At 36.0% G+C, this 71,691-nt stretch overlaps 5 protein-coding genes across 11 annotated transcripts; 1 reads left to right on the top strand and 4 right to left on the bottom strand.

Moving 5' to 3' along the window:
• Positions 1 to 8,974: 8,974 nt before the first annotated feature.
• LOC110899588 (short-chain dehydrogenase TIC 32, chloroplastic) lies at positions 8,975 to 11,980 on the top strand. Its single transcript, XM_022146474.2, has 8 exons — positions 8,975 to 9,116; positions 9,792 to 10,023; positions 10,117 to 10,196; positions 10,317 to 10,467; positions 11,056 to 11,134; positions 11,245 to 11,329; positions 11,426 to 11,472; positions 11,608 to 11,980. The coding sequence occupies exons 1-8, from the start codon at positions 9,008 to 9,010 to the stop codon at positions 11,770 to 11,772; spliced, it is 948 nt and encodes a 315-aa protein (XP_022002166.1). The 5' UTR covers positions 8,975 to 9,007; the 3' UTR covers positions 11,773 to 11,980.
• Positions 11,981 to 12,490: 510 nt separating this feature from the next.
• LOC110899586 (BTB/POZ domain-containing protein At5g41330) lies at positions 12,491 to 14,156 on the bottom strand. The gene has a single exon (XM_022146472.2). The coding sequence runs from the start codon at positions 14,016 to 14,018 to the stop codon at positions 12,606 to 12,608; it is 1,413 nt and encodes a 470-aa protein (XP_022002164.1). The 5' UTR covers positions 14,019 to 14,156; the 3' UTR covers positions 12,491 to 12,605.
• Positions 14,157 to 17,466: 3,310 nt separating this feature from the next.
• LOC110899585 (uncharacterized protein At1g76660) lies at positions 17,467 to 19,600 on the bottom strand. The gene is made up of 2 exons (XM_022146471.2): positions 19,353 to 19,600; positions 17,467 to 19,063 (listed from the first exon to the last, which is right to left on the bottom strand). Exons 1-2 carry the CDS (start codon positions 19,446 to 19,448, stop codon positions 17,996 to 17,998), a joined length of 1,164 nt encoding a protein of 387 aa, XP_022002163.1. The 5' UTR covers positions 19,449 to 19,600; the 3' UTR covers positions 17,467 to 17,995.
• Positions 19,601 to 39,391: 19,791 nt separating this feature from the next.
• LOC110903325 (BEL1-like homeodomain protein 4) lies at positions 39,392 to 41,799 on the bottom strand. Its single transcript, XM_035982393.1, has 6 exons — positions 41,737 to 41,799; positions 41,528 to 41,624; positions 41,272 to 41,459; positions 41,021 to 41,083; positions 40,464 to 40,622; positions 39,392 to 39,445 (listed from the first exon to the last, which is right to left on the bottom strand). Exons 2-6 carry the CDS (start codon positions 41,532 to 41,534, stop codon positions 39,392 to 39,394), a joined length of 471 nt encoding a protein of 156 aa, XP_035838286.1. The 5' UTR covers positions 41,535 to 41,624; positions 41,737 to 41,799.
• Positions 41,800 to 53,310: 11,511 nt separating this feature from the next.
• Positions 53,311 to 66,011, bottom strand: LOC110899584 (puromycin-sensitive aminopeptidase). Of its 7 annotated transcripts, none has more exons than XM_022146467.2 (32): positions 65,939 to 66,005; positions 65,615 to 65,664; positions 64,359 to 64,436; positions 64,222 to 64,263; positions 63,965 to 64,102; positions 63,813 to 63,888; positions 63,129 to 63,205; positions 62,899 to 63,012; positions 62,745 to 62,819; positions 62,538 to 62,645; positions 62,173 to 62,385; positions 61,310 to 61,371; positions 61,189 to 61,216; positions 61,012 to 61,098; positions 60,897 to 60,922; positions 60,748 to 60,811; positions 60,581 to 60,661; positions 60,422 to 60,469; positions 60,300 to 60,323; positions 60,130 to 60,198; positions 59,333 to 59,442; positions 58,794 to 58,874; positions 58,530 to 58,713; positions 58,293 to 58,441; positions 57,725 to 57,863; positions 57,500 to 57,646; positions 56,667 to 56,748; positions 56,412 to 56,587; positions 55,711 to 55,821; positions 54,066 to 54,182; positions 53,717 to 53,788; positions 53,311 to 53,578 (listed from the first exon to the last, which is right to left on the bottom strand). In XM_022146467.2, the coding sequence occupies exons 5-32, from the start codon at positions 64,025 to 64,027 to the stop codon at positions 53,498 to 53,500; spliced, it is 2,664 nt and encodes an 887-aa protein (XP_022002159.1). In that variant the 5' UTR covers positions 64,028 to 64,102; positions 64,222 to 64,263; positions 64,359 to 64,436; positions 65,615 to 65,664; positions 65,939 to 66,005; the 3' UTR covers positions 53,311 to 53,497. The 7 variants fall into 7 exon arrangements, with proteins under 7 accessions (XP_022002159.1, XP_022002158.1, XP_022002161.1 ...); XM_022146466.2 differs by having other exon boundaries at positions 65,779 to 65,955; XM_022146469.2 differs by lacking the exon at positions 65,939 to 66,005 and adding an exon at positions 65,779 to 65,911 and having other exon boundaries at positions 65,635 to 65,698.
• Positions 66,012 to 71,691: the final 5,680 nt, after the last annotated feature.

Raw genomic sequence — 71,691 nt, 5'->3', positions numbered from 1 at the left:
TGGAGTGATCAAGTTTCGAAAAGAAATGAACATGTAGCGATTGAAATACCATTATAACCAATGGGTGGTTTTTTTTTGTTGGAGTATAAATCTGAGTTAGTCGCTAACTAAAATAGCGAAATCTAGAGTTGAAGTCGGACAAAAGTTCAAGGGTGTTTGCTTTTTTTTTTTTTATTGAAGTTTCTATCACAAATAGTGATTTTAAATGTGAAAAGACCAAAAAAAAATAAAAAAAATCTAAATACGCGACTCATCTAGTCAGATTTGTGTACTTCAAGACTATGATTTTAGGTGGCTTTGCGTACTCATAAGATTTTGGGTGGATGTGGAGAGCAAGGAACCAATGCTTGTTCTCTTACGAGCCGATAAAATTTCAAAACATATTAGGGGAGATCAAATATTATAGTTTCTAGTGGATTAGCAATAGATTCAGAAACTTGTCTTTCTAGTGAACCAAATGAAAGCTTTTCAATGTGTAATTTGTCTGTTTTGTTTGTTGTAGCTGTTTCGCCTTGCAAGCGGCTTGTTAGCGGGCCGTTTTTCAATGAAAGTCGCCGTTTGGAAAAAGAAAAAGAAATAGTGAGTAACCTCTTTTTAAAATACCACTCCTTTGTCATCATATATTTAAAAAAAAAAAAAAAAAACTCATTTAAAAAGGTAAAATTACACTATCGAATGACTAACTTGAGTCTCCTGTGGTTAATATAAATTGGAAAATCATATTACCATCACTGTGATTTACTGATTTAGTTAGTTGTTAACTTATCGTGGGTTTAGCCTTTAGGCCTTGTTTGATAAATTGGCCCATTCACTGAACCACGAGAAACCTAATCCAACCCATGGCCCAAAGCCCGTATATCCTTAGGAGGGTTTTTTTTTTTTTTTTTTTTTTTTTTTTTTTTTTTTTTTTTTTTGGAACAGCAGTGCATTAAAAAACAACGCAAAAGCCTCCAGTGAAAGGAGTTAGTAAATTAGGACACTAATAACTAGGGGCGTTTATTTTAATCGAACTCGAAAGACTCGAATCTGATGGTACCTATATTGTATTGGTACTTGTACCGATTTTACTAATTTGGTACTCATACCGAGTTTACATATTTATTACCTGTAGGAGTGCATAAAAAATAAACAAAGTGAAAGCGGGTACTGTACCCGAATCGGTTCCCGTACCGTACCATACAAATATATTTGCTACTGTATTCGGTACCCAGTTTTACAGTACCAGTACGGGTATGAATATTGTTCCGATCCCATCCTAGTGGAGGATATTGAGGGGTTTTGTGTTTGTATTTCAATTTTGTTGTACAAATAAAAAAAACTAATAACTTAATACTTTTGTCTTCTCCTTCAAAAAAAAAAAATTACAGATTTGATGGAACAAAATGTACTTTTTTTTTTTAAAAGATTTAAGATGATAGTTTCAAATTATTTTACTGATTACAAATAGATGGTTTCAAAACCTATTAAACTTATGGGATGCAAAGTTTAGTCCACCAGATATCAAACTTACAAACAAACATGGAAAATAATCATTGATCTATATGATATAATTTATTTATTTTACTCATTATATTATAAGTAACAAGCTTTTAAGACTGCGGGGTATGGTGGGGCTTGGGTTGGGTGTAGGTTGGGGCGGGTGCTGACACGTGGAATGGGAGCCCCCCCCCCCACTGCCTGGTACGTGTCCGCGGGGTATGGTGGGGCGTGGGTTGGGTACACCGCGTGGCAGGGTAGTTTAAAAAAAATATATAAAATTTAAAAAAATCACACAAACATTTATAAAAAAAACATACAACTTCGTTAATATTTATAAAATTACATAAACCTAAAAATTACAAAATAAGAAACCTAAAGCGTTAAATAAATTTTAAAAAGGTCGATCTTGTCGAACGCCTTTTTTTCTTTGCCGCGAAACTCTATGTGCGCCACCGCCACCCGGTCCTCGTGGCTTAACTCGCCCCCGGGAACGGCTTCGTAGTAAGCCTTGAAACGCTCGAGCTTGGGACGTAGCTCGCGCCATTTATGTTGGCACGCGTTCATGTTGTGGCGGTCGTTACCGACGTTTAGTCGGTAGGCCGCGAAAGCTTCCATCCAATATTTGGTTTGGCCCGGTGGCCGCCCCTTCATAGCGTCAACGACGCTTGTTACTAGGGCAAGTTCTTCGTTGTGGGTCCAGGATGCCATAGCGGGTTCGTGGGATGTTGGGTTTGTGGTGACCGGCTGGGGCAGCGGGTGGGGATATCGAATGTTTGGGACCACGGTGGGGGTTGGGATGGACCACCCGGTTGGGGTTTGGGGGTATTTATAGGGGATGTTGGGGTTTGGGTGACCGGTTGGGGTGACCGCTTGGCCAAGCCAACGGTTTGAATTTAAAAATTCAAAACTTTTGGGATGGCCCGCTATGACGTGGCGGGTGAGCCAATGATATTCAGCCAACTAGGATGGCCAAACCGCCCCACGGCCGGCTTGAAACCCATGCCCCAAGGGCCACGCCGAAACCCATGCCCACCCGGGGTGGTGGCTTGGGCGTTTTCCCCCTACCCACGCCCAAACTCCCGCCCCATACCCCGCAGTCTAACCTGGGTGTTAACTGCGTTAATTGGTGAGTTGAAGATTTTGTGTCGAATAGAATAGATGAAACCAGTGTTGTAAAAGTCGGCCTACTCGGCCTTGTACTCGGCGAGTACTAGGTCCTCGGACCACCTCCGAGAGGAGTTTACCCTAGTCGGACTTGACTAGTTGGTGGTATGTGTCGTCGGCCTTTCGCTTGATGCGAAAAATCCATTTGCAGCCATGGTTGCAAAAGTCGCTAGGCGCTCCCTAGTCAGTCGACCGGGGAGTTGAGAGTACTCGGTCTAGGCGGAGAGTACTCGGGGAGTACCCGGACATGTTAAATTATAAAGAAATTACTTTTTGGAGATTAAATATATGTCAAATAACATAAATTTACTAATATTAATAACAAAAAATGTGAAAATGATATTCATTCCTTAATATGATAGGCATAGAAATTATGTTTTTCTATTATTTAAGTCAAACTAGGCCCGAGTTGACCTACTAGATCCAATTCTGGCTAAGGTTGACCTCGTTTGACCGACTCCGAGTAATTAGGCGGAGTCGAAGAAAGTCGCCTCGGCAGCCTACCTTGTAACGACTACTCGGGGAGTACTCGGCCTTGGAAACCTTGTTTTACAACCATGTTTGCAGCCAATGACGTGTTGATCGGTGCGCGGTACAAGTTCCCATGTGTGATTTTGAATGAGAGCATTGAACTCAAGATCCATGGCGTGTCGCCATTTGGGATCTTTCATTGCTTGGATATGAGTTGTGGGTTCAAGAGTTTGAGGTAAAGGATGTAATGTGGTGGAGTTTATGAAGTTGGAGTTGAAGTATTTGCTGTTGGTTTTGGGTTGTCTTTTTACAGGAGGAGGGGAGGTGTTGGTGGTTTCGGTAGTGGGAGAGGGAGTGGTGGAAGATGTTTCGGAAGTAGGTGAGGGGGGGGAGACTGGGGGTGTATCGGCTCAGTAGTGTTGGTAGGAGAGGAGGCTGGTGTAGGAGATGTTGTGGTGGTGGAATTCGGATGTTGAGAAGAGGTGGGTGGGGCCGTAGGTGAGTTGGTTGGAGGGCTGGGGAATGGGACAGAGGCAGGGCTGCTAGAGGATTGAGGCGTTGGGTTGGAATTGGTAGTTGGAGGGACAGATGGTGAGGGAGGAGTGGAAGTAGGTGGGTTAGTTGGGTATGTAGTTTGAGGTGTTGATGAGGACTCGGCACATGGAGGAATGGGAAACGAATAAGATTGAATAGGATTGGAGTGTGGTTGCTCATTGGGATGGGCAGGAAAGATGTGGGGAATGAATTCAACATGCCTGGAGTGATATACCTTAGAGGTAGTCGGGTCGAAACATTTAAATGCCGATCTCGAGGTTGAGTATCCTAGAAAGATGCAGGAGTGAGAGCGATGTTGCAACTTGGAGGTGGTGTACGGGCGCAACCATGGGTAGCAAAGGCACCCGAATGGTTTGAGTTTCGTGTAGTCGGGTGGTTTACCAAACAACACGTCACGGGGGGTTTGATTATTAAGGATGGGAGTAGGAAGGCGATTGATGAGGTAGGTTGCAGTTTGAAAAGCATGTGACCAGAATTTCTGAGGAAGGTTAGCATAGTGAAGAAGGGCAAGGCCCGTTTCAACGACATGACGATGACGTCTTTCGGCAACGCCATTTTGTTCAGGTGTATGGGGTGGGGTTGTGTAATGAGAAATATCGTTAGAGGTGAGATAGGGTTTGAGTCCGATGTATTCACCGCCATTGTCGGTGAATAAAGACACGAGAGGGGTCTTAAAGAAACGCTCAACTAGGGATTTAAATTGAGGAAAGAGGATGGATACATCGGATTTGCGCTTAATGGGATACAACCAAACATATTTGGAGAAAAAATCAACAAATATGACATAGTATTTGAACCCATCAACAGATGTTGATACTGGTCCCCAAACATCCGAATAAATAAGTTCCAATGGTTTGTGCACAACAAAAGAGTTTTGACCAAAAGGAAGTTTGTGACTTTTATTCAACGAACAAGATTTACAATGAAACGACTCGGGTGACACTTTATTACACTGTAGTCCTAACTTAGTGATTAAAGACTTAAATACTTGGTACGAAGGATGCCCAAGTGTGTGGTGCCACGCGAGTAGTGATCTTGTTCTGGTTGCATTAACTTGAGGAGACGAAGGAAATGGTCCGTAGTAAACATCATTGACGTTCACTCCCCGCATGAGATGCGCCCCCGTGCGTAGGTTCTTAACCATGAAATAAGAAGGGAAAAATTCAACAGACACACGGTTAGTACGACAAATTTTTTGCAACGGAAATTAAGTGATTACGTAAATGTGGAACAACAAGAATGTTTTCGAGTAAGAGTGGTCTGAGTTAGTGTGGATTTGAGTATGGCCTATGTGTGTAATAGGAAGAGATTTACCATCACCTAAGACAATTTCATCCGGGCCTCCGTATTCGGAAAGGACGGGTAATGAGTTCTGATTAGGGGCTGTATGACCGTTTGCTCCTGTGTCCCACATCCATGCTGGTGCTGATCCAGGAGTGGGATATGCTGATGTGTAGTTAACTGACGGCGCCGAGCTTGTAGGACCCTGAGTCGGGTAATTGTAGTCATGGAGGAAGCGTCCTAGCTTGCGACAGTCCTTTGTTTCATGACCCAGAATGTTACAGAAGTGGCAGTAGGTTTGTGTTCTGGTGGGTCGGGTCTGATTTGGTGCAGCAGGTTTGTCGCAGTTAGTCCAGGAAGAGCGGGATTGGGTGGGTTTTTGATATCGGTTGTCGGACTGTTGTTTGGGGTAGGAACGGGCTGATTGGCGGTCTGTGTAGTTGACTGTGGTAATGAGTGGTTCTGTGGAGGTTTCTTTGAGGGTGCGTTCGTGGTCAAGTAGCTTGTCAAACAGTTGAGCGAAGGAAATGGTGGTGTCCCGTGACTTTAGGGACTGAACAAGGCCTGTAAACTCGTCTCCGAGTTGATTCATGGTGTGAATCACTAGGTCTTCTTCATCAATAGGACTTTGGGCTAGGGCTAACTCATCCGAAATGGACTTCATGTCATGCAGGAAATCAGTGACAGAGCGGGTACCTTTAGGGTTTTTGGAGAGTTTTGATTTTAGGGAAATGATACGTGAGCGAGAGCCGCTGGCATAACTAGCATTGAGGGTGTCCCACGCCTGTCGAGCAGTGTCGGCAGCGGAGACGAGAGGTTGAATGGCATCAGAGCAACTCCCAAGGAGTGCACCGATAACCATTTGGTCTTGTCGAAACCAGAGCATGTATTCTGGGTTGGGTTTCGATACTTCGCCTGCAGAGATGGTTTTGGCCGGAGTTTCTGCAGTTCCGGTGATGTGGTGGTCAAGTTCAAGACCAATGAGGGTGGAAAGGATTTGTTTGCGCCACGAGGGGAAGTTGGTGGATGTGAGTTTGATGGGAAAGTGAGTTGCTGCAGTGAATTGAACTATCTGTTTGGGTGCCATGGCTGAGCTGTTGAAGGGTTGAAGAAGGATGAGGAAACAGGGAAGAAGAGGGCTGTGTGGATCGGAAAAAAAGTTGAGGCTCGTAGGAGCAAGTTAGGCTCTGGATACCATATGAGAATATGATTGAATTGTCAAAATGACTTGATTTCTCAATAACCCTCTTTGGGAATATATACAGAGTACAGACAACAATTGAGGAGAGACTTAAGCTACTGTTACAAAAACCTTTGACCTAATAAAGTTGAAGATTGACTACCTAATATAGCAAATATGAAATAAATACAATAATATACAATATTAAATTATTTACTGTTAACAGGTGGCGGTCAAAATCGGCCGACTCGGCCTTGTACTTGGCCTTCTCGGCCTTGTACTCGACCTAATCTCCTTGTACTCAGACTAGTCGGACTTGTATTCAGACTACTCAGACTTGTACTCGGCCTACTTGGCTTCGTACTTGGACTACTCGGCCTTGTACTCGGTGAGATTTAAACTTCAAACACGTTTAATTTAAAATATATTCATTTTGACATGAATTATGCTTGTGTTTACATATATATAATATATAATAATTAATTTTCTTTATATTTACCATATCCGAGTACTCCGATTACTCCCAACTCCTCGTCAGCCGACTAGGAACCGCCTAGCGACTTTTGCAACACTGGATGAAACCAAAAGCCTATACATGAACGTCAAACAAATCATGCCTAAACCATACACACTTGAAAATATATTGTATTAGTCGTGATTCAGACTTTCAAGTCAACGTGTTTAATGTTTATTTACGAGAATACGCATAATAAATGGTGACTTGAAACCAATTTAAACAATCAATGACTTCAGCTGAGAGGAACTAGGAATCGTATGAAAAGAATTGAAGAATGAGGAAGTGAGAATGAATAGTTAAAAGTGATAAATGATTGGGTTTCCTCCTGAATCGGTGTATAGGCATTATTGTCTAGTGGAGATGGATATGATCGGGTGGTTCTGCTGGTGGCAAGATGATACTCCAGTGGTCCGTCAATAAACTTGTCGTTCAAAAAAAGTGATAAATTAATTTGTATAAGAGTTTGAGATTATAAAAAATAAAAATAGAAATATCAAAGTTAATACCTTCTCAATGGCAAACACAAAGCTTTTTAACGCCTGAGTTTGGAAGAACAGATTTTGGATTCAAGTCTCACAAAATACATGAATTTTAAAAAAAAAAAATTACGGTTAAAAAAAAACCCTTCTCATTTAAATGAAACCCTTCATATCCGGATAGATTTTTTTAAAGCCCACCGACTTAAATAGGTTAATAAGTAAAAACTAACTATATAAATTTAGGAGCCAATGTGGGACTTGTTCTTGTCTCTTGGTGGAGGTTTTGAGTCCAATTTCAAACAAAGAGTAGATTATGATTAATTTGGTAAAATAGCAATGAGTAACATTTGTTGTTCAATAAATAAAATAAAAAATTAGGAAATATTTAAGTAAAGGATGTTGATTACATGATAAGAATATTAAATTATTATATCTATTTACCTTTTTTATGTATTAGTTTATTAGTATGTTTAGAACATATTACATAAATACAAAGTTTTAAAAAATTTTATAACATTACTCCAGAAGAATTGTAGCTTCTTTTTGCAGTTTGCACCAACTAAAATTAACTAAGAAGTAATATTTTTTAATTTCAACCATTAGTTTTTTTTTTATTATTATTTTTTTAAACGGCCAACGAATCCTTCAAATGGTTACTGGCGAAATTCACAACATCGGGATACACTCACCTCTGAACCAGGGGAAACCCTCACATAGGGTCATAGCCCGTGAACACTCAACCGAAGACACGACAGTGCAGTGAGATAAAACCCACTCAGTTCAAGGATCGAACTAGCGATCGGCGCCAACTCGCCTAATCTTCCATCATCATCAGGTGCCGCCAAAACTAAATGATGGGGCAGGAATCGAACCTGTCATTTTGTACATAATCTACCACTCCACCACCAACGCATTGGCTTTAGCTTTTTTTTATACATTAAGTTATCTCTCTTACCTCATTCATGACGATCTGGTTGTTAAGGGGCACTTTGGTCAAGTCATGCAAAACAAGTTAGAGGATCTTGCTTAAAGAGTTGAAGGTTATCTTAGTTTGGATAACTAACCATCTTAATTATTCATTACTTTTAAAGCAATATGCAATTTTAAATAGCCTTTCTATGCATAACTGATTAGTTGTATAAATATATCATATTGTTTGTTTGATGTCATATTTATATCTTTTAAAATTACTGTACCATATGTGAAAGTGAAACATGTTATAATATGATATTAGGCAAATGTCATATAAAAACAATCTTATATTTTATATAAAAACGTTGAAGTGTGAAGATTGTATAGAAGTTAAAGTCTTTCATTCCCGTCTAATTTGCAAATAAATAAAGTTTCATTTTCCTTATCTTAAAACATGCAACATAAACTTTCCTAATATCATCTCTAATACATATACATAACCAAAACAAAATTTGACGAAGGCCTTAGTGCGTCGGTCCTTTATGAAAAGATAGGTTGGAGTTTCATTCGTTTGAAAGGACAAGCACACACGTACAAGAGTGAGACACACATGTAAAATAAAATGTTTTAATAGAATTCGATTACAAATATATGAACAAATGTAATATATATAAAACTAACAATGTTTAAAAGATGACATTGTTCATATCATTAGATGTTAACTTAAGGAAAAGCAATTTTGTAATTTCTTCCATCTTTTGTATTTACAAAGTTGCTCTTAATATACTTATACAACATCAAAGGTCATCAAGATCCTTTGAGTAATGGTGTGTACATAATTTATAAATTATAAAATGATTGCCCTATTGGCATAACTTGGCACAACTTTTAGCAAATTGCTATAAAAACCCTGAAAGTGTACAATTTTGGTGTCACCCATCCTTCTAACTCTTAAAAAAAGGTGTAATAATGCCTTTGCTAATTGCATGCAAAGGGAAATCAGGGTTCTCAGCCAAACACACAGCTGAAGATGTTACAAATGGAATTGATGGTCATGGTTTAACTTCCATTATTACAGGTTTTTTTAATTCTTTCTATGTCTTTATCTCAAGTATACACAATTTCTGGGACTTTTTGGTAATTTTGTTTCAAGATTTTATCTAGGTTTTTGTTTACCATCCAGTAGAACAAAAGTCAACACTTGAACTCTGAGAAAATTTTGATTTTGTTTTCTGTTTGATGAATTTAATTCATTAACTAGCTAATGAATATTGTCTCTGATTTAATCTTTTTTTTTTATTGCTTAAAGCTTTAGAAGTTTACTAGTTTGGAGCAATCATATAAATGTTGTTTACATTTTTCTGAACATGTGACAACCATTGTTTTGAAAACTGATTGGCCATCATACTAATGTCATTGAACTGACGACACTTCTGGTTGACTGGTCAGATTGGTTGAACCGGAAAAAAGAAAGATGACATCATAACTCATTCGAAAAATATATGCATTACAAAAAGATGCCACTGTTACGTTGGTTATATTCAAAACAAATGTGTATATATATATATATATATATATATATATATATATATGCGTGTGTGTGTGTGTGAGAAATCCCAAATTAAAATCTTATAAAATACAAAATATTTTTTGTTTTCAAGGACAATGAAATCTAGCAATGACTAGATGTATGCGAGTATGCTCCGTTGATGCCACGTTCATATTATTCCTCTTGTACATTTACTGTTTACAGGACCAACAAGTGGTATTGGCCTAGAAACCGCGCGTGTCCTAGCTTTACGCGGTGTACATGTAGTTATGGCTGCCAGAAATCTAGAAGCAGCTAGCAAATGTAAAGAAACCATAATAAAAGGTTATCCTAGTGCCACCATTGATGTTATGGAGCTTGATGTAAGCTCACTAGAATCTGTAACAAAGTTTGCAAATGAGTACATTTCCAAGGGTCTACCACTCAACATCCTCATGTAATATACACATACACACATTTTTCCTTAATCGTTTCGAAAATTTGATTTAGAGTTGTACAAGTCTAATGGATTGATTGTTGTCATTTGTAGTTGTAATGCAGGAGTGATGGCTCCTCCATTTTCCCTTTCTAAAGATGGAATCGAGAGTCAATTTGCGACTAACTATCTTGGTATGTCTTAATTTGTACTAATGTTATGTATTGTCTATGTTTCATTTCATATGTCACGCCTTTGTTTCTCCTAGGAAAAGATTATCATAAAAGAACTCATGTTTTCTTCTTATAACTTAGGACATTTTCATTTGACGAATTTGTTGTTGGATACAATGAAACATACGGCTAGAAGTTGTGGACAAGAAGGGAGGATCGTTTTAGTTTCATCAGTGGTTCATAGGCTGACTTACAAAGAAGGGATCATGTTCGACAAACTAAATGAAAAAAGGTATAATGAAAAAAAGGCATATTTTAGAGATAACATAGAGAGAGAAACTAAAAACGAATCAGGTCAACTGATCGGTAGCTTCTCATTAATGACTAACAGTTTATGTATACAACGAGTCAACTAACAGATGCTAACAACTATTACATGACTGCAAGTTCAGTCCCCCTAGTTATCAAAAGTACAATTAAGTCCCTCGACTAATTGACACGTAACATATATGTGCATTCTTTTATAGTACTAACTAGAATAGTAAAATTCACCTAATATACATATTGCTTTATCGGATTTTCAATGATATAAAATCACCATAAATATATGATGGATGGATGGAGATGGAGTCCATAAACGGAGAACATGAGTCATTTTCTAGATTTGTCTAGTTTTACCATTCACGCTTGCCACTTTTGATGTCTCACATGTATTTATAGACTTATACTAAACAGCTACACATTTTATTGCACAATACACGATTTAGCACAAGCGGGACGAAAGTGGACATAGAAAGTGAGATAGCAGACCCGAAATCTTTGATATATCGCCGGTCATGATACTTGAATTCATCTGACATCCATGTGTCAACTTTTTCAGCTACAATAGTTATTATGCATATGGGCAATCAAAGCTTGCTAATATTCTACACGCGAAGGAGCTAGCAAGGCGCCTCAAGGTATTTACTAGGATTGATACTCAGATATAGTTGTCACGTATAATTAAACCAATAATTCTTATTGTTGCAAAGTTGAGTTGTGACAAGTAGCATGTTTATGTTGAATGTAGGAAGAAGGGGCGGGCATAACTATCAACGCGTTGCATCCTGAAGTTATTGCAACCAATCTTTCACGTCACTCCAACTTTATGTCAGGTAATCACAAGTTATTTGGCTTGGGATTTTTTTTCCAAAACCTGGTCTTTTCCTTGTTTATGATGTTAGCTTTATCTTGCCACTTTTTTGAAATAGTTGTCTTATATGGAGTCTTCAAACACTTTCAAAAGAATATCCCACAGGTTTGTTCTTTGGTCTCTTTGCATCTTTTCTGTTTTCATCTAGCGGGTCCTGGTTAAGCGGAAATTGGACCCACAAAATACCAATGTCATTTTTAACTGATAACTGCAAGTCTGTAATGTTGAGTTTGGTTTCAGGGAGCTTCAACAACATGCTATTTAGCATTAAACCCAAAGGTGAAAGGGGTTAGTGGCGAGTATTTTGCTGATAATAATGTGTATAAACCGAGCGATAAGGCCAATGATGCTGAGTTGGCCAAGAAACTATGGGAATTCGGAACGGAATTGACCAAGTCAAAGTAATGTTTATGGGAGTTGATACTGATACACTACATGTTTTATTATTTTATTCTTGTGAATATGGTGGATGATTGTTTATGTGTTGTTTGTGCATGATAATTTAAAACCAGGGTGTGGTGTAATGTGTTTGTACCCCTGGTTATACGTAACGAGTAACGTTGTATATGAATATATAATTATGTATAAAGAATAAATGAATATGATAAGGCTTTGTCTTGCTTGAAAAATAACATATTCCGGCAAATACTTAGTTCTCTCTGAATCTCCGAACATTTGACTATGGGATTCAACTTGTTGGCATGATGATGTTTCGGAACGAAAGAAGCATGCATTGTTTGAAATACCATGATAACAAATGGCTGGTTTTTTGGTTGGGCTTCAAATCTGAGTTAGTCGCTATCTAAGATAGTGAATTCAGAGTTGAAGTCGCTATTCACTTTGCATAATCTAGTCGAACCAAAGTTCCAGTTTTTGACTTTTTGTTGTTGAAGTCGTCATCTCAGATAGTGACTTCGACTACGAAAAGACAAAATTCTAGACACTTGTCTATTCTAGTCAGATTTTTGTCTATTCTAGTCAGATTTGCGTACTCCTGGAATCTAAAATTCGTAATCTTATATAGTCACCACTCACCATCTAATTTTTAAAAACCAACAAAGAAAACCACTTATTTTTCATCATGCATTTTCAAAAGAACACATTTAAAAAAATCATTGTATAGTTTGTAAGAAGTTGAAGATTGGTGTATTAACATATGTACACAAACAATCAATATACCACAAAACCAAATTACATACAATTGAAAAAAAGAATAACAAATTCAAATCTTCTAACAGTCACAATCTTCTTACTGAGCTTTGCCAAACTTCAACACATTGTTCATCCTTCCTAGTAACAAACATCTTGTTCCCTCCGAAACCCATGTTCGTGATCCTCTTTCCACCCAAATCCTTCACTCGTCCCAACACATTCTTCCGAAAGATTCGATCTTTACCATCATTCGACGAACCCATCAACACCTCTGACCATAACTCCAATTTCTCTTGCTTACCACAAAAAACTTGATTCCCATGAGTTTCAATCTTGCAACCAAACCCCTCTTTGACTTTCTTCCCATTGTTGTTGACTTTCCTAGTGTCACCAACACAATTCCATGAGTCACAAGATCCAAAGTTTCTTAAATCAATGTAGGAAACCTCTCCTGAGTTCACACCAATCTTGAAAACAGCCGAAAGGGTATCGGAAACCGCGATATCCGAAAAACAATCAACCGTTTCCTTAGTTTCCCAAACCGCATTTCCGGATCTTATATCCCAAAACTTTATGTTTCCTGACACACCTGAATGACTACTATGAGACCCTGAAGCCATTAACAGATTAAGACTAGATACCCAACATAACTTAGTCGATGGAATAGCCGAATCAAGATCGGCACCGAAGATTTCATTACGCGCAATCTCGGACACAACTTTGAAACTATTAACATCATAAACCATGATAGTGTTTGAATTTCTTCTACCAGATTCAAAACTAGTGAATAATAAGTCTGGTGACATCCCAATTGCTTGAACCGTTGAGCTAGATTTAGTTGCATTTTCCCACTTTAAAGTTTGTGTTACAAAGCCCAAATCAAGATCAAGAATTTGCAGCCCAGAAAAGTCTGTAGCACCAGCAGCCACAACATTATGGGACAAAGCTAATAAAGAATCAATAGCTGCAAAACTGGTCAAAGTTGTTGACTTTCTTTGTAAAGACCAGTCAAAAGATGTAATCTTGCTACCATGTGAGACATGAACTGACCCATTTGGAGTTGCTGCAATAGCAGAAGGTGTATCCCTACCACTTAAAGGCAAAAGCTTTGATTTTTCTAAACCAAAAGGTTCAAATTGAGATGGGTTTGACTGAGTTTCAACAAGAAGATCACTAATTCCATAAAATCTTGCTTCAAAGATGATATCTTGAATGTCAAAATGTTTGGCTTTTGATGGGAGATTGCCTGTTCTTAATAAAGAAAGAAGAATTGAGAACAATTCAGGGTCTCTATCAATGAAAGGGATGGTGTTTGGTTCATATGAGTTGAAAAGATTGGACAAAAGGGTGTTGGAGCCACCTATGGTTATGGTTTGTTTGGTGGTTTGAAAGAGTTGACCACCCACATCAATGGTGATGATATTGTTGGAAACTTTTTGGGTATTTTGTGAAAGTGAAAACCCATTTGAGATAGGGGCTGATTGTGAGAAAGGTGGCATCTTTATCAAGATTTGAGATTGTTGTTTGAGTTTTCTTGAAAGAATGAATGAATGAGAATGATAGTGGTGGTGGTATGTATGAATGATGGGAGGGGGGAGGTATGATTATGGCCTTATGGGAATTATATTGTGGTCAACAAATATGTTAATATGGTTGTCAATAATTGAGGCTGGTAGAGTGGTAGTTAGCTTTTGGAAGAAGGTGCCAAGCTGGACCATATAATTGGATGATTTGGTGGAGGTCTTTTAGTGTGTTTAGTGTTAGGGTGTCCGGAGTGGGGGCGGTAAACCCACCCGGCACCGCGCGTCATCCACCGCCAACATGTTTGCCGCATGAAGTTTACCGAAAAAGAGGAGGAGTTCGGTGAAGGTTTACCGATGCGGTGAAGAGAGTGGGTGAGAGAGAGGGGGTAGTTTGGGGTGGGGTCCATTCCAATCTCAACCAATCACATTTTTTTCCTTTTTTAAAAAAAAAAATAGTTTACCACTTCACCATTGTCTAAACCATTGCCAACCTTTTGAGCATAGTTTACCACTTTGACATGGCACACTCTCATTGGTTGAATTTTTAGTTTGCCACTCTCAAGTGTCTAACCACTCTTTACACCCTTAGTTATTTGGAGAGATTCCAATCAAGATGGAATATGCCACATACCATATCTATATGCAAACCTGCTAGATTATAGTTATATACAAAATCAGTTTTAATACGTCTCGCTTGCGTTATGTGCATATAATGTGTGTATATATATGTGTAGCCGCTCGGTGGGCAAAAGTGAAAGTGCACTAATTTTAACGTTATTTTACTAATTTCTTGAAAATAACATTAAAAGAGAGGAATGGTTAATCATGCATCATATGGTGGCGTTGATGGCCAAAAGATAAGGGAGTACATGCACTAATCGGCATTTGTCTTAATTGCTGAGTGTTACATCTCTTATGTCCAAGGCTTGATGCAAAACTACTATCGAGTCGGGGGTCTCATTGGAAGCAGTCTCTCTATTCCTACGGGGTAGAGGTGAGGCTGTCTACATCTTACCCTCAGACCCTACCTTAGTTGTGCTATTGGTGGGATTTATTGAGTATGATGATGATGACAAAATCAGTTTTAAACAAGTCTTATATATAAATTATATCTCTTGGGTTACATGTAATACATAACGCTACTCGTTGTGGGCTAACGGCCTTGTTCACATCAGTTAGTAACGCGTTAAAGCCCGTGAACACCACGTTGTGGGCGTTAACATGGGGTCACGATAATCGAAGGGGTGCCAGCCCTTTAACGGGCGTGAGAGGTAAGGTTGTTGGGTCCACCCCCAGTAAACCAATCATTTTTTTTTTCTTTTATTTTTTTCTTACTTAAACCATAATGTGATGGTTAAAGTTTGAATTAGTTAAAGCTCATTGCCTCTATGATAGAGCGTTATACATTTTTTAGTTAAACCACAACACATATTCAGAGTGTTTCTTCAAACCGTCTCTTTCTTTCTTCGTTACATGTGATTACAAATTTTATACGGATTTTATACTATTAAATATGCATCTATATATGTGCATATAATAAAAAGTTGATGGTTTTCTATTACTTATATTCGAATGCACATGTTAAAATATTTTTTAAAAACATTTAATTAATGAAAGATTATCTTTTAAGTTAGTTGTTAACGTTTAAAATAGATGATTAGAAAGGGAATTTTGTGCAAGCTGTCAAGTAGCAAATTTCTTACTTGTGGGGTCATAGTTTAGCTACTACTCTTTGTTTGTTTGGTATCAACGTGTGAAGTAAGTTGTTTATTCTTTAAACAGCAATTGATTTGGATTCATTAGCCGTTATTCATCTATGATTTTAAAATTAGACCCGTAGCTTTAAGGGTTCATTAATTAAGTTGGTTTGATTACTAGTTTCCACGTGTTTTGATCAATTTTGCTCTAGTTTTTTTACCGGTTTCATCAGGTTCACTCATAACCGACTAGTTCATTTGTTGCTATCCAATAGCTCGTATCCTTGGTTTTAAAAAGCGCGAAACGCACAAAAGCGACGGGGTCTAAAACCGAGCCGCAAAGCGCAGAGAGCAAAAGTGGTGGGCTTTTCGTACGCAAGGCGCAATGCGATTATAATTTTTTTATGTATTGTATATGTTTCTAGGATCATTTACCTGATATTTAGACACAAATAAGTTGTATATATGTTTTAATATTGTAATTACATACATGTACAGCCTGAAAAGCATGATTTACAACAATCTGCTGCACAAAATGGGTCATGTACATGAGGCGCGCGCCTCAGAGTGGATTTTTCAGCAAAAAACGCGCCTCAGCTACGCTTTCTGTACAACCTGCGCCTCAGACTACATAAGGCGCTGAGATTTGCGCCTCAAGCGCGCTTTTTTAAACCAAGCTCATATCAGCACCAGTTGCACATTATATTATGAAGTTGAGACGTCACGGGAAATATATTATTATATCTTATTACTTGCCAATAACCATAAGAAATTCCAATGGTCAAAGCAAACTTAAACCTAGTTTAACCTTTTACCGGTTTTATCCGGTTCACTTACCGAGTTATCAGTTTTATTTGGTTAACTCATAAGTGACCACTTCATTTGTTGCCGGTCCATTAGCTCGTATACAAACTAGTTGCAAAACATATTATGAATGTAAGATGTCACACGAAATATATTATCATATCATATTACTTGTCAAACACCATAAGAAAATCCATTGGTCAAAGCAGACTTAAACCTGGTTTGACTTTTTACCGATTTTATCCGGTTCACTCATAATTGAGCGTTTCATTCGTTGAAGGTCCCTTTGCTCATATCTAGACTAGTTGCACAACGAATTTAAGATGTCACGGGAAATATATTATTATATCGTATCATTTGTCAAGGGTTAAGTTATCATACAAATGGTCTTAACATGCAAAATACCCTTAACATGAGAAGTGAAGGAGGATTTTTTTTTGTTTTAATTTTTTCTCATCTAATTAATCACGTATTTTAGTCCAGAATCCAAAAAAAAATCGTGGTTTTACAGTAGTAGAGTAATTACTCTACAAAATTACATAATAAAATCACGATTTTTTTTACATTTTGCAATTAAACATCTTCTTAAGTAGATGGGAAAAACCATCGTTTCACCTCTCATATTAAGGCTATTACGTTAAGGCTATTTTATACGTTAAAACTTATTTGTATTTGAACTTTATTACATGTAAAAATCCATAAGAAAATTTAATGGTCAAAGCAAACTTGAACTTTGGTTTGACTATTCATTTTGACTTTGACTTGAATAACAGCACTCGTGCGTGCATATTTGGAACATGCTATTTCTTGGTTGTTTCTATGAAATTTCTGACCATAGTCTTGACAGTTATCAAAAGCAAATAAACCATCTAAACATAGATTCTTTATCATTCACAATTTATGGTCACATAAAAGTCATATGATTGGACAAAATGGACTTCAAAATATCATTAAAAAAACTTCTATACAATGCATCAAAAGTAGTACCATGTAAAGATACAAAACATCATTACTAAAGAACCATTCTAACCATCTACTTGCCTAAACAAAAACAAGACATCTTCATAGTTTTATTGCAAAAGCCGAGCGATCATAATACACTTGTACATAATACTTCAGCAGTTGCACCATCAAGAGAAGAAAAAACGGTTCATATGATTAAAAACCCGTCGTAGCAAGTCAAATGATGCTCATCGAGCTACAATTGTAACGTCCGACCTCACATGTTTGAATCTTGAACCGCAGCAACCCGTAACAAAAGAAGTACTTATGATCTTTAGCTTATATATATCTACATATATATATGGCATTGCTAGGTATTATGTCTCTTTTAAGGGGAAAAAAGAGTTCTTTTTCTGAGTAGGAACACCAACTCCCAAAGGGTCATCAACATCTGTTTCTGATTCTTGATTTCTTGTTTTTCTTTGGTTATTTTTTCAGGGTTTCCAATCATTAGCTGACACCTGGCTGGACCATTTTGAAGAAAGACCAGCTCTTGATTGGCCCGTTTTCGTTCCCAGAAACATTCTCGCGTGTCCAATCGGATTCGGCTCCACCTGTACTATCAAAGTTGAACTCTTTAACAGACCCAAGTGTGTTTGTGGATCTATGCCTATGATGTCTCTGCCCACCCTCCCCACTGGAGCATTCGAAACCTTTCGCCACGTCATCATGGCATTCACGACCGTTCGCCACATCAGCAATCCGCCTCCTTTCAACGCATCTAACAACTTGTTCAGGCGTGACCTCAAATGACACCCTGTGATCAACCAAATGCGGTTGATCTGCATTTCTATAAGGTCCCATACTCGTGACCAGATACCCATCACGAGGTTTGGGACCCACAGGATCCGGGGTGTGTGGAGTCAACACCCCGGATCCTGCTTGTGATTCCCATTCACAAGGTGACACTTTCCCACTTGTCGGAAAGTGCAGAAACGGGGACGACGTCCCCGAATTCGAAATCACCGAACCCGGGGATTTCAACTGACCCATCGGACTACCCGGGTACAACATATACGATTGAAACTCGTACCCAACGACATTGTTTCGGTTACCCGAACCCAAATACCGCGCATACGGGACCTCCGGCGACGAAGGCGTAGTCAAATGAACCGACTCTGGAGGCGGTGTAAACGGGGCGGTAGACGGCTCCGTTGTGTACGTCGAAAACACCGGCGGGGACACCAACTGCGTCTCGTGTGCGTACGGGCCAATGGCAAACATATTACTCGTCCCACTGGGCGAAAACATGCCACCGGAACCCGCCGTGAATGACAACATGCCGCCAGGGGAATGGGTGGCCGACGGTGGCTCCGACTGGAAAAAAGACACCGGAGATGATGGTGGGGCTATAAAGGGTAGAACTCTTGGCGGCTGTTGAGCCGTGTTTGTAGCCGGCTGAGCCTCGGCTCGTGAGAAGCTCGGCTCAGGAACTATAGCCGATTCGCTGATTTTCTTGCTCTGTTTTTTAGATCCAAAACATAATGAAATGTTCCAACAACTTCCCCATCTTTTTTTCTACATATGAAAATATAAAATCAATCAAAAGATTCAAAACCCACAATTTATATATTTAATCTAACAGATTTGTGACATTGAAATATATATTTATTAAATCAAACACATATCAAGATCTTTAACTATGAAATATATTATCAGAAAATGATCAGAAAACAAAAACCCAGATCTTAAATTTAAAGAAAACAAAAACCCATCATCAAGATTCATCAAAGAACAAAACCCATCAAGGAAATATTCAAAAAAGCAAAATCAACTAAAAAAGATTGAATTTTTAACTTTTTTTTACCTGAACTGAAGAATCTTGAGTGGTTCTGATCTCAGCCGACTGGATCGCCGATGCGGCTGCGTTAATGGTATCATAATTATCATTCACCCCTCTCATCTTGTTGAACACGAAAGTTTCTCTCTCTCTCTCTCTCTAAAAGTATGTATGATATTGATATTGATCTGTTTTTTGATGTCAAACACGGCAATGACTTGAGATTTGGTTTAATTATTTGGGTGTAAAGTAATAATTATGGGAAACATAAGCTAAAAAGTCTAAAAAGGTGTTTTCATATGTATAGGGTTGCTAAGTGTGAGATTACATAAATACCCTTTTGTTACACATGATTTGGGATGGGAATTTAATAGGTACACCTGAATTTCACTTGCCTTATTCAATGATAAACCTTGCATTTATAAAGCTCACACCAAATGGGCATTTTTCATGTCCTTTTCATATCCTAGCTTCTCCATCTTATGAATGTGGATTGGTTTATCTTTTTTTCTTTTCTTGTTTAACAGCAAATATACTTACTTTATAAAAGAAAACAAGCTAAGCCAACATCATTACAAACATACACACTATTCATGTATGGTTAAGAAATAAAGAAATTTAAAAACCTTATTTTCTATGTCATTTACGATTTACGATTTACTTAATACTTTTAAAGTATTTGATTAACAATTCTATAAAAGATTCTTAATCTCACCGGGTCGTGGTTCTCACGTCTCTTCTCTGCAGGAATATATTTCTATTTCACTATACATGACTTCGAGTTACTTTATGTGTAAATATTGATTTGACAGTCTGATTGTCCTTGAAGCTTTGGCTGCAGGACCTCCTAATGTGGTGTTGATGTTCACAACTTGATTCCTGGTTTGTGAAGTCAAAATATGACCCAACATCACCATCGAGACTATTTCGCACCAGAATTATCTTTATCGTGCACCGCTTAGTTCTGTAGCGACTGTTTTCTTCGTTATAAAGACCACAAGACGCATGCTTAGTACATAGACATATTACATCAGCTCTTTTATTGAAAACCGGAAATATAACAAAGATGTTAAGATAACCACTCATCAAAACCAACTCACTCAGGATACTATTTTAGTGTTTCTTAATAATTAGTGTGTTTTTTTTTTAGGTTTTCTTCTAAAGAGGGGTAATTTGGACATTTGAAAAGAGCATGACCCAGTTTTGAAGCAAGAATGACAGTTTTTTTAGCAAACAAGGGAGCAATTAAAGTTTTATTATTTTATTATTAAATGTTAATTAATGTTAAATAAAGGGGATTCTTGAGTATAATAATGGTGTGCACGTGTGTCCATCTACTTCTTTTATGGCCTTTTTCCCTCCTCCCCTCTCTAGGTATCAAGTGGGTCCCACCTTCACAATATTCCTATCCTTTCATATATTTTTTTTTCAGCTACACGCAACTTAATAATGAATTAAGTATTTAATTTAATATTTAATATTTTTCATGAATAAACAGTTAAACTTTAAAAATTTGTAAGTGAAATTATGCATTATAACTTTCATTTTAGGAAAATGCTCTTTTTTAATAAGATTAATGTTGTTATATAATTCACCAAAAAACTTGTCAGGTTAAATCGAAATAGAAGGTAGACGGGTAATAAGCTACGTCACCACCTCTTTCTGAATTGCAAACTCTAACCTTCCAAAAACATGCCCCTTAGGGTTGAACAATTATTGTGGATGACCTGTTGGACACTGGTCAAGAAGTGGATAACTTCTGGGGCTAAGGAGCTAAATGTTCACAAAAAATGATTTATGGAAACATGCTTTTTTCAATCTTTAGACCATGTGTAATGGGAGGGGGAAGACCCTTGGGTGTTTAACGCCATATGGCGGTCCAATCAGCAAGGGGGCTTTATGGGACATTATCTTAAAATGGTGTACTGGTAAATGGGGTGTAAGTATATATTTAAAAGTGGAGTTAAATGCTTGGGTGGTCCATGTGGTTTGCAAAAATTGCAGACTTGGTCCTAGTGGTTTACTAATTACACGCGTGGTACCATAACTTGTCAAAAATGCACTCGCTTGGTCCCCAGCCCTAACATCAGTTAAATATCTCTGTTAAAACACCCCATGTGCTTGGCACATGAGGGTAATTTGGTCATTTTAGTCCATCCTATTATTAAAAGAGTTAAATACCTGGTTCTCCCACCCCACACCCTTCTTCTTCTTCCCCAAACCACCACCACCACCACCATCTCATCTCCTCCACAGAATAACCATAAAATGACAACAAATATATCAAATTAATCTGTTTACAGGAACATCAAATAGATCAAAAGTAGAGGAAAAAAACAAACAGTTTCTGCCAAAATACATGTCCCATACGCACCAAACACAACAATCTCCCGGCAACGGTTTCTCCGGAGGCGGAAGGAACTCCGACAGCTTCTGATTTTCCGATTAAATCCTTAACAACGCTCGAACGAACAACATCTTGATTTGATTTCCTTCTTGGAACTAGAATCATCAATTGTGCTGTAGAAATTTGAATCAGTTCTTAGATCAATACAACTCATGTTTGTGAGAGAAAACTGAATGATTGTGAAGAGATCGATTAAGTGTGATCTGTTCGATTTCCGCCTGCAAAATCACGAGGAGGGGAGGGTGTGGAGGAGGTATGAGTTGAATCAGTTCTTAGATCAATATAACTCATGTTTATGAGAGAAAACTGAACGATTGCGAAGAGATCGATTAAGGGTGATCTGTTCGATTTCCGCCTGCAAAATCACGAGGAGGGGAGGGTGTGGAGGAGGTGGAGGACTAGAGGTGGTGGCCGGCTATCGGAGGTAGGAGTGGTAGTAGAGGTGGTCTGGAGGTGGTTGGTGGTGGTTATTCAGTGGAGGAGATGAGATGGTGGTGGTGGTTTGGGGAAGAAGGGTGTGGGGTGGGAGAACCAGGTATTTAACTCTTTTAATAATAGGAGGGACTGAAATGGCCAAATTACCCTCATGTGCCAAGCACATGGGGTGTTTTAACATAGATATTTAACTGATGTTAGGGCTGGGGACCAAGCGAGTGCATTTTTGACAAGTTATGGTACCACGCGTGTAATTAATAAACTATTAGGACCAAGTCTGCAATTTTTGCAAACCACAGGGACCAACCAAGCATTTAACTCTTAAAAGTGAAATAAAAAAAATCTATCCAACCATTTTTAAGGTTGTTGATGTTGGCAACAGCCTATTGGCCAAAGAAAACAAGGAGACCGGTACGGTACCGGTATTTGAAGGTAAAATTTGGTATTTTACCGGTACCGATACCGAAAGTACCGATACCAAAAGTGCCAAAAAGTGGGTACCGGTACCGAAAATTCGGTACGATAAATTCGATACCTAGTACCAAATGCTCATCCCTACCCCTGCCCCATAGGGTTGAACAATTGTTGTGGATGACCCGTTAGACCCTAGTCAAAAAGTGATAGCTTTTAGAGGTATCGAACCAAATATTCAAGAAATGATTTATGAAAACATGCTTTTAGTAATGTCTTTTTTCAGTCTTTATCACAAAATGTAAAAAAATAAATAAAAAATAAATAAAAAAGGATTAAAAGCTTGCACTATATATTGAACAGGTAGAAAATGTTATAATTTTCGCTACCTTATGGAAACGGACATATATGTCACAGCTCTAAAATTTCAAACGCAATGGTTAGACAATTTGCTCAACTCTTAGATTAGAGGTCCTAATTTTATCATCTACAGCTCTAAAATTTCAAACGCAATGGTTTTTCTCAAATTCTAGTAGTTTTAAATTATGTCTTTTTGAGAGTAAGTCGTGTTTATATTTGATTTTGGTAGCATGTTTGTTTGGTTCAATCCTCAATTGTTTATCCTATTCACCCCTAAGTTTATAATGTTTTAAAGTTTAAAAAAAAAAAAAAAACAATCTACACATAAACCTCCTAAAGGTGGATACGGAATAAAGTTTCAGAAAAAAAATGTTGAGATGCTAGCTTTAGTATATGAGAGTAGTGAAATGAATTAAAATAGGGTCTACGTATTCACACACCATTGTATACGTCTTGTATAGATCTATACGTCACGTATAACATTTTTCAATTTCCAAAAGAATCTCTGATTATGTCATATTTTGTCTTATATGTCTCGCATAGGCCTATACGAGGCGTACAGACGAAAAGACCATTTTATCCCTTATTTGGGGTTGTACGCATAGGTAAATTGGTATTTTTTACCTCTCTTATATGCCTCGTATAGGCCTGTATGAGGCGGGTTTTTTTAAAAAAAAAAAAACACTTTAATAAATGGCAGATTACCATTTTTGCCTTGAGATAGGCATAAACTGGTAATTTGTCAGGGCTAAAATGGTAATTTGTCATTTTCTTTTTTAAATTTTAAACTTCAGGGCAAAGACTGGGCGTACAGGGCAAGCCTGTGCGTCTAGGGTTGTTTAAAAGACTATTATACCCCTGACTTAGGGCTAGACTGCGGCAACACATAGCTAAAATGGTCTTTTGGACTACACTAGTCGCCCAGTCTTGCCCTATACGCGGCATATATATTTTTTTCTTTTTAAGATCAGTAACACTAATATTAATGATAAAAAACTCATACTATCAAAGACTAGGCGTACAAGGCAAGGCTGGGCGTCTAGGGTTGTTTAAAAGACTCTTATACCCCTGAGTTAGGACTAGACTGGGAGCATCACATGGCTAAAATGGTCTTTTGGGCCACACTAGACGCCCAGCCTTGCCCTGTACGCGGCGTATATTTATATTTTTGTTTTGTTTTCTTTTTATAAGATCAATAACACTAATATTAATTATAAAAAACTCATACTAATATCAATAACATTAATTATAAAAAACTCACATTAATTATAATAACACTAATATTAATTATATAAAAATCGTATTAATTATAATAGGTGTAGTTTAGGTCCCGTATAGGCCTATACAAGACCTATAGGAGACCTATACTAGACCTATACTACACTATATGATATGATACTACGTCCATAAGCTCATACGATGCCTATACGAGACTTGTCATCCTTCATTAACCTTTGTCATGATTTCTCAAGAAATTCAGTTTCAATGGATGGATTTATAAGTATCTTTTGTCTTTTGTTAAATTCTCATTTGCATGATAACAAAAAATGTGAAAGTGTATAGTATCATCTAGTTCTATCTTATTAATGTTTCTATCCAGATATTGATAACAAATAATATGAGAGATTAATGTAAGGGTGACTTTATGTTGGCTATGCAAACCTCACAACTATCATAATATAGCTTAATTATTGATACTAAATTCTGATTAATTTCCAGAATATGTAAGGTATCATAAAGCATAATTAGAAGACAACTTTTCATGGTTCTTAGAGCCTTAACATTTAATTTTGTCACTAATTCTTATGTTAGTTATTTGTTGAATTCTTGTAAGGAAAACATATAGAAATAGACTCAACCAATCATGTGTAAATTAGAATATTAAGATTAGCATACTTAAATATCATTTAATAGTGAGTAAACTGCCAAAACGGTCCCTTAGGCTTGGTCACTTTTGTCATATTAGTCCAAAACTCAAACCTTTTGAATCTGGATCCATGTGGTTTCAGTTGTGCTGCTATTTTCGTCCAAAATCATAATTTGGGCATACTTTTCAATTAACGTCCAACTTTTCTGTCTTTTTCCTCCATTTCAATGAAGGGCAAAATGGTCTTTTAAGGTTTTATTATAACAAGTTAAAAAAATCTGACCATTTTGCCCTTTATTAAAAGGGAGGGAAAAAAAACTGGATGTTAACTGAAAAATCTAACCAGGTTTTATTTTTGGATGAAAATGGCAACAAAATTGAAACCGCAGGGACCCAGATTTGAAAGTTTTGAGTTTTGGACTAACGTGGCAAAAGTGACCAAACCTTATGGACCATTTTGGCAGTTTACTCTTTAATAGGCGACTACCTATTTTAGCAAACTGTTCTTTTGAATTATGGAAAATCTCTTTGCTTATGCCTAATGGCATAATTATGCAGTGAGATTCTCCCTTGAAGAACCTTAGAGTTCTTTGTGTTTTGTCTATGGATCTTAAAAGTATCATCTTTTAGGTTTTAGTGCTAGTGGGGTGAATGACATCTTATTTTCCAGTTTTAGGCATTTCTTTTCCTGTACGTATGTTGCTGATCAATACTCTCATTTTCCTTTGGTACTTCTAAGTGTTATTAGTTGATTTTAAGGCATCAAATTGTACTAGTGGAAAAATTAGTATGTAATGCACTGGAAAAATGTACTTATTTCCATGTGTAAGCCCTTAATTTTATGGGTCATAGTTCTGTACATTATGATGTATTCACGGATGCCATTTAACCTTATAGTTTAGAATTTAAAATGAAAAAACATGCATCTTAGGAGGTACTTTGATTATTCCACATAAATTAGATTAGTATTAGGAAAAACTGAATCTGGAATAAATCTAGTGATAACATTTATTTAAATGAGTTCTTGATCATCATAAGAGACACTAATTTTGACTTATCCCATTTGTCATGCTCAACTGTTCTTGTACAATACTTTTATCAGAAAAGAGCAACAGGATTGTCATGTCTTAAGTGGTAATGAAGAATCTAATTTAAGAGCAAATCTTATAGAAACTCTTTAGTAAAACAAAACACATTAGGCTTTGACATTAGAGTGGATGATATAGATGAGATATTAATTTATAGAAGAAAGTTGTAGTGAGTAATGTTATGGATATTAAAATAAGGCAAACAATATGATCATAAGATTAATGAAGAATCATTAATTGAAGAAAGTGTGATATGTCTATTACTAATATCAAAATAATAGACTAATTTGAAAAATTCTACTTATATGAAAACAAATCACCTTTGGGCAGAATTGAAATCATTTAAGTATGTGTGCAAAGTAATTGTGACAGGTCACCTTTGGGCAGAAATGTGACAATTACCTTAGTTATGCACAGTTAAATATGCAAGACATGAATGAATTAAATCACCTTTGGGCAGAAGTGAGATATTTATGTTTGTAAGGCATAAATAACATAGTTTATCATTATACTTGAACAATAAGATAGATGTATCAAATCACCTTTGGGCAGAAGTGAAACATCAAAGGCTCATTCAAGTTAAGCTATTTGGTTTTGTAAAATATCGAATTTTATTTAAGTGATTTACAAAACCATTTAGTTAATAGCAAACCACAGGTTAGTGCAGATCAAACTCCTCGGTGAGTTCGCTGGGGGTTGCGGGGGCAGCGAGCCCCTGTGCGGGGTTCCGTGCGGAGCCCTGCCCTAAATTTTTGGTACACAATAATAGTTGATGAGATAACGAGTTTTCGAGAAATGGTGAGTTTTTCGCGTTTATGGTGATTTCGAGTTCCTTGTGAAATCTCGAAATCATGTGAATTCTCGAAAACTCAGGTTTTCGAGTTTTATGAGATTTCGAGTAGTGATGAGATTTCGAGCTCCCCATGGATTTCGAGTTCTTTACGAAAACTTGAATTCTTATGAGCTCTCGAAATCTTATGAGATAATGAAATCTTGAGTTTTAGGAGATTTCGACTTCTCTTATGAATTCGACTTAGTGAGATTTTGATTTTGTTATAATATCCCAAAATCTTATAAATTAATCTCAAAAAATACTGATTATTTCTTATTCTTTTGTGATAAGATTGGATGATTTAAAAAAACTTATAGATTATTCAGTTTCCTAAAATAATGCTAGATGATAATTATCCTTTATTTCGAAATCTTTTACTAATATACTAAAACACTTATTTCGAAATCGTATGGATAGAAAATAATCAAACTTAGGAAAACATAACCATTTTCATTGATTCATTCACAATATTAGTAATTATTCGAATTTTATGATGAACACGAAGAACATCATCGAAGATTTTTAAGATTTTTCATCTGGAATCGAAACCTTAAACAATTTTTATGTATGGAGATTCTGATTTTAACAATTATTCGGTTTGTAACAAAGTTTAAACCCGATTAAAACTCATAATTTTTCCAGATTTCTTGACAGAATAACGTGAACATCATATTTAAAAATCGTTTTCATCAAATAATTAGTTTTCCAGTTTTAATTTTTCCACATGTTGATCAGTTCTTTTAATATGTAATGGAGAACATGTAAATAATACATGTTACAGCAGACATGTCACACCCTGACTTTTGCGAAAGCGTGGTTATTTGGTGTGACTTCTTAATACCATGGCAACAATCATAACAATGCTATATGATAAAAAACACAAGATGTTTATCCATTAATAAAGTTTAGAAAATACCACAACAACATTGTCTGAAAACATCAATACCAAATTTAGTTACAAACCATGACGTGTTTAACGGAGTTCACAAGACTCAACAAAAGTACTTAAATAAAACCTGAGTTTAGAATTATGTATCCCGTCCAGGAAAGGAATACACACTCTAAACTAAACAACTCTGGATAACATTTTTTATTTAAATGCAGCTTGACGACACATGCATACCCTTCCAGATCCACTAGTTCCCTGAAATACATGTAGTTTTGAAAAATCAACAAAAGTTGAGCGAGTTCATGTGTATGTCTGTGTGTATAAACCGTTAAAGTATGTCTGTATGAGAGTCCCTGGTATGTAGCAATTAAGGAAAAGGAGATCACCAATGGGTTGCAAAGCCAATGGTATGTGTGAAATGGTGCAGGAAGACTCAAACCTAGCAAACTTCTTACCGGGCCTCCAGCTGGAAGACATAGTCACCACTATGGGCCACCCTGGTCCCCATGGGTGTGGGCTCGCTACACCCAAATAGATCTATCACTCATGTCCCTCGGTCCTATGACGAGGATTAATGGCCTTAAATGTCGTACCCACCCTTCACATGATCTAGTAGTAAACCCTCCTTAAGCTAATCATACCATGTAATAAACATTTGTAATAATTGTAACATGTATTTCACCCCCAAAGTATAAAACTGAAAACAGTTAAAAGAAAAGGGGGACATGAACTCACTGTAGTGCGTCTTGTACTGGCAACTCAAACCTCCGCAACTAATCACGACTACCTATAGTGTACTGACATCTATTAGACGAATGGGTCGTGCCTTGGCTTAGAGTTTAACATTTTGAGTTGCGTTTCATGTGTTTCCCAGTATTATTCCAAATTATAATTATTTGTTAAAATAACAATTATTTTAACTTTGAATTATATTTAGTTTTGGAATAATTGTTTAAACAATATTTCGTATTAATACTTCTCAAGTATTTTATCTTCGTATTTCCTTCCCAAGGATGGGGGTATTTATACATTTATATTTGTAGTTCCGAAAATAATATATTTTTAAGTCCCACTTAGAAAATATATAACCTATTGTCAAAATAATGTATTCCAAAATATATATATATATATTTTTCCCAAAAATAATATATTTTCACTTCTTGTATCCAAAACGATATTTACCAAAAATATATTTGTAAAAGTATTTTCCGGAATATTTCATAAGTTACGTTTTAGCGTTCGGTTTCACAATACCAAGTGTGTAACTTAAATATTTTATTCCTTGTAATTTTTGGTATTTTTTTTGAGTTGTAAATCTTGGTATTTGTTAAGATATATTATTTTACCCTAAAATAATATAACTAGTCCACATAGTAAACAAATATTCACTCAAATGTCTTAGTATAAAATATATATTCTAAATATATATTTACTCATTTTATTTACAAAAAACAACCTCCGATACTTGTATTTTTCTTACAAAAATCCATGGCAAAGTTTATATTTGAAAAACATAGTTTAAAATGCACTAGTAAACACTTGTTAGAAAATATTTTCTAAGTGTTGGAATTTTAGAAAAATTTCGCCATAGTTTCCTTTGTAAATGGAGGTGCCCATGCTATTTAGCATATCATTTTCTTTTCGAAAATCATTCAAACAATCAACAACAAATCACTAAACCATATTACACTTACCAAGTGCAAAACTATTCCATTTATAATACAACATGAACTTGATGTTTTATAAAAACGCGTAGTAACTTGGTGGGGTGTTTAGTGGTTTTAGTCACCTTCCAAAGTGTATTTACTTTTGTTAAAATCTCATTCTCGGGATTTCTAGATGCTTACAACTTGTGAACTCATTTTACAAAAATATTTATTTACAACATCTTCTTGTTTTACTAGCCTTCCTACACTTATTTTATTTCCAAAAATAATGTAAGTGCAAGAAAAGTTATAATCTTTCAAAAAACGTCTCTTGAACTTGGTTTGTTTAGAAAAATCATTCACAAGTCTTGGATTTACAAGTTTACCAGTTCACTTGGTTTGTTACTTTATAAGGAAATCATTTTTATTATCAAGTTCATGTTTAAATAAGAAGATGATTATTTTATGACAACACATAATAACCTCCTAACTTGTTAAATCATGTTTTTAATCATATGCTAACAAGTTTCATATAATGATTATCATCATATTATCAAGAATCAACAAGTAATCATCAACACATTCAAAACAACATCATCTTGACCACGTCTAAGTTTTAACTTGTATTTTTAAGGGCTTATTGAAATATTTGTTATGCAATTTCGAATCATTAATGAGAAACAACAAAAATGAGACATTTGGTTCATTATTGACAAGTTGTTGATCCAAAAGTTGATAGACTACTATTATTTGGACCAGTTGAGGTAGGAGAAACAAAGCAAAAAAAAGTCGAAACTTCAAACAGGTATAACTTGGATTTACAAGTTTACTAGTTCACTTGGTTTGTTACTTTATAAGGAAATCATTTTTATTATCAAGTTCATGTTTAAATAAGAAGATGATTATTTTATGACAACACATAATCACCTCCTAACTTGGTAATGTCCGGTTGTTCGGTTAGATACCGTTCCGTTAAAGTGCTAAGTTATACCGTATAGTGTCCTTTATGTAACTTTTTGTGACACTTTCAATTCCCGACACTTAGGAAAGCATACAGGAGCATTTTGCCATGTTTTTGCACATTACTAGCAAGTTAAAATGCTGAATTTTGGTGATAAATGCAGAATTCTGCACTTTGAGTGGGTTTTAGGCACTTTCCGGCACTAACTATCACCTAGTGACGCAGTTTTATGGTCCTTACTTCCCTACACTCCACACTAGTGTAGTACCTTGACTCTGGCTCACACTGGGCCTCAAATCACTGTCTTTCTATGTACTGGCACTGTCAGTATATTTCTGAGTTATCCACTAATTGTGCTAACTGTGCTTTGTGCATCAAGTATGTTACTAAAGTCTGTATGTAATAAATGGTGTGACAGTATGAAATGTGATGCACATGTATGTATGATGCAGAAATCATAAAGCAGTTTATATCATCAGTTGTATCTTAGCACAGTCATTAAGCACAAATCAATATTAATTAATTGTACGGATACCTGCAATTATGAGGGTTGTCACATCCTCCCCCTGTTAAGAAAATTTCATCCCAAAATTTTAGTTCTGCTACTAGATGCAGGGGTCTTTGGGAATAATTGTGGGTACTTTTCTTTCATGCGCTCCTCACGCTCCCACGTGAATTCTGGGCCATGTCGCGCATTCCATCGAACCTTGACGAGTTTGACACTACTCTTGCGTGTCTTGTTAACCTTCCAATCAGTAACCTCAACGGGTTCTTCAGTAAAGTGGAGTGTGTCGTCAATATGAACTTCGTCGGCAGGAATGACCACCGTTTCTTGAGTTGGACTCTTTTTCAGATTAGATACATGAAATGTATCATGAACGCCATTTAGTTCAGCTGGTAAATCCAACTTGTATGCTACAAGACCAATCCTTTTCAGGATTTTGAATGGACCGATGTATCTGGGGTTCAACTTCCCACGCTTCCCAAAGCGTGCCACACCCTTCCAGGGTGAAACCTTCAACAAAACCATATCTCCCACCTCAAATTCCAGAGGTTTCCTTCTTCGGTCCGCATAACTCTTTTGCCGATTGCGAGCCGCTTTGATGCACTCTCGGATCTGTATAATCTTGTCAGTCGTTTCCTGGACCAATTCCGGGCCAACAAGCTGTCTATCACCCACGTCAGCCCAGCATAATGGTGATCGATACTTGCGTCCATAGAGAGCTTCGAACGGTGCGGCTTGTATGCTTGCATGGTAACTATTATTATATGAAAATTCAACCAATGGTAGGTGAGTGTCCCAACTTCCACCTAAATCCATTACGCAAGCTCGCAACATGTCTTCCAACGTTTGAATCGTTCGTTCACTCTGTCTGTCTGTTTGCGGGTGAAATGCAGTACTCAGATTCAACTGAGAACCAAATGCTTCTTGAAAGGATTGCCAAATCCTTGATACGAATCTTCCATCTCTATCAGAGATAATCGAGAGAGGCACTCCGTGACGTGCGACAATCTCTCTCAGGTATAGCTCAGCTAGCTTACTCGTGTTGTCTTTTTCCTTAATTGCCAATATGTGTACAAATTTCGTTAAATGGTCTACAATTACCCAAATCGTATCGTGGCCCTTGGGCGTCCTTGGTAATTTCGTTATAAAGTCCATTGAAATCTGTTCCCATTTCCACTGGGGTATTTCAGGTTGTTACAGAAGACCTGAAGGCTTCTGGTATTCGACCTTTACCTTGGCGCAAGTTAAACATTTGCCAACATATATCGCAACGTCGCCGTTAATTCTTGGCCACCAATAGAAATCTTTTAAATCTTGGTACATTTTGTCCGATCCTGGATGGATCGAGTATCGAGATTTGTGAGCTTCGTCGAAAATAACATTTCTCAAACCACCAAACAAGGGAACCCAAATTCGTTTCATGAAGCACAACGTTCCTTCCCCGTTTGGCACCAACTGCTTCTCCATCCCACGGAGATATTCATTCTCAATATTTCTTTCTTTAAGAGCTTCTCTCTGCGCGGCACGAATGCGCAATGAGAGGTCTGTTTGTATGATCATTTCCAAAGCCCTAACCCTTATGGGCTTGATCCTTTCCTTTCGACTCAGGGCATCGGCGACCACATTCGCCTTCCCTAGGTGATACTTAATTTCACAGTCATAGTCGTTCAATAGTTCAACCCAGCGTCTCTGTCTCATGTTAAGCTCTTTTTGATCGAAGATATGTTGCAGACTCTTGTGATCAGTATAGATTATGCATCGCATGCCATATAAGTAATGTCGCCATCTCTTCAAAGCAAACACCACCGTGCCTAATTCCAAATCATGTGTGGTATAATTTTTCTCGTGGACCTTTAACTGGCGAGAAGCATATGCTATAACCTTCTGTCGCTGCATTAATACACATCCCAGACCTTGACGCGAGGCGTCGCAATATACCACGAAGTCGTTAGTGCCTTCGAGTAGAGATAAGATTGGTGCGTCACAAAGCTTTTTCTTCAACAACTGAAATGCCTCTTCTTGCTTGTCTCCCCATTCGTATTTCTTGTCTTTTTGCGTGAGGGAAGTCAAAGGTTGAGCGATTTTCGAAAAATCCTCAATAAACCTGCGATAATAACCAGCAAAACCTAGGAACTGTAGAATCTCTGTTGGTGTCTTAGGAGTTTCCCAGTTCTTGATTGCTTCGATCTTTGTGGGATCCACATGAATTCCATTTCCATTAACTACATGACCAAGAAACTGGACTTCCCGTAACCAGAACTCGCACTTCGAGAACTTTGCGTACAACTTCTCCTTTTTATGCAGCTCTAAAATAGCTCTTAAGTGTTGCTCATGTTCTTCTTTTGTCTTCGAGTAAATCAAAATGTCATCAATAAACACGATCACAGACATATCGAGGTATGGCTTACAAACTCTGTTTATCAAATCCATGAATACAGCTGGCACGTTTGTCAAACCAAACGGCATAACCAGGAACTCGTAATGCCCATATCGAGTTCTGAAAGCAGTCTTGGGAATACTTTCTTCTTGTATTCTCAACTGGTGATAACCTGATCGTAGATCGATCTTTGAGTAAAAACTTGAACCTTGTAACTGATCGAACAGGTCATCAATCCTTGGCAAAGGATATCTGTTCTTGATTGTCAACTTGTTTAGCTCCCGATAGTCGATACACATGCGAAAACTACCATCTTTCTTCTTAACAAACAAAACTGGAGCTCCCCAAGGCGAGAAGCTTGGTCTGATAAATCCCTCATCCAGTAGCTCCTGAAGTTGTGTTGACAGGTCTTGCATCTCTGAAGGTGCAAGTCGATAAGGTGCCTTAGCTACAGGCACGACGCCTGGAACTAAGTCAATATGAAACTCGACTTGCCTTTGCGGCAGCAATCCTGGCAAGTCTTCTGGAAAGACTTTAGGATACTCCTTCACGACTAGAATGTCTTCTAGCTTTGGCTCAGCGGTTTCTTTATCCACGATGTGTGCCAAGAAGGCAACACAACCCTTCTTCAAACATTTTGGTGCTGTTTGTTTTTTCCAAAAAGGTCTACGCAGCCTCTTATGTCTGCGCCGTGCAGACCACGCGCAGACAATAGCCCCTACAGACTGTTTGTTTTCCAGAAGATGTTTCATTAAAAAAGGTCTGCCCGCCCTCTTCTTGGGGCAGACATGGACCAACCTCTTTTTACCTCTTCTCCCCTCTTCTCTCAACTTCTGCTCTCAAACAACAAAACCCTAGACTCCTCCCACTTCTTCACCCCATCTCCTCCACCACCTCATCACCCTCCCACCGTCCGTCCGCCACCCACCTCCCTCCTCACCAGCCCTAGCACCCATCTCCTATTCTCCTCACCTCCGCCGTCAACCTGTTCCACTGTTTGAACTGCAACATCGGTTGGCTTACAAAAGGGGTGCTACCGAAATCAAACAACATCCGTTCTTCGAAGGCGTTAACTGGGCTTTGATTCGGTGTGCTAGCCCGCCTGAGGTCCCGAGACCAGTTGAGATTGAGCGGGTTCCGGCTGCACCGATGGTGATTTCCGGTGAGAATAAAAGTGTTTTTTATATGTGTTTTTTTATATGTGATTCTTGATTTTGTTTCAATCTTGATTGAAAGATTATAGTTCCCGGAGTTATGTCCGGCCACTGGCCGGAGATTGTTGTCGTATAGTATTTGTTTGATGGTGTATGTGAAAACCAACTGCAAAATATGTTTTATTGGAAAAATAAGAAAATTTTGTGCATATGTGTAGTACTACTGGATCAAACATTATATATCATGTTTGGAACTAGCGGGATTTTCTTACGCTATGTGGCGGGAATTTGGTTGGTACTATATCGATTCGTTACGGTTTCGCCACTTGTTATAGTAATAGAGAGAAATTAAGGTGCTGTATGTTTGAAATTAGGTGCTGTTTGTTTGAAATTAAGGTGTTGTTTGTTTGAAATTAAGTTTGAAGAAGTTAAAAAACAAACAGTCTTCTTCTTGCAGACTGCAGAGGTTTGGTCCACCTCTTCAGCTGCAGATGTGGTCCGCAGACTGCAGACGTTTTACCTCTGAAAAAACAAACAGCACCTTTCTAGCTTTCAAACAGCTAATGATCCTTAAGGGCATATCGCGCTTCTCTTCATGTACCACGATCGTTTCTCCATCCGCCATTGGAATGCGAATGGTCTTCTCGTGACATACAATTTCTGCTCTTTTGCTTGACAACCAATGCATCCCCACTACCACGTCGAAGATTCCCAACTCGACTGGCAGTAGATCCAGTGTAAACTCGTGCTCTCCCAGCTCTATTACGCATCCTCTGATGACTTCATTCGTTTCAACTAGCTTTCTGTTAGCCAGTTGAATTGAGTACGGAATGTCTAACTTACTAGCAGTTAACCCAAGCATTTTCTTAAATTCTAGCGATACAAAGCTATAGTCGGCACCAGTGTCAAATAGCACAGATGCAAAGTGTTGATTAATAGGGAACGTACCAGTAACGACATTTGGATCTTGGCGTGCTTCCCTCGCACTGATATTAAAAACTCTTCCTTGTGCCTGATTGAGCTTTGGGCACTCCCGCTTGAAATGCCCCATGTCTCCACAATTGAAACACCCTGGTCCTCAACCATTCCCATTCCCATTACCGCCTCAATTGATGTTCGCTCCCTGGTTACCAGCTTGATTCCCAGCATTTCCACGATTTCCATTTCTGCCATTTCCTTGCGGACGGTTTCCATTACCATTTCCATATCCTCGCTGACCACCACGACCAGCACCAGTACCAGCCCAGCATGTTTCTTTTGAGTGGCCAGTCTTCCCACAAGACTCACATTTCCTTAATATGCACTGGCCGGAATGATGATACTGGCATACATCACACTTGGGCAGAGCGCCTATATATCCTCTTCCCTTGACTTCAGCACCAGTTTTAACTTCCTCTGGTGGGCTCACGATCTTTTTCTTGCTGACGCTGCTGGTACCCTTTTTAAAATTGGAGAACTTCCTTTTGTTTTCTCCTGAGGATTCAACATGAGTTTCTTTCTTTTTCTGGTCGGAATTCGAAAACTTGTTTAGCCTGATAGCTTCCTCAGTTAGTGACACGCTCAGGTCGATAGCTTCAGTAATTGTTGCAGGCTTTGACGATGTGACCATACTCATAATCTGAGGTGCCAACCCCCAGATGAAACGCTCAACGCGTTTGAATTCAGGAGTAACCATGTATGGTACCACGTGAGATAGATCATGGAATCTTTGCACATATTCGGCGATCTTTGGGCCGTCCATCTTAAGGTTCCAAAATTCAATTTCCAGCTTCTGAATCTCGGCCCTGGAGCAATACTTTTTAGGCATGAGCTCTTTCAGCTTGGTCCAAGTCAAAGTGTATGCTGTTGCCTCTCCTAGAGTTTGGACTTGTAGGTTCCACCACGAAAGTGCTCCATCAGTGAATAATCCGGAAATGTAGGTGACTTGCTGTTCTGGTGCGCATTTGCTCATCCTTAACACTGAGTCGGTCTTTTCTGTCCATCGGACATAAGCCACAGCACCTCCGGTGCCGTCAAAGTTTAGCGGTTTACAGTCTAGAAATTGCTTAAAAGTACAGCCTGTACAAGTAACGTCATTCACAGGAAGTATTAGCAATTCCACATGGAATGTCCAAATGTAATGTAATGTGTCTCAAGCGACTTAAACATTACCCTTTAGTGGGTTGTTGCTTGAGGTATTCCCGCTAGTTTCGGCGCGTGAGGCCTCGTAATCTGCTATTGCTTGGGAGATCCTTGCTTGTAATTCGGCCTCAGTAGTGGGCAAATGGTTTTCCCTTCGGGGAGGCATCTTCTATAAGAAGATTGTATTGGTCAAGTCATAATGAGTATAATGAGTACGTAACATGCGTATGTAATAACATTCATCAACATAAATAACACATAACATCCCATTTCATAACACAAAACAAATAATCCAACAACGCATGTAATGAGAACGTTGCGATTGAGCTATCATATAACAAGACCACAAGTACAGTTTACAAGTTTCACAATTGTATCATACATCCAAAAGAGACTAAGGGTCACATCACCCTTGTCTGAATCGTCTACAATCTACAACAACCAAAAGTCAAATATCAAAAGTCATAATGTGGTCTTCAAAAGTTGTGCAGTCCGGCTCAATAGCTGAATTCTCATCAAAAGCATAACATCTGCAACAAACCAAAAACCTCTAAGCTGATGGGGGAGGAGGAGGAGATGGAGGAATGAAAAGCAAACGGCGCATACGCGCTAGCTCCTCCTCGAGCGTATGAACAAGCTGCAACAAATAAGCAATCTGCTGCTCCATCGTCAGAAATCGGATGTCGAAATCCGGATAAGGAAATAGTGGAGCAGGTTGAACAAACTGTAACGGACCAGCACCAGGTGGAGGACGCGGGATCCTCTCGAGCTCAGCGACTCTACGACTCAACATATCTTGTTGGAGCTGCAGGGATAAAAGCAGATCATCCGTCGAATACCCAACATGAAAGGGATGGTATGAATCAGACAAAGGCATGACGTTGAGCGAAGACCACATAAATGGTTCGCCCGTGGGTGCAGACGAAGAAGCCGTGTGTGGAAACTGTGGCATGAACTGATCGGCTCCTGACACAAAAGGTATATGAGTGTGCTGCTGACTAGAAGGTCCTTCCCCTGGATGGGGAGGAGGTATGTCCTGAAGAAATGTGACGGGTAAATCCATGCGGTGAACGTCTGACACGTGCAGGTGAAACTGTGGGACATCAACAGGTAACTGAACAGGCACTAAAGGGGGAGTAACTGGTCGAACAAAAGGAGGATATTCGTCGTCATCCTCAATCCACCCATTGCGCGTGTGAGCATATCTAGGGTCGACGTGTGTAGCAAAAGGGGCGCGATCAACAAATACAGGTATAGGGTCAGGCAGAGGTGCAACAACTGGAACATCAACAACTGGTGGTGCAACGACTGGAACATCAACAACTGGGATAAGGTCGTGCATAGGTAAAGGGCCGTGAGCAAGAACAGGCTCTGGTGCAACCTCAGGCTCTGGATCAGCTGGAGCAAGCTCATGATTAGCGGGTATATCAAGGAGCTGATCATCAGGAACAACAGGTGCCTCAATAGGCTGCTCCTCAGGGATAAACTCAACCTCATGGTCTGGATTAAGGTCGTGCAGAAAATCAGGGTCAAACTCATCGTCGAACTCAAAATCCTGCGGCGAATCAGGCGCTGCAGACATCGCAGTGTCGGAATCAGTGTCCGAGGGATACCGCTGTAATCCCAGTGCATGAAGAGTAGAAGACGACACGGACTCAAACGAATCGTGACCAGGCTGGTCGAATAAAACCTCCACAATAGGAACCTCGACAGGTAGAATGACATCGACAACAGGAATCTCATCAAGAGGAATAACAACATCGTCATCAACCGGAGCCCCGCCATCCTGGTCATCCTCAGGGGGGACCCTCGATAAAGAGATCGAGGTCGTCGTCCGACATATCGTCGAGATGTAGATCCTCAACAGGAAAAGCAGCAAGGGGAATAGGTGCAGGGATCTGAGCAAGAGGTAGATCCCCGACAAGAAAACCATCAGCTAAAGGTAAATCATCTCCGAAATCCGGTAAGGCGAAGGGCTGAAAGTCATCGTCGTCACTGCTCGTAGTATCTGAAGTGAAAACCTCGTCCTCTGGAAGAATCTCGTCGTCTGATACTATAGCTATCGGGTCTATGGTGTCTGACACTCCACTCTCGGAGGATGATGACATGGTGTCTGTGACAAAACAATCTCACATATGCACATATATCAACAATCAATAAATAAGCATTTAAGTGATAACAATGTAAGCAAGTAATCATCCTAGTCTTCCCAGACTATCCCACCCAGTCTCTTAGACTGAACTCCCTAGTCTCTCAGACTAACTCCCTGGTCTCTAAGACCAAACTTCCTTAGTCTCTAAGACTAACTCTCTGGTCTCTAAGACCAAACCTCCCAGTCTCTAAGACAAACTCCCGGTCTCTAAGACCAAACTTTCCCGGTCTCTAAGACTAAATTTCCCCAGTCTCTAACACCAAACTTTCCCAGTCTCTAAGACTAAATTTCCCCAGTCTCTAAGACTGACCTCCCTCAGTCTCTAAGACTGAACCTCCCTCAGTCTCTAAGACTGAACCATCCCCAGCCTCTGAGACTGAATTATAAATATAAGTTTTGAAATGTGTATTTGTGCTTTTTGTTTGTAAAAATGTTTGTTCCCTGGATCTGGACGTTTTGTGTATGCAATGTAAAAATGTTTTCGTGAGAGCCCTGATGATCATAGTCTAGACTCGAGAAAGAATCCTAGTTCGCTATGATCGAGGCTCTGATACTAAGCTGTCACACCCTGACTTTTGCGGAAGCGTGGTTATTTGGTGTGACTTCTTAATACCATAGCAACAATCATAACAATGTTATATGATAAAAGCACAAGATGTTTATCCATTGATAAAGTTTAGAAAATACCACAACAACATTGTCTGAAAACATCAATACCAAATTTAGTTACAAACCATGACGTGTTTAACGGAGTTCACAAGACTCAACAAAAGTACTTAAATAAAAGCTGAGTTTAGAATTATGTATCCCGTCCAGGAAAGGAATACACCCTCTAAACTCAACAACCCTGGATAACATCTTTTATTCAAACGTAGCTTGACGACACATGCATACCCTTCCAGATCCACTAGTTCCCTGAAATACATGTAGTTTTGAAAAAATCAACAAAAGTTGAGCGAGTTCATGTGTATGTCTGTGTGTATAAACCGTTAAAGTATGTTTGTATGTATGAAAGTCCCTGGTATGTAGCAATTAAGGAAAAAGAGATCACCAATGGGTTGCAAAGCCAATGGTATGTGTGAAATGGTGCAGGAAGACTCAAACCTAGCAAATTTGTTACCGGCCCTCCGGCTGGAAGACATAGTCACCACTATGGGCCACCCTGGTCCCCATGGGTGTGGGCTCACTACACCCAAATAGATCTATCACTCATGTCCCTCGATCCTATGGCGAGGATTAATGGCCTTAAGTGTCGTACCCACCCTTCATATGATCTAGTAGTAAACCCCCTTAAGCTAATCATACCATGTAATAAACATTTGTAATAATTGTAACATGTATTTCACCCCCGAAGTATAAAACTGAAAACAGTTAAAAGAAAAGGGGGACATGAACTCACTGTAGTGCGTCTTGTACCAGCAACTCAAACCTCCGCAGCTAATCACGACTACCTACAGTGTACTAACGTCTATTAGACGAACGGGTCGTGCCTTGGCTTAGAGTTTAACATTTTGAGTTGCGTTTCATGTGTTTCCCAGTATTATTCCAAGTTATAATTATTTGTTAAAATAATAATTATTTTAACTTTGAATTATATTTAGTTTTGGAATAATTGTTTAAACAATATTTCGTATTAATACTTCTCAAGTATTTTATCTTCGTATTTCCTTCCCAAGAATGGGGGTATTTATACATGTATATTTGTAGTTCCGAAAATAATATATTTAAGTCCCACTTAGAAAATATATAACTTACTAGGATTTTGACCCGCCGCGCGTTGCGGCGGCGTCGAAAGTAATTAACTCGTATTTATACTTTATATTTGATCCGGCTCTTTACTAAAAAAACATTATGACACCGTCGAATGAAAACGTATTTATACTTTATATTTGACCGGCTCTTTACTGAAAAAAAGTTATTGAAAACGTGTTACCTGGCTGTCGATTGCATCTTTCAAGCACCGAAAACGGCATGAATTGGTCTCGAGTGCGAGTGATGTGTAGGTTTTTGCTACTCCACCTTCAGCAATTACTTGAAATGATGATATAATTATCTGCATTTGATGATAATATTGTTTGTATCTTCTATCAACCTGTGCACATAAAAAAATTGTTTCTTGAGTTCTTGGTTTTATATTCTTGTTTTCCACTGATATTATCTACTTAATTCTTATCAGTCAAAGATTGAAAAAAAAAACATTTGACCAGTCTGACTTGCAAATGCCAGCATCATATTCAATCATTCATACATCAATCTTTGATCACACAAAAAAAAAAAAAAAAAAAAGCATTTGACCACAAAATTTTGCCATGATCTCATCAGTTATTTATCAATCATCCTCAAACCAAAAAACACAAACTCGAAAAAACCAATTGCATGATATCATCAATCTTTGACTTTCTTTCAAATCCAATCAACCTAACAACATAAATTTCACAATATAAAAAAGGGTAATTCAAGAAGAATCAACAGATCTAAGAATAAAATTACCAGTAAGCCCAGTTCCATCAATCCCATTTGTAACATCTTCGGCTCTTGAATTTGCAGAAAACCCTGATGGCCCACTAAACAGTGAGTATATCCACGTCATCTTGATTGATGGGTCGCTAAAAGATTGGATTTTTATAGGAAAGAAGAAGTGCCCACTTGGATTAAAGTGGTTTAGAATAAGATGGTGATCGTATAGATACAAAACTTGGGTACTTATGGGGTTTGAATGGAAGAAGAAGAAGAAGACTCGCCTCTGCTTCAGCCGGAGACGGCAACACAGTGTACGACGGTTGAGCAGCCGGCGGTGGCGGAATCGACCCACCAACACCTCCAGTCCCCGGCGGTGCTAGCGGCGGTCCTCCGCTGGTTCCAGGCGGATCAATTGCTCCGTTGTTCCACATCTCCTGTCCGGAGTTGTTCCACATCGTTCGCTCTGTTCCTAAACCCTCAAATGTACCACTTGAAACCACTCGCAGTTGTAAGTTAAACGTGTAAATATAATCTTACCTTCCATAGTCAAGTAAGAGGCTTACATACAATGCATTAATATACACAACAAAGGGTCAGTCTTATGAGCCTAAACCACTGTTGTTTAAAAATATTCCTGCAAGCCAAAGAAAGAACACAAACTGGATATCAATTACAAATATTTTTGACATTTGACTTTCTTTGAAGATGAAAAAATCAACTACATGTTAAAAGAAAACAAACCAAACCTGTGTGGGCCAGCGGCAACAATACACAGACATGTCATGTGAATAAACTTCAATCGCCTATAACATAAGCAGTGGCGAAGCTTGAAAAAAAAGTTCGGGGGGTCGGAAGGTAACAGATCTAAAAAAAATTTTCTATCGCGTAGTTTCGAGGTGTATGTCCGGGTTGGATGTTGGCGATTCGATTCGGGTCGGGTCGGGTCAGGTCAAACATTAATATCAAATAAAAAACGTTCTCAAACATTAAAACGTAAACATTGTTTAACAAAAAACCAACAAAGACACCAAAACATTAAAAAGGAGAGAGGAAGGTGGGCATCCGGTTCTCCTGGATGAGAATTATAGTTCTGCCCGTCTTCCCCATAGCATAATCTAATAACAAAACAAGTTAACAAATCACCCTAAATTTCAAACTCTAATTTCTATCTAAATCAAATCACAATAAGATTAAACAAATAAAGTTAGACATAGTTACAGAAAGATTCAACAAGTTTAGGGTAAAAATTCAGACCAATTTCACCCCTAATTTCAACCTAAATCACATAATTTGCAACCCTAAATTAAATCTAAAGATAAAAAACACATACCTTTAACCTTATGAAGATTGAAGAAGTCGAACAAGAGTACAAGACCACAACAACGAGCAGCGTTTTGGCTTCTGTTCTCGAACAAGAAGCTGAAGTCGAACAGTTCTGGAACCTGCGTTTCCCCCCTTCTGCAGTTCTGGCTTGTGGCCTCTGTTCTTCTGGTCGATGTCCCAAAGTAAACGAATTTGGGTATTTTTTGGATAAGGTGGGCTTTTAAGTTGGGCTATATAATGATTTGATTTGGGTTATATAATATACATTCTAGTATTCTACCAAATATAATGATTTGGACTATAATATTTGGGCTAATTAAATATTTTATTTGGGCTATATAAATAAAAAAAATTAAAACTGGGGGTCGAAAACGTATATACCTAAATTTTTTTATAAAACCGGGGGGTCGAAAACGTATATACCTACAAAATCCTATACGAAACGTACATATATAACACTACTGGCCGAAAAGTTCAGGGGGTCGGACGCCCCCTCCCGCCCCTTAAATCCTGCGCCCCTGAACATAAGCCAGAATCAACTGTTTCTTAGTGCTTGCTGGCTTTACAGTGAGGTTGTATATTCATAGTAATATAGACTTCTATTACAGTCAGATTAAATTAAGGCATAATAAAAGAAAAATATCTAAAACAAATAAAACTTTTTTATATAAAAATCGCAGAAGTCAAATCTGGTAAAATATCTAAACACAATACCCACTAAAACGACTTGATTGATACAAATCCCTAAATACGATATGATCGTCCTTTTAATTTTCAACAAAATACAAAACAAAATATATAATATCAACATCAAAATCCTATCAAAAACCACCAATCTATTATACAGTTCTACCATTACAATAGTAACTAATGACAACATCAACAATAGTTTAAGAAACAGAAAACGAACAAAATCATTATACATACCCAAAATCAATGATAATTACACAATGTCTCTGCAAAAACGATAGCGATTATATATCATCATTTGAGAATCCCAACAACATTATTTGAATGGATACCATATGGATTGCTTCATATGTCGTTGACACCCTTCATTACCTTTTCTCCATTCTCGTCCCATTTCTCTATCTTCTGTATCCTAAATGCAGATCTGAGACGATGGAAGTAATATAGGTTTAGACGATTAGAGAAGAAGAAAAAGGAAATTCATACTTTGAAGTACACGAAGTTGGTGATCGGAGCTAGTGAGACGCTAAACAATCCGTACAAAATTAACAATAGGAGAACTGGGACAATTTGGAACAGTTTACACCGGTGTGATTGATCGCTTGTGTGATGGTTGTGATTGATGAGATGATTGTTTGAATTGAAATTGGTTTTGTGCTAGGGTTTTGGATCTGACGAAGGAGGAAATAGAAGTGAGGAGAAAGAATGGCATTATCGTAATTATGAGGAAAGGGCATTATTGTAATTTGGTGGGTGCACCGACATTTCTCTTTAAGATTATATAAATTGTTAAAATAATGTATTCCAAAATATATATATTTTTCCCAAAAATAATATATTTTCACTTCTTGTATCCAAAACGATATTTACCAAAAATATATTTGTAAAAGTATTTTCCGGAATATTTCATAAGTTACGTTTTAGCGTTCGGTTTCACAATACCAAGTGTGTAACTTAAATATTTTATTCCTTGTAATTTTTGGTATTTTTTTGGAGTTGTAAATCTTGGTATTTGTTAAGATATATTATTTTACCCTAAAATAATATAACTAGTCCACATAGTAAACAAATATTCACACAAATGTCTTAGTATAAAATATATATTCTAAATATATATTTACTCATTTTATTTACAAAAACCAACATCCGATACTTGTATTTTTGTTACAAAAATCCATGGCAAAGTTTATATTTGAAAAACATAGTTTAAAATACACTAGTAAACACTTGTTAGAAAATATTTTCTAAGTGTTGAAATTTTAGAAAAATTTCGCCATAGTTTCCTTTGTAAATGGAGGTGCCCATGCTATTTAGCATATCATTTTCTTTTCGAAAATCATTCAAACAATCAACAACAAATCACTAAACTATATTACACTTACCAAGTGCAAAACTATTCCATTTATAATACAACATGAACTTGATGTTTTATAAAAAACGCGTAGTAACTTGGTGGGGTGTTTAGTGGTTTTAGTCACCTTCCAAAGTGTATTTACTTTTGTTAAAATCTCATTCTCGGGATTTCTAGATGTTTACAACTTGTGAACTCATTTTACAAAAATATTTATTTACAACATCTTCTTGTTTTACTAGTCTTCCTACACTTATTTTATTTCCAAAAATAATGTAAGTGCAAGAAAAGTTATAATCTTTCAAAAACCATCTCTTGAACTTGGTTTGTTTAGAAAAATCATTCACAAGTCTTGGATTTACAAGTTTACTAGTTCACTTGGTTTGTTACTTTATAAGGAAATCATTTTTATTATCAAGTTCATGTTTAAATAAGAAGATGATTATTTTATGACAACACATAATCACCTCCTAACTTGTTAAATCATGTTTTTAATCATATGCTAACAAGTTTCATATAATGATTATCATCATATTATCAAGAATCAACAAGTAATCATCAACACATTCAAAACAACATTATCTTGACAGTATCTCTTCATGTATCATCTTATTTCATCTTATGTAAGCTTATGTTTCATGATTTATGTAATATGTTTAAGGGTTCGGAAACCAATATTAGCTCAGAAAAATAAAAACAATGTTGTTTGCAATATTTTAGTGTTCCGGGTAATGTCCGGTTGTTCGGTTAGATACCGTTCCGTTAAAGTGCTATGTTATACCGTATAGTGTCCTTTATGTAACTTTTTGTGACACTTTCAATTCCCGACACTTAGGAAAACATACAGGACCATTTTGCCATGTTTTTGCACATTACTAGCATGTTAAAATCCTGAATTTTGGTGATAAATGCAGAATTCTGCACTTTGAGTGGGTTTTAGACACTTTCCGGCACTTAAACTATCACCTAGTGACGCAATTTTATGGTCCTTACTTCCCTACACTCCATACTAGTGTAGTACCTTGTCTCTGGCTCACACTGGGCCTCAAATCACTGTCTGTCACTGTCAGTATATTTCTGAGTTATACGCTAACTGTGCTTTGTGCATCAAGTATGTCACTAAAGTCTGTATGTAATAAATGGTGTAACAGTATGAAATGTGATGCACATGTATGTATGATGCAGAAATCATAAAGCAGTTTATATCATCAGTTGTAACTTAGCACATTCATTAAGCACAAATCAATATTAATTAATTGTACGGATACCTGCAATTATGAGAGTTGTCACAAGACATGCCAACAGATAGTCTAGATACAGATGCAGCCATAGAGTTCGACATGCTAGTCAGCGTGATCTGGTTCCCGTTCAGAGTGTATGTTCTTGATGGTAGTACTAAATTCTTAAGGGTAGAGAATTCGTAGTAATGGAGAGAGAGGAGGTCGAATATGTGTGATGTTATAATTATTGTCTAACCTAAAACTCTCTCTAATCATCTCTTTAAATACACTCAAGAGGAAACCTTATTAGGTAATAAGGGTAAATCGGTCCATCAACAATTACCAACTAATATATTATAAGGTTTTAATATATTTTGATCTATATTATATAAATGATAATGATGACTACTAGATTAAATACATATAAATACATATTTAGTCTTACATATATGACTTTGAGTTATCTTTGATGATAGTTTCACAATGAGATAAGATCTGTCGAACTGAAGCTAAGGTGAATAGGTATTTTTCATGATCGGGATGTTTGAATGAAATCTAAAAAGTGAGAATGGGTTTAAGTTTGTCCCACATATATGGATCATCAAACTTGAGTTAATAAGTAACAAAGACTTTTAGAAAGTACTGTCTTTGAGTTTTACCTCACACTTATATAGTCACATAGGGTGAGGCAAATTTTGTTCTAAAGGCAGGAAAATTTTAAACTCATGTTTGATTGCAACACACAAACAGAAGTTAGGTTTTGTTGTGAGGCTATTCGGTATAATTGTGAAGGTGGATGGGGCATGGAGCGTCACATGTCTGCCACGTAGGCATAGGGGGCTTTGCCCTTCAAAACCATGAGCTGGTGAGCAAGGTGGAGGGGCGTTCTTTGTTTAATGGTTTTTATTTATTAATGTCTACACCAATCACCATCTTCCAATCACCAACCACCAATCAACAAACTACACCTCAAAAGCCATTCCCCCACGCCTGTGAAGATCCTGAAGCCCCATGCGTTCCACGCCATGAAACGCCACTCGCGGGGCAGTGTAGGGGGCGTGGAGGGGCTTCCCCTCCTCCTCTCCACGCCCCACACCGGGTAGGCTGAGCAACAATATATTACAATCGAAAAGTTAAACTCATCAATATGGTAACTAGAACCATGACTCAAAAGGGGTTTTGCTTGACCACGTCTAAGTTTTAACTTGTATTTTTAAGAGCTTATTGAAATATTTGTTATGCAATTTCGAATCATTACCGAGAAACAACAAAAATGAGACATTTGGTTCATTATTGACAGGTTGTTGATCCAAAAGTTGATAGACTACTATTATTTGGACCAGTTGAGGAAGGAGAAACAAAGCAAAAAAAAGTCCAAACTTCAAACAGGCAACTTGAGGTAAAAGTGGAGTTACGGACGTATAACCAACGGCCGGAAAGGTCTTATTGAACCGCATCATGTGACAAAAGCCCAAGGCAGTTTTTCCTAGTTGTCAAATGGTTTTGATTTTAACTATTATTAGCCAATTTTTTTTTTTTTTTTTTTTTTTTTTTTTTTTTTTTTTTTTTTTTACAGGCAACTATTCTACTTTTATTCAACTTCACCTATAAAGTATTTTTATTATTTATTAATAAACAGGTAATTTACATCGAGATAGTTGGTAAACGGGCAACAAGCTGCGCCGCTACACCGAGATAGCAAATTTGTAATTTAAAAATAATGTGGCAACCCGCCAGATTTATAAAATTTCTTTAAAGGTGGTCTCTTGTAGTAGTTTATTCATTCAGTTTTATCTAAAGCTCATTGAGAATTTTATCTCAGTACTATAAAAGAAGATGAAAAGAGGATTGCAAACTACATAAAACATTCATCACCATAATAACATATGAAAATCATTGTGTGGGTTTTATTCAAATTAATCATTTCCGACCGATTATTGTATCACGAGGTGAAAACACGAATATAATTGAAATCTATTTTAAGATAACGATTCTAAAACATGATTCCAAAAAATCAAATATACGTTCTTTCTACTATTATAACTTATCAATTAAGGGCCCACAATTATTCCTACACCGTATTCCATGCACAAGGAGGGATGTGCTATTGTAATGGGGTATGGGGCGGGGTTGGGGCGTGAGATGGGTACAAACGCTCAAGTCACCATCTCGGGTGGCTTTGGGTTTCGGCGTGGCCTCTTGGGCGGGGTTTCAGCCCGGGTGTTGGGCGGGCCTAGCGGTCTTCCATGGCCGGCTCTCATTGGCTGGGTTGGCTAGGCTATAGGTGGCTAGGCTTTTTTTTTTTTTTTTAATTTTGTGTGTATTTCTATAATAATTGAAAAAAAATTATAACATGTGGCCAACCCACGCGGGCTAGTTACGCCCCGCCATACCAACCCAACACGCAACTGACTAGCGATGCCCCTCGAAATTCACGTGTCAACCCATGCCCCAAATTCCCGCCCCACCATACCCACGTTCTAATCTTTATCAACTAGTTGGGACTTGATTCTTTATATAAAATTAAAAATACCAAATTTCAAAATCCGTAATAAAGTATTATAAATTTGTCATTTTACTTTTATTCACATCATAACTCAAATAAAACCATGATTAAAAGGTCTTGTTTTATAATCTTTTAGTCGCTATTTCTGAATTGGTCAGAAATAAGTATGTTTGATTCAATTAAAAGACACTTTTTAATGGTTTATGAAGCTTTTTAATGAGTAAATTGTAAAACATGCTGACCAATTCATAAACTATCTTTTAATTGGTCAGACTTCTTTATGGCTCAGTATAAGATTGCAAAACAACCTCTAACCTTGAATGGCTGACCCGAACCATTATGTTAGTTGGATTTTTCATGTGTATTTTGTTCTCAACTTTTCAGAAGTTATAACTTTAACACTCATTACTCACTCAGTCGTATCAGTTTATCCCATGACATCGACTACGTTAGATTTTCTACTACAAATTATATAAGGTTACTCTTTTGTCCCTCTTATTAAAAAATATATATAATAAAAATATGTTTCTTCTTCATGAATCCTCAACAATTCTTCTTCTTACGTTAGAACAACTGTCGTAGTCTCCACCCTCACACCCTGCAGAGCCGGCTGAAGGGTCAGCCAACTAAAGCCCTTGCTTTAGGCCACCACTCCTCTAAAGGCCTCTAATTTGGAAAAAAATATATATATATGTGTATTCATTTTGTGTTTTTGGTTTACAGAAGTCACCAGCAAGGAGTTTTTAGGTTACTAAAATGGTTTATAAGAGTAGACAGGGTATCGCTGGAAACACCTTTTAAGGAGGATAGAAACTTAATTTGATATTAAAATAATTCAAATAATAATAACATCAACATAATCTAGTTCTTTTTATAAAACATCACTATAAAATGTAACAATACCACCATATATTTAAAAAATACAAAATAATATCAGTTAAAAACTAGAAAGGGCCTCACATTTAGAGTTCACTTTAGGCCTCAGCCTCAAGAAACAATGATCCGGCCCTGGCGCCCTATGTCATCATGGATTCCGATTAATAGTTTGTCGCCAGGCAACACCCATCACCGATCTCAAGGATTTTCGCCGATTATTTTTGTTTCATATATGTTCGACTAATCTCAGTCATTTTAGTTTGTCCAATAACCGCGTAACATGTTCATTGCCCTTTAGCATTAGCAAATTTTCTAGTGTGCAAAAGCTTTTATTTGATGGTAACATGTTTTCCAACAACATCCCTAGTTAAATAAGAAAACTTTTAGCAATTATCGAAAGATTGATTTCAGTCGTTAATTTTATAGGTTTCATCAATTGTTATTGGTTCTATTAATTTTTTTATTCTATCAATTTGTTCCATGCATTTTCTAGTCAATCTTGTGATTTTGTGTATGCACAAGTAGAAAATTTCAAAAGTAGAGATGAAAACTCAGGATGCGCCCCAGGAACCAATTATTCTCAGACAACCATCGTTCATCTTTTATTTTTTTGCTTATGAGACGATAACAACGGTCCATTTCGTATAAAGACTACGAGTCTTTGTTGAATAACACCAATTTTTGTTACCATCCAAAAGTGACTAGATCATAAGATTTGTTTTCATTATTATTTGACAAATGTGTTGATTTTTGGCCATGTCATGTCACATCTAGAGGTCCACCTTAGACTTTTATGAACGTTTGTCTCATTCAATTCATTTACTCGTATATAGATACTTATTCTAAGAACACTAACACAATTTCTTTCAAAAATATTTTTACATTTTTACTTAATCCAAAACTTCATTAATTTCTTTGAAAAATATTAAATGTGGAACAATTTTTTTGACGCCTTTTGATTCAGTTCATACATTTTTACTTAATCCAAAACTTCATTAATTTCTTTGAAAAATATTAAATGTGTAATAATTAAGACCACCATTTTCTCCGTTTGATTTACACAATTTTAATCACTGCTTACGTCAATCTCAAGATTTTGTACTATCCATTTCGTAGCCGGAATTGAATCACACCTCCATCTCCATCCGCATCTTTTGGCGGTGGTTGTGGGTAAACGATGGATATTGAGACAAGGGACAAGGATTGTAGGCTTTTTAAGGGTATATTTGTCACACCTTCAATTTCCACATGCGGAGTTTTACCGCGAGGCGTATGACTGACCAGAATCTAGCCACTAATCATGTTGAACCAAATATTTAAAACTATAAAAACATCACTAATAACATGATTAACGATGAAGTTTTAATTGTCAAAACACAATTTATGTTGCAGCGGAAATAAAGTAAAAATCCGACAAGAATTTAAAACCACAAATTTAATAATTGTTTCAAAACATAATGTTTAATGAACCACACCACTCCGGCAGTTGCAACATCCGTCCCAGTTGTACCTACTGACCTGCAAAGCATGGAACTACGTGTCAACAATAAAGTTGGCGAATTCACAAATTTTAGTTAAGCAAAAGTAAAGTTCATAATTGTTTTTGGTTTATGTATGACTTGGATAGCTAACCCTCGTCAAATGACTAAACTGTGTACCGAATGCTGACGTTTCGTTTGTGCCCTCATTAATGTCTATCAACATTACTGTAAAAGTGAAAGTTAAAGGTTCACGCCCGGCTCCCAGCACGGTGTGAGGTTTGTCAAACCTAATAGCATTATCAACTAATACCCCGCGTATGCCTCTCCGGTAATCTAATCGGTAAAAATGTAGGGACTTTCCTGATAGAGTTTTCATTTAGTTTAAGTGTACTACTCCACCTACAGTGAATAGTATGTTTCAGTGGTTCCACTAGGAACGCGCGTGTAGCCCCAACCAAGGCTACCGTAAAAAGTGTTGTTCCAACTAGGAACGCATGCTTTTGGAAAAGGTTATGAACTCATCTTAATTTGCTCAGTAGTAAAGGTGAAAGGTAATCAGGAATGGTCAATCTCTTCCTGATATGTTTACCATTTCAATTAGTTTAATTCATGTAATCCTACACGTAGTCGAACGCATAGCCATAGAATCACCTTTAACGTATAATTATTCGTTCGTGTAAGTTAGTGCACGTGATCATATTAATCCATAAACACATTGGTTGACACCCGCTAAGGTTTCTAATAACATTTAACACCTTGTTGTAACATGTATGCATATTTAACACAATTACAATCACTTTCAGCACATTGCAGTTTCACGTCAGATTTTAGGCAGTTTTCTGGAATTTATTTAAAATAATAACGAGCTCATAAAATTATGATATTTTAACACAACATGTTATTTAGTTCCCGAATACTAGTATATTTTTCTCATGACCTGAATATTTCCAGAAAAATCACTAAAAATCATTCTTTACACCTAGGTCTGATTTATAACATTTTGATGATAGTTGATGCCAAAAATATTATTTAAAAATCCCCGTTAACTCTTTAAACGAAATTTCAGTGGGAGGTTTTTATCAACACCTGGGACTACCTACAGTAAAAATTTTAGATGATAACTCAAGTCCTAAATTGAGTTATGGCATTCGTAACGGGCTACAAATTCTGACAGAAAACGCAGCCTGGACCTTTGTTACGAAATAATTCGTTTAAAATATCAAACGACGTCGAAAAAATGCAATTCCAGTAGGGTTTGAAAGGCATTTCCTGGAAATAAGGTATAGAGTCGAGAAATATCAGTGTTTGTTAACTTTTGACCCGGTTACAGCCGATTAAAGTCGGCTGTAACTCTCTGAACAGACCTTGTTTCATTACCCGAACCCCAAAAACAATTACCCAACAATCCAAACGACCTATTCACATTAACTACAGCAGTTTATCATCGCCATACATCATCTACAACATTAAAACCAGCAAGTTTCAACCAAACCATGAAATCATCAAAACCCTAATTCATATATAATGTCTATACATACTTAATCAACAACACTAAGCATCATACTTGATTTTTATGAATCCTATACTACATGTTATCATCATATCATCAAGAATCCAGAAGATATACCCAAAACACAGCCAAGATATATATAAAAGCATGCATAAACACGTATAACTATCGCAAAAACACAAGCACTAGTTACCTAGCAGTGAAGGGGACCCGATTAGCCTAGGTGTCAAAAACTTGGAGCCTGGCTTGAGGGTTTTTGGAAGTGTTTTATGAAAACATCATGCAACTACACGTATTAATATCATAAGGTCATGGGGCGGTTTAGGAATTGAGTTTAGGCTTGGCTCCTGATTTACGTAACTCACTTGGGCCACACTTCAACTGGGTCGCGAACTAACGGGTCAAGGGGTATGGGTCTTGGGTTGACTTACTTTGCCGAAAGTTTACATGGGCCGCAAGTGAAACGGGTTGGGCTTAAATCATGTTGTAGGATGTTTGGGCTTGGGCCGATCATAAGTGGGTGGTGGGTTGAGTTTACATAGAGTGGGCCGCAACTGAAGAGGTGGCACAAACGAACAAGTCTTGGGCCGTGAATTCCATGAGTTCGGGTTTTAGGTTTCAGTCGTGCGAGTTTGAGTCGGGTCATGGAACCGAGTTAAGTTGTTTGCAAACTAAACGTAATGACGCGAGCTAAGTTAATTAAATAAGTTGAATTATATAAAACGTGTGACTCGAACGAAAGCAAAACGTAATGACGCGAGCTAAGTTAATTAAATAAGTTGAATTATATAAAACGTGTGACTCGAACGAAAGCAAAACGTAATGACCCGTAAATTATTATCGCGATAACGAAAGATACTAACCTCGGAAGTACGGGTTGTCACAATATTGGTCATTTGACAAAGATTAAATGGTTTTTTTAGCGTTAGCTAGTGTCGCCAATCAAAAGCGCTATGGTAGACAAACTGGAAGAACAAAACCCATAATCCAAAGATACCACAAGCACCGTTTGTGTAATTAATTATAACCCTTCTAGTCTAAACATTTACGTGTAAGACTACAAGGGGTGAAGAGGCTGGAAGAAAGGGTGTGGAGCGACACATGGCTGCCACCCTCAAGCTTCAAAAACGATGGGGTTGTCTTGGGCGTGGAAGGGCCCACCCTTTTTTTTTTGTTATTGTTTAAAAAAATATTAGAAAACCCTCCCCCAACTTTGACCCCCATGCTGGTAAGGATAAATGGATAATTAAATCCAAATCACTCTCAACACTTTTCTTTTAAACTATTTGTTATATATATAGGAGGGTGACCTTATAAACTTACAAACTCTATTAAAACTTCTACTTTTTTAATTAAATCCAAATTCAACAATTTTCTTTTAAACTTTTATAACCAGTCACTTTTTTTTCATACTAAATAACTAAAAGCAGTTATTAACCTATCATTGCTCATACCTACTTTTAGTTTAAAAGTTTCAGACAAAAGTTTATTCTAATTCACTTGTATATGATTGCCAAATTGATTCTCATAAATAGACAGAAAAAATCTTCCTAGACGGCCAAACTCTTCGATGCAATCTCGTATACATTCTCAGAAAGCCCGTTAGCCGACACAATCATCTCCAGCTGTGCCTGTTCCCAATTTCAACAAGAATATCAACCATTTATCAAAGTATGTGTTTTATCTTAAACGGGTCAATTCGAATTTGAGTAAAAGAACAGTCAAATGGGTCAAACAAATTTGACTTAAAGATCAAGAGACATTATTACCTTGGCAAGGTTTTGGCGAGTTTCATCATACCGCTTCCACCTAGAAAAGGCTGAAACCATGCGAGACGCCACCTGCAACCAAGACAAGGGTAAAATGGTAAATTCAGCATGACCCAAAAGATTTGGATCATATAATTCTATAAATACTACAAAGATGTTCTAAAGCTGTGATTTTGGCATGACCCATATTGAAGTCTATGGGGTTCCACTCTAAAACCAATTGGTTATAGAGGGAGTAACCCAAGATCTTATTAATACAACCGAAGGTCTTATTCTTTCGATGTGGGATAGGGCTCCTCCAATAACCCAAGAGAGAGAAACAAAGAAAGGGTAAATAAGTCATTTGCACCTGCGGGTTCAGTTTGTCAAGCTGCACAACAATTTCTCCCAAGAACTTGTAGCCCGAACCATCTTTGGCATGGAAATTAACAGGCGAAGCACAAAATCCTCCAATCAACGAGTACACCTGTCCAAATTGATTTGTAGGCGTTGAAAACATTAGAATTAGAATAACACTTAAAAAGGTTATGGGCTCGTGGGACCAATTTGACCTGTTTAATTTCAAACTTGGTTTTAAAAAGTGTGTGGCGCTCCGATGCGTGATCCGCACATCACATATGCGAGGCTTTCGTTATTAAGAAAGTACTAGAACATTATTTACAGATAATATTTTAACTTGCTACCTTTTAAACACTAAAATATAATAAAGTACACGAATGGTCCTTGTGGTTAACTTAAATTTTGGATTTAATCCCTAGTTTTTCAAAAGTACACCGATGGTCCCTGTGGTTTGCATTTTGTAACGTATTTAGTCCCCGACTTTTGCCAAAAGTACACAGATGGTCCCTGTGGTTTGAACTTTGTAACGCATTTAGTCCCCAACGTTTAGTGACCAAAAGCGTTACATAATGCATACCAAGGTTTAAAAAAACGGAAACGAGTTTCGAGGCGTTTTCCCTTCGCCTCACGAGGCGTAAGCCTCGAGACGAACCGAGGCGTATGCCCGAGGCGGAATTAAAAAATCAATATAAAAATTATATATCTTTTAAAAATAAAATACTAAACATAAAATACAGAACTTTCCTAATGTAAATAGACTTGTGAGAATAGTTTTGGGTTGACTATGATAAAAGTTTAATGTTTAAGGGTGTTTATGTAAGTTTTTGTAAATGAAATAAATAAAGCTCTAGTTATTTTCTTCAGTAACCCTAATAAGTTACATTTATTGCCGTCATCAACTCCTCTGTTCTACTTCTACCCTAATTTTCTTGGTAATCCATCGCTATAAGGTATGTCTCCATCTCTGTTCTACCCTATTTTTTCTTGATTGCGCATAGCCACAAGCGTCGTACGTCTTCATCCAACCCAAAATACATAAGTACGCCTCTCCAAAATCGGTCCGCCTCAGATCTGAAACTTACGCCTCACTCCACTGAGGCGTGCGTATAATTTCTGACCCTGAGGCGCCGCCTCATATACGTTTTTTCTCCGTTTCAAACTGAGGCGCGCCTCAGTACGACCGCCTCGGACGTTTTTTTAAACCATGATGCATACCATAGGGACCATCAGTGTACTTTTGGCAAAAGTTGGGGACTAAATGTGTTACAAAGTACAAACCACAGGGACCACACGTGTACTCTAAAGAAGCTAGGGACTAAATCCAAAATTTTGGTCAACCACAGGGACCATTCGTGTACTTTACTCAATACAATAAATTCTCATCATCTCTAATGGTCAACATGTTCAATTACTAAAACACATTCTAAATCGATGGCCAGATTTGTTCAAATGCGCATAATGAAATCGCAACACGCAATGCGATCTCGTCACCACATCATGTAATGCGCGTGCATTTTAAAACCAAGATTTCTACGCAAGTTAAATTGACCCAACGGACTCGATAGCAACAAAATTTAACCTGTTTTCATGAACACAGATAAAACTTGCCGCTAAAAAACGTAACAGCAACTGAATTAATGAACCGAAGATCTAACCTTGTTGGGATTTTTAAGGTCAAATGCTGGATGAGACAAAAGTTTGTGAACATTCTCGACATTCCCAGGAATATCCGATGAGGATTGAAGTGCGAACCACTTATTAACCACCTAAAAATACAAATTAAAATACGTAAGACAAAATCCCACTATTATTTATTTAATCAAAACAATCGTTTCAAAGCAAATTCCGATATCCAATTTGATTATTTAAGAAATAAAGAGTAAAATGCCATTTTCGTCCATCAGGTTTGGCCGGTTTTGCGACTTTCGTCCAAATGTTTTTTTTTCCGCATCTAGATCCAAAAGGTTTGAAATCTTGCCATTTTTCATTAGAGGCTCGTTAACTCCGTCTATTTTTCTCTGTTAAGTCAGGGGTATTTCCGTCTTTTTTGTCAACTTAAAGAGCAATTGGGTATTCGGTCTTTTTGTTTTTACATAAAGTGAAAAGGACCGAATTGCCCTTTAAGTTAACAAAACGATGAAATTGCCCCTGACTTAACGGAAAAAATGGATGGAGTTAACGCGCCGGATGAAAATGGCAAGATTTCAAACGTTTTGGATCCAAATGCGGAAAACAAACCTTTGGACGAAAGTCGAAAAACTGGGCAAACCTCGGGGAAGAAAATGGCATTTTACTAAAAAAAACTCATAATATGTAAAAAAAAATATATTGAATTTTGAAGGCGTGGTGAGGCTACCAGATAGTCATGCTGCCATTGGTTATAGAAATCAGCCAACGCATCATCACGGGCTTTACCGGGTTTCTGGGCAATGGCTGCCAGAGCCGAAAACTGATCCGTCATATTTGTGGCGGTTTTGTATTCATGCAACACAAGCTCCGTGATCTCTTCATCTTCAAGAGATGCAAGATAACCTATTTTCCAAAAAGTCAACAGTCAAACACAAAGATTTCGGTGCCTAAAACACACGGTCAACAAGAAAGCAAAAAATACCAAGGGCGGTGTTCTTTAAAGCCCGTCTCGCCATATTTGCGTGGTCAAATACGTACTTTTCTGTGCTCCTGTTTTCTTTCACCTGTCAAGCATTTTAATTTTTAAAAATGATTTTTGTAATATTGTTAGATTATATGTAATAGAAATGTTTTGAAGTTATGATATTTAGATAATAGTTTAAGTGTTTGCCAGATTTTCATCATTCAAGAAAAAAATGTCATTTTTTAGGCCTATAAACAAACCGAACGTTCATGAACTGTACGTGAACTTGTTCGGCGGGAAGTTCGTTTATTTACTAAACAAACAAACATATTTGTTCATTTAATTAAACGAACGAACATGAACATATGTGTTGTTCGTTCATTTATGTTCGTGATCGTTCGTTTATGCTTGTTCATTTATGTTCGTTTTATTTTTGTTAGTTTATATTTTAATAAATACATATGGAGTTATATTTATACAAATACAAACATATAAGAGAGGCTTTCTAACTACTTATATACACATAACTATTTAATAATAGGACTTTCCAATAACAAAAATAAGCTATGCAATAGAACTTATCGTAATTAATCAATCATTTATATAAAAAAGCTACTTTATGTTCGCTTATGTTGTTTTATGTTTGTTTACGTTCGTGAATTGTTCGTTTAGGTCTTAAACGAACGAACATAAACGAACACGAACATGCCCATTTTCTTAATGAACGAACACAAACATAAAAATTCGGTTATATGTTCGTGTTCGTTTACAGGCCTTTTTTTGTGGAAAATAAAAGAAAAGGTCTCTTAGATTAAATTAAAATAAGAGTAAAATGATTAAAAACTCGGTACCAGGTTTATGAGCTCTTGCTTCAATTCCGAAGCTAGTTGCTTTCTGATAAATTTTCTAACGGCATGGACCGCATCAGGGTCGGCTACTTCCATCATGTCCATGATCTCACCTTCACCAGGAAGCGTTATTGCTTTTGCAATAAATTCCTAAATTTAACAAGTAAATTTAGTTTTACAGTTTATTCAAATAAAAAATATAAGGAAAAAAAAAACATAAACAAATACCTTGTCAAGACTCGAATCCAAAAGAATGCATTTAATACCGTGCACAAACTGTGGATCAAGAACTAACGCGTTATCCTTTTGGAAATTAACTACTTGGCTAAGCATTATATTCCTTGCCAATATTTGTCCGGCTTCCCAACTGCGATAACCAAAATTATCTATTAAAATTCGGTTTTCTTATAAAATAGAGTAAATGCCATTTTCGTCCCTGAGGTTTGGTCACTTTTGTGACTTTCGTCCAAAAGTTTGTTTTCCAAAAGGTTTGAAATCTTGCCATTTTCATCCAACTCGTTAACTTCATCCATTTTCTCCGTTAAGTCAGGGGTATTTCTGTCTTTTTGTTAACTTAAAGGGCAATTCGGTCTTTTTAACTTTATGTACAAGTATTCAAAAGACGGAAATACCCCTGACTTTTGGATAAAAATGGAAAAGATTTCAAACCTTTTGGATTCAGATGTGAAAAAACAAACCTTTGGACGAAAGTCGCAAAACTGGCCAAAGCTCAGGGATGGAAATGGCATTTTACTCTAGAATTTAAAAAAAAAACTATCTAATTAAGAGAAGTTACCGGTTAAATTCATCAGAATCATGAGCAAGAAGGAAAAACAGATCATTATCGGTGAGATCAGAGTGTAGACGTATAGGAGCACTGTAACCCCGTAGCAGAGACGGAATCGGTTTTTCGGGCACATCAGTGAACACGAACTCTTCTTCAGCCTAGTAAAGTAAAATACGGGTCATTTTCGACATTTTATGAGATCAAAAAGCGTACATTTTGAAACACCTGTTGAATACAAAACTTTACCTTTGTAACCCTAAGAACGGTGGTGTTAACGGGCTGACCACCACACGCAACGGACTCTAATTTCCCGTCATGATAAATCGATGATAACGGCATATCTTTGCCGTTTGAATCAAGAAGCCCGGCAGCCACGGGAATAAACATTGGTTCCTTTATGGGCTGACCTGGCGTAGGCGGTACCGTTTGACTGGAAAAAGGTCAAAACTAACAAGTTATTTACATATATCAAAATATCTACATGTCCGAAATCTTTGAAGAAAAAATTACCTAAATTTCAAAGAAAAGGTGTGAGCTTCAGCGTTGTAAGAAGACGTAACCTTAACGACCGGAGTCCCGGCTTGTGAATACCTTAACAAGAATCATGAATCACACACATGATAAATTTAATGAAAAAGGAAAAAGGGTAACAAATTAGATGACAAAAAGGGTGTGTTTGAATGCTTGTTGTGAAACAGATTATGTAGTACTGATAAATATTTATGAAACAACTAGTGGGTTACCACCCACGCTTCGCAGTGGGTTCAAAACGTAGATAAAAATAAGCAAAGGTCTAGATAGTAACTATAATAATGTGCAAGGGTAAATAATGAAAATTTAGAAAAAGGAAACACTATTAAAGATGAGGGGCTAAAAATGTAATTATTAAAGTTGAGGGGCTAAGTATGTCATTACCAAAGTTGGGGGGCCAAAGTTGGTTGATGTTGACAAAATAGCATTTTAAGTATATATAGAATTTATTAGACCCCTAAATAATAAGAATCATTTTATCCAAACAATAAAATCATATAAAAAAGTTGGCCAAATACCATAACAAGAAATTAGCAAAATCTGCATCATTAGCATCTCGCATAGCAGCAAAGAAATCTTCGCAAGTTACCGCCTGCCCATCGTGCCTTTGAAAGTACAAATCCGTACCCTGGAATCACATGTGTTAATATTACAAAAGATAAACACATAAACATCTTATATACAACTAGGGGTGTGCATAGTTCGGTTTTATAGTAAAACCATAACCGTAACCGAAATGTTCAGTTTTCGGTTATTGAAAATTCGGTTTCAGTTTTTTCGGTTTATGGAACAAAATTACATAAGATTCAAAATTTAAAAGTATAATCCAAGATTTAATAATCTTTCTTAGATGCTTACATTTAAGTTATTATGTTTAACCTTTTTAATTAATATTATTCACATAGACCTAACTTCTGATCTATATTTATCGTCCTCCAAAGTTTTTATTAAGACATTTTCTTTTATAATACTTTGAAAATCGTTTACTTATTATTAGGTTAAATTTTGTTATTTCTTGTAAGCAACGGATAAATCATTTCAAAGATAAATAAACATGTTAATGTTTTTATTATAAAATACTTAAACATTCAAGAATAAAACAAATAATTCCTAAATACATAACAAACATTAAAAAGTTAATTTTTTAGGTAATTTGGTTCGGTTCGGTTTTCATAAAATGCAAAATCGTAACCGAACCGTAAATTTCTGTTCGATTTTTTAGTTTGATTTTTTCGGTTTTTTGTGCGGTTCGGTTTTTTCGGTTTTCTGCTCAGCCCTATATTCAAATTTCAACCATTTAGCCATCGTTTTTTACCTTTCGGAACCCTTGACTTCCCAATAATGTTTTGTACATGCGCACAACTTCGGCTCCCTTCTCATACACCTGTAATAACAAAATTATTAAAATAAAATAAAAAATAGTCACCTTTTTATGCCAAGATACGGTAACTTATATCAAACGGGTCGAAAAAATTAAAATCATACCGTTACAGTATAGAAGTTGTCCATCTAGAAAAAAAAAACATGTAAAAATATGTGAGTAATAAAACTTGAAATTATCAAGAAATTAAATAAGATATTAAAGACAACAAAGATGAGTTTTGAACCTTGATGTAAGAGTGAGGCCTAACGGGGTGAGCCATGGGACCCGCATCCTAGAAACGATGACAAAACAATATCACGACAGCCGACTATTAGTATTACATATTAAAAAATGAATAAATGCTCTAGCTATAAAAATATGATATTTTATTGGTTAAAATAACCTGTGAAAATTGATATATACGAAGCTTTGAAACATCACCGATCCGCTTGACTGTACGGCTTCCCAAATCAGATGAAAACTCCTGCAACACGAGTTAACCACAAAAAGCTTACAATTTATACTTTAAAGAAAAAAGAAACTTGTTTGTAAAAGTTGACGCGCGCTTACTTGATCACGAAAAACGGTAAGACCTTCCTTTAAACTCAATTGGAACCAGTCCCGACAAGTCACCCTACATATATTTGAGTACAACATTTTGTAGAAAATCATATAAAATTAAACAATAAAACAGAATATGATTTTGGATATAAGAGAACCTGTTGCCGGTCCAATTATGGAAGTACTGCAAAAAAACAGAAGAAAATAGACGCACGTTATTATGATTTAAACAAGGATATAGAACTCGAAAAAATAGATACACAAACAACATACCTCATGACCAATTACACCCAAAATTGCGGCGTAATCGGCATCTGTAGCGGTTTCAGGTGACGCCAAAACAAGCTTGGAATTGAAGATCTGTTTAACAACCAAAAAAAGATGAAATGGTATACATATTATCATATGGATATAAGATAATAAAAAGAAAACAAAGATTAAAGCGCATACGTTCAAGCTCTTGTTCTCCATGGCTCCCCTGGCAATCACAAGTTTAATGGAAACGGAGCATCGGTTAACGTGGAAAAATATATTAAAAAACGCAAGTAAAAATATATTGCTTAGTGCTTACATGTTGAAGTCGGGAACCGACACGATATTAAAGATATCAAGATCATATTCGCGTCCATAAACCTACAAAAGGGGGGAGGGGGGCAAGTCAACACTTTACCAAGTAGACGTAAATTAGGTTTTTTATCTTAACTAAGTGGGTTACCACCCCCGCCCCACAGCGGTTTGAAACGTAGATAAAAATAAGCAAATCGCAACGGGCCAGTCAACGTGAAGATAAAAAAAAAACCACGTTGCGGCAGTATTCAAAAGTCATGGAAAAGCTTTCGTTACAGTATCGACACTCGTTATAACCATAAAAACAAATATATGCGGCTGGTTCGAAATGTAATTGAAATAACCTACTAACAACAATACATACGGAAAAAACTAAAAAGAAACGAAAGAAAATAAGTAAAAGGAAAAAACTAAAAGTTCAGGGTCTATATAGTAATTAGAATAAAATGTGGAGGGAAAAAACTAAAAGTTGAAGGTCTAAATAGCAATTATAATATAATATAGTGTAAGGGTAAATAACGAAAATAAAAAAAAATTATTAAAGTTGAGGGGCTAAATATGTCATTGTTAAAGTTGAGGGGCCAAAGATGATTGATGTTGACAAAATAGCCTTTTAATATATATAATAAGTCAAACCTCCTGTATTGCTTGATTTAAAAAAAATTGAAAGTTTGTATTTACATATAACATGCTAATTGTTTATAAGAAAGTTGAATAAAATAAATACAGACGTGTTTGCAGGATCGCTCAGCCCGGCCCGTTTTTAACTCAAACAAAAAACTATACGTTTCATCCCGTTAAGCAAACCCGCCCATTTTCACCACATTTACAAAAAGAAGATAATAAAAGGTAAATCAAAGAACCGACCTCTTCATCCCATTTCATGGCTGCTTTGAGGGAATACATCGCATGCTCGGTTTTCGGAAGATCCTCTGGTGGGGTCCATATTCTCAGGGCAACTTTACGACCCGAACACGTTGTGAAAGTATCATCTCGACTCTCTAACTGGCCCGCAACTAACGCAAACAGATAGCACGGTTTCTTGAACGGGTCCTCCCAAAGCGCAAAATGCTTCCCACCCTATAGTAGTTTTCAAATATTTAAAGCAACAATTTGTTACAACCCTTAGACCGATCTTCTAAATTAATATAAAATCTCAAGGTAAAAGTATCAAAACAAAAACGATCAAAATCAAAATTTCGATTAGCGCGTAAAATACACCATATTTTTACCTCTAGGTCTCCTTGCTCAATAAGGTTTCCATTGGACAACAATACGGGGTACAGTGACTTGTCAGCCTCGATACGACAAGTATATTTTGCCATAATATCGGGACGATCCTGCAACAGTAAACAAAACAAATTTAAAAATTAAGACGAAAGAGAGAATAAACAATACTATAATAGAATACAAATCAACAGTCATATTAAATAAGGAACCTGATAAAATGTTATCTTTCGGAAACCTTCAGCTTCACATTGTGTGCAGAAATTACCAGAAGACTTGTAAAGACCCTGCATAAAAAGAAAAGAAAAAAAAACACAACTTTATCACATAAATCCAAAAAAAAAGCTTATATAATAACTATTTTACCTCTAATGATGTGTTCTTTTGTGGTAAAATCTCAGTGACGGTTTCCAAGATAAAATTCCCGCTTGGAGGTGAAGTGAGAATAAGATGTCTTGCGTCCAAGTGAAAATCTCCCTCCTGAAAAAGATGCGTAAACGTTAGCCATTAATTTTATCTGAATTCAGAACAGAGTAACAGACGTTTGTGCGCCCGTGTGTGTGTGTGTGGGGGGGGGGGGGTTCTATATTGCATACCTTCAGTTCATTGCCATTAATTTTGACCGAAATCAACTTGAGATCAACCCCATCCAAGACCAACGGAGAGGCAGCACCTGTCAAGACGATAATTCGAAATTTAACTCAATTCGAATTCGGTTTTAAAGTATTCGAGATCGATTCAATTCGAATTCGAGTCAAGTAATCGAATACGAATTTATGATTTCCATTTCGACTTGAACTTCGAATTAAAATTATACATATATATCTTTTTATATTTATATATACATGAATATTATATATACACACACATACGGAAAAAAACTTCTAAATTTGGGTCCAACTCTAAAAGACCTTATAATTAGTTTGTAGTAGTTTTAAAAAATAAAAGTAAAACAGTTGATTATTTAGGGTGAATTTGAACTAAATCGAATTTATTCGAATTTGATTCGAATTCAAGTTTCCAATACGAACCGAATCAAATCGAATTTCGAATTGGGCATAAATTCGAATCCACTAAATCATATCTTAATCGAATCGAATACAAATTCAGGTAAAAAAATATAAAAAATTTGAAAAATTAAATTTGTTGAACACCGCTAATGTAGATGATAGTGTGGATCAGCTTGTAATAATAAAATAATTAGTTGTTTTGAGTGTTAGACAAAAATAATAATTATTAAAAATACCAATACATAAAACGACCAGATGTGCAAATCATACCATCAACTCTAGGAACAATGCTGATTTTTGCAGACACAATCGTTTTCTCTTCGCCCAATGAAAAGGATAAATCCACCTGATTAACAGCCCGTTAGTGCACATCATATATAACTAAAAAAGTAGCAAGTGTTTTGATTAAACCAAACACAAACCGTATCAAAGTAGTACTCAGGTAATTTGTAATCTTTTAAAAAGATTTCTTTAGGGGCGTCCATTTTTGGTTCTTCAACTGACTTTGCAGCCGGTTCAGTTGCCACAGACCGAATCAGTGTCCTTGTTAAACTCGTTCTCTGGAGAACGAACTCGCGTTATAATAATAAAAAAATAAAAATCAACCAGTTCGAGCACTTGAATCATTAATTAATAAAAAAAACAAATAAAAATAAAAAAAAAAAACATAAAGACTAACCGGTAAAGAATGGTATGGAAATCGGCAACTTCTATGTATTATCTACAAAACAATAATATGCCACAAAAACGTCCAAATTAGTTCCTAAATACAAACGCAAAGTTAAGCATAAAAAATATTATAAGATTATGCGAAACCTGCGAACTATGATAATGTCTGTATTTAGAGAGAGTGTTTGCACATTTCACAGATGAAGCACGGGAAGTACCTTGAATCTGCAATGTTTTCATTCGTAATGTAAATATCTCATGTAACAAGTTTTAACAGTACACTTAAAAAAGGATCATTAACATATCAGTTGAGTAAACTAGGAACTAGCAATTTGATATTTTGTTACACATTCTATGGAAACGATTGATTGTGTAGACTAAATTGTCGCAATGTTTTCTGAAATAACAAATCACAATATCAGTTTTGGAGTGTTTAGATATATTGCTAATGATTCTGATTATATACTATCAAAATAATTATATATAAATTATCCTTGTCTTTAAGATGGTAAAATTACCAAATTTTGAACCTTCAAATCACAATAAACACTTACCACACATCTAAGTAACGTTTATATATCCTTGCCCAACCAAACCCAAAAATAAAACCATATAATCATGTTTAGGGTTAAGTTCACGTACAAAGTGCCTTATCGTACAAAACGTACAAAAGGCATGAAAAGGCCAAAAAACTGCGGTGGCATTTTCGTAATTATTTGCTCATAGAGTAATTATCAAAATTACTCTACAAATGATCTTGTAGAGTAATTTTGATCTTGTAGCGTAATTTTGATCTTGTATGGTAATTATCAAAATTAATCTACAAGTGTATCAAAATTATTTTGCATCAAAATTACTCTTCAACTGTATCAAAATTACTCTGCAAGTTTATCAGACAACATACAATTCAAAATTACCATACAAAATCATTTGTAGAGTAATTATGATACTCTACAAAATTACCTTACCAAATCAAAATTACCCTACAAGAACATTTTACAAAATTACTCTACAACCCTACAAGATCATTTGTAGAGTAATTTTGATAATTACTCTACGAGTAAATTATTACGAAAATGTCACCGCGTTTTTTTACATTTTCACTATATTTGTACATTTTGTATGATAAGGGTATTTGTATTTGATCTTTTGTCATCATGTTTAATACTTAAAAATGAATCCCAAAAATAAAAAACAAAAAATCCTTCCGTTGTCACTCAAAACCTACTTAAAACTTAAAACTTCTTAATCACTCAAAACCTACTTAAACAAAACTTAAAACTTGACAAATAAAAGTCAAAGCAATGTAACAAACTAACAACACATCCTTAATCTCCACAATAACTAAAAACATACAAACATAAAGATTAAGATTAAGATTAAAGATGGTATTAGGTAATCACATGAGCAGAAGAAATCAAACCCAAGAGACAAGTCCTCGGCAAGCTGGAACCTTTGCATGGAATAATCAATCGAGCCATCATCAACTAATCAAGATTCAGATAAATTCGCCAAAAGGGTATAATAAAAATTAAAAAAAGATGATACCCAGATGACCAAAACTTACCACTATGAATGAATTGATAAACCCTAAATTCTAAAATCAAGAAAGAACAGACAGAGTGGCTGGCTACTAGGGGTATACAAGATAGGGTTAATTTGAAATTATGGCCAAGAAAAATCAAATTAAAAACTTATAGATTGAAATTAAAAAAATTAAAAATTACCCTTGTGTTGTTGATCTGAGTGGCCTTTGAAAACCTAAGATGAAGTAAAGGTAAAAGAGGGGATATTTATATAAACCGTTGATGATGACAGTATGGGTGGATATGGCCAGCGTGATAGATTATAATATTAAAAGTATGTTAGAACCGAGTTGAATAAATATAATTTTATATATTAAATAATAAAAGGTTATATCTTTATAAACTTTGTATGTAATTTTATATATTAAATAACTAGCTTACAACCCCGTGTATTACACGGGTTAAATGACGAAAAAATGTAAATTATAAACTTGTATATAATCCTTATTATTTAGATAAAATAGTTAAATAAAAGAACAGTTATATTTTCGCTATTATTAAACACTATAAAGAAACAACCCAACTATGCATATATGTGTTGTAATGTAAGCTTTGGGAGTCTTTCAAAAAAAATGGTAATTTTCCTTTTCAACCCTAAAGTTTTAATGTTTGACAATTTAAGTTTAAACTTCTATCTTTATTTCCTTTTTAACCCTAAAGTTTTAATCTTTGACAATTTACCCTAAAGTTTTATTCTTTGACAATTTAAGTTTAAAATTTTTAATCTTTGTTTCCTTTTTAACCCTAAAGTTTTAATATTTGACAATTTAAGTTTAAAATTTTAATCTTTGGTAATTTAACCCATTTGATTAATTTGATCTTTTACTTCTAATTCAAAAGTTTCCATCTTTTGCGATCTAACCACTTTGATTTTTTTTACTTATGTGTGGTTTTGAGGGTTTTCCAAAGAAAAAATGGTTATGCATATGGTTGTTGTAACCTTGGCTTTGGGGGTTTTACAAAAAAAAAAATAGATTTTTTTACTTTTCACCCAAAAGTATTTCATAAATTACTTTTAACTCAAAACTATTTGTTTTTTTTTTACTTTTAACACTAAACTTTTTATCTTTTGCAATCTATCCTCACAAATTTTTTTACTTTCAACTTTTGTCCTTTATAGTTTTCATTTTCCGCAAATTTTTCGCTTTATGCTTCGTTCTAAATTTTGTGACTTAACACATCGCAACGTGCGTCTTTGGTTTAGCGTTTTTACGTTTCGTTCTAAATTTTGCGAGTTAACACGACGCAATGTGCGTGTGTGGGTGAACGTTTTTACATCGTCTAATTTTCCTGTTTGACAGATCCAACATAACGTACGCGTCCTAAATCGACTTAGTTATAACTAAAGAATCCTCGCCGCATTGCGACGGGTCCTAATTCTAGTTCAAAATAATTTTCTAAGTTTTAACCTCTCTTTTGAGATACTACAATCCATTTTATTTTATTTCTTAAAAAGAAGTAACACTAAAAAATTTAAAAAATAATTATTCCATATATAAGTTTGCAAGATTTTTGTGCATAACAACTTGTACATTGTGCTTTGTGAGTTTTTCAAAAAAAAAAGTTGATTTTTTACTTTTAACCAAAAGATTTTTACCTTTTTCAATTTTAACCCTACATAATTTGTTTTTTAACTTTAACCCTAAACTTTTTATTATTTGCAATTTAAATTCGCAACTTTTGTCACTCATACTTTTCATCTTTCGCAAATTTCCGTTTTACGTATAGTTCTAAATTTTTCGAGTTAATATGACGTAACGTGCATGTGTGGTCCAACGTTTTTACCTCTATTTTTCTATGTTTGACAGGTTCGTCGCAACACGCATATCCTAGGTCGAGTCAGTGTTGGTGGTCGATGACGGTTGTGTGACATTAGTACTATTTGACACACCGTTTTACGCCTCACCGCAACACGGTGTGCTTTGGGGGGTTTTCAAAGAAAAAATGGTTATGCATATGGTTGTCGTAACGTTGGCTTTTTGGGGTTTTCCAAAAAAAAATTGATTTTTTTTACTTTTCACCCAAAAGTATTTCATAAATTACTTTTAACCCAAAACTTTTTAACCCAAAACTTTTTTATTTTTTGTAATCTATTCTCATAACTTTTTTTACTTTCAACTTTGATCTTTTATAGTTTTCATTTTTCGCAAATTTTTCGCTTTATGTTTGGTTCTAAATTTTGTGACTTAACACATCGCAACGTGCGTCTTTGGTTTAACGTTTTTACGTTTCATTTTAAATTTTGCGAGTTAACACGACGCAACGTGAGTGTGTGGGTGAACGTTTTTACATCGTCTATTTTTCACCGTTTGACAAGTTTAACATAACGTGCAAGTCCTAAATTGACTTAGTAATAATTAAAGAATCCCCGCCGCATTGCGGCGGGTCGCAATCCTAGTAATCATAAAATTGTAAGTATTTTTAAAAATAATTATAAGTTATTAGGTTATGGTAAATGAATTGTAATTAAATTCTACTATGTATATTACTGATATAAAAAATTCTTTGATATAAATACTATTTTTAGATATATGGATCATGAGACAATATATGAATATCATCATTGTATAGAAAATATTACATTTAAAAAATCATACTAAAAATAAAGTACACGTTTAAAAAATAGGACTAAAGTTTTTTAAACTATAAATTTGAGCGTCTAGAATAACTTTTTAATTAGTAGTCGACATTTAAATATTCAAATTAAAATTTTTATAATATTATATAATGTCTTTATTTAGCATGATGATAATGTTTTTAGTTACGTAATATGATTGAAACTAAGTTTAATATTTAAAACTCAATGTTATTAGGAAGTTGGACCATTTTTTAAGATGAAAACATATTAATATTAACATAAATTTAAAATTGGAATAAAATATTGAACACGCGTATTACACGGTTTAAATAAATATAATGTTATATACTTAATAACAAAAAAATATGTCTTTTAAAAACCATTTAGTGTTCGCTTTAAAGATAATTTGGTACTTTATTTAGTTAACCCGCTTGTAATTTTAGTCTTATAAGTTATATACTATAAGTACTTGTACATGTGATTTGATACTTTATTACATTTCTACAAGTTGTGAGAACTTAGAGAACTCGGTCTTACAAAAAGTTTTTTGAGATTTTTTACAGGGAGTGTGAATGAGCAGTTAGAGACTCGGGGCGTTAAACTTTTTGATTTTAGATTCAAGTGGTTAAAACCACTAAAACATAGGGACTCAAAAAATAATTTACTATTAATTAAATTTGAAATTATACGTTTGATCTCTAACTATATTAAATAATAGTATACTTATTATATTATTTGATACATTTATATTTGTTATAGATAATTATTAACTAAATTTGAATTTATACGTTTATCTCTAACTATATTAATTAATATTATATTATATTTTGTGTATAAAAGTTAATATGTAATATTATTATTAAAAGGGAGGAGGCACCAGAGAGTGACACGTGTACAAAAAGATTTTTGTTTATTAGTATAGGAAGATAAAAAGTTATATCTTTATGAACTCTGTATATTGTACGAGTTAAATAAATGTAATTTTATATATCAAATAATAAAAAAAAATATATCTTTAAAAACCATGTGTATTACACAGATTAAATAAATGTAATTTTGTATACTAAATACTAAAAGCGTCGTATCTTTAAAAAAAATTACATCCTTAAAACTCCCGTATATTACACGTGTTGAATAAATCTAAAAAAGAGTTATATATTTAAAAACCATGTGTATTATACAAATTAAATAAGTGTAATTTTATATATTAAATACTAAAAACGTCGTATCTTTAAAAAACCCGTGTATAGTCGGGTTGAAAAATCTACCAAATAATAAAAAAATATATCCTAAATAAATGTAATTTTGTATATTAAATACTAAAAACGTCGTATCTTTAAAAAACCCGTGTATATTCGGGTTGAAAAATCTACCAAATACTAAAAAAAATTATATTCTTAAAAACCCCGTGTTTTACACGAATTGAATAAATATAATTTTGTATACCAAATAATAAAAAAAGTTATATTTTTAAGAAATGAGGATAATATTTAATATTAATTTATTATTTATATATTTAATATAAGATAAGTAGATAAGAGAGGTATTTTTTTAAAAATATATTAAATTAACAATTTGGATTTGAGGATAATATTTTATTAAAGTATGATAAGATTTAATATTAAGTTATTATTTATTTATTTAGTTAATATAAGATAAATATAGATTTGAGGATACCTTCAATGAATGACACGTGTCTAAAAATTGCTTTCTTTACCCCGTGTATTACACGGGTTGAGTAAATAAATTTATATACTAAATAATAAAAATTATATATATAAAAACCGTATTGTACGGGTTGAATTAATGTAATTTTATATACCAAATAAAAAAAATTATATCTTTAAAACCACATGTATTACACGGGTTGAATAAATATTGTCTACCAAATAATAAAATAATACATCTTTAAAAAACCTCATTTATTACACGAGTTAAATAAATGTAATTTTATAGTAAATGTAATTTTGTATAGTGAAAATAAAAATATTTAATATATTAATACAAAGTTTGGTTTTCGTTTCTAACCCCATAACACTAACCCCATCCATTAAATGTTAGGGGCCAAAAGGGTTAAAAAAAGACGTTAGGGGCCAAAAAAATTAGAAAAAAAAGACGGTGGCTCAGATGTTAAAAAAAATTTTTGAGCTAAAAGAGTAAAAGTGATATAACCACAGGGGCCAAAATTGTAGTTTACTCTATTAGTTAAATAAATAATATTATAAATGAGAAGGAGATTAAACTAAATAAAATTATCCATAAGAAATTATACTAAATAATATTTAGTAGAAGGATTATCTATAATTAATTAGAAAAGATTAAACTAAAATAATACTTATCTGTAAAACATGGCCTAATATGATGACAAGTGTCCCCAAAATGGTTTCTTTTATTATATAGTATAGATAAAGTTAAGATAAGTTATGTGTTCAAGAAGGGCTGAAGGGTATGAGTGGTATGGTTGAGTTATTAATCGTCATACAGGACCATTAATTGATTGTTATACCATCTCATTGTTTCATTAACCATAATTTGTATGGATTAAGCAATAGCAACCATGGTCTTCCTTCCTTTTTCAATATAACATTTTTTCTTTTCACAAAAATAAATTAAAATAAGAGAATAGTGGTTTTAGTCATGACCACACCCTTAGAATAGTGGTTTTGGACGATGAATTAGAAGTGGGTGACATGGCGCTAATGTGAAGGGTCATGGTGACCATAAGGGTCATGACCACACTCTGTAGTATAATCTAGTCGTTGTTTGATAGCCTCTTAATAAAATTACTTTAAAGGAGTAAATTACAAGTTTTGTCCTTTATGTTTGTACCAAATTGCAGGCGGTGTCATTTGCCTTTAATTTTGACGAGTTTTGTCCTTAACGTTTCTGTTGGTGCACAATGTCTAAAGCCTGCGTCTTTGTAATGCTAGTTTAATGTATATGGTCTAGATAGGTTATTTTGTAAAAGTTCAGGGGGTTTATATGTAATTTTATGAAAGTTAGTATGTTGGACCGCTTTTGTGACATATGTCCACAAAAGCGGACCAGGTTTGTAGTCTGGACCGCTCTTGTGGACATGTCACATGAGCGGACCAAGACCTCTATAAATACCCCTGATGTTCACTTCATTTGTAACATTGTCTTGTACTCTACGTCGAACTGCTGACCGTGTGGCAATCGTTATCAAGTGAAGAAAAAGTGTTTAAAGTGTGAATTCATCTGTTTCTACTCCTTTCTGTTACGTTTTTCTTTGTATCATGCTGAAAATGTGTTTCCGCCACATTTTCAGTAAGCACTAGCTCTGATTGACTCATTC

The sequence above is a fragment of the Helianthus annuus genome, chromosome 13 (genome assembly GCF_002127325.2).
Source record: "Helianthus annuus cultivar XRQ/B chromosome 13, HanXRQr2.0-SUNRISE, whole genome shotgun sequence".
Taxonomy (NCBI): Eukaryota; Viridiplantae; Streptophyta; class Magnoliopsida; order Asterales; family Asteraceae; genus Helianthus; species Helianthus annuus.
The sequence above is the reverse complement of the archived record's forward strand: the minus strand, read 5'-3'. Positions and strand labels throughout refer to the sequence as shown.

Bases quoted from the DNA above. Each gene is read 5' to 3' on its own strand.
- LOC110899588 (XM_022146474.2), top strand. From the start codon at position 9,008: ATGCCTTTGCTAATTGCATGCAAAGGGAAATCAGGGTTCTCAGCCAAA. The intron at 9,117-9,791 runs GTTTTTTTAATT...TACTGTTTACAG, and splicing joins TTTAACTTCCATTATTACAG to GACCAACAAGTGGTATTGGC. The intron at 10,024-10,116 runs GTAATATACACA...TGTCATTTGTAG, and splicing joins CTACCACTCAACATCCTCAT to TTGTAATGCAGGAGTGATGG.
- LOC110899585 (XM_022146471.2), bottom strand. From the start codon at position 19,448: ATGAGAGGGGTGAATGATAATTATGATACCATTAACGCAGCCGCATCG. The intron at 19,064-19,352 runs GTAAAAAAAAGT...TTTCATATGTAG, and splicing joins CTCAAGATTCTTCAGTTCAG to AAAAAAAGATGGGGAAGTTG.
- LOC110903325 (XM_035982393.1), bottom strand. The intron at 41,084-41,271 runs GCGAGTCTTCTT...GTGGGCCATCAG, and splicing joins CGTCTCCGGCTGAAGCAGAG to GGTTTTCTGCAAATTCAAGA. The intron at 39,446-40,463 runs GTAACACGTTTT...CATGTATTTCAG, and splicing joins AAGATGCAATCGACAGCCAG to GGAACTAGTGGATCTGGAAG.
- LOC110899586 (XM_022146472.2), bottom strand. From the start codon at position 14,018: ATGCCACCTTTCTCACAATCAGCCCCTATCTCAAATGGGTTTTCACTT.
- LOC110899584 (XM_022146465.2), bottom strand. From the start codon at position 65,695: ATGATGGCTCGATTGATTATTCCATGCAAAGGTTCCAGCTTGCCGAGG. The intron at 60,199-60,299 runs GTATGATTTTAA...TTGTTATTACAG, and splicing joins ACAACTTCTATACTGTAACG to GTGTATGAGAAGGGAGCCGA. The intron at 57,864-58,292 runs GTAACTTCTCTT...TGGTTATCGCAG, and splicing joins GATTCTGATGAATTTAACCG to TTGGGAAGCCGGACAAATAT.